The sequence below is a fragment of the Lucilia sericata genome, unplaced genomic scaffold (genome assembly GCF_015586225.1).
Source record: "Lucilia sericata isolate MDLA Ls3-8-SP2 unplaced genomic scaffold, ASM1558622v1 Contig001115F_arrow, whole genome shotgun sequence".
In the NCBI taxonomy this organism is placed as follows: Eukaryota; Metazoa; Arthropoda; class Insecta; order Diptera; family Calliphoridae; genus Lucilia; species Lucilia sericata.
Genome location: NW_023995087.1, coordinates 72,593 through 144,681, shown reverse-complemented (window position 1 = coordinate 144,681; position 72,089 = coordinate 72,593). Strand labels below are relative to the sequence as shown.

The following is a 72,089-nucleotide window of genomic DNA, read 5'->3' as shown; positions in this document are numbered from 1 at the left end:
TTTTCTAAAGAAAATGTTGTCAAAAGTTGACAAAATTTTCTAAAGAAAATGTTGTCAAAATATGACAAAATTTTCTAAAGAAAATGTTGTCAAAATATGACAAAATTTTCTAAAGAAAATGTAGTCAAAATATGACAAAATTTTTTTAAGGAAATTTAGTCAAAATATGACAAAATTTTCTTAAGAAAATGTAGTCAAAATATGACAAAATTTTCTTAAGAAAATGTAGTCAAAATATGACAAAATTTTCTTAAGAAAATGTAGTCAAGATATGACAAAATTTTCTTAAGAAAATGTAGTCAAAATATGACAAAATTTTCTTAAGAAAATGTAGTAAAAATATGACAAAATTTTCTTAAGAAAATGTAGTCAAAATATGACAAAATTTTCTTAAGAAAATGTAGTCAAAATATGACAAAATTTTATAAAGAAAATGTAGTCAAAATATGACAAAATTTTCTTAAGAAAATGTAGTCAAAATATGACAAAATTTTCTTAAGAAAATGTAGTCAAAATATGACAAAATTTTCTTAAGAAAATGTAGTCAAAATATGACAAAATTTTCTTAAGAAAATGTAGTCAAAATATGACAAAATTTTTTAAAGAAAATGTTGTCAAAATATGACAAAATTTTCTAAAGAAAATGTTGTCAAAATATGACAAAATTGTTTAAAGAAAATGTAGTCAAAATTTCACAAAATTTTCTAAAGAAAATGTAGTCAAAATTTTACAAAATATTCTAAAGAAAATGTAGTCAAAATATGACATTATTTTATAAAGAAAATTTCAAAATTTGATAAGTAGTTTCTTTTAGAAAATGTTGTAAAAGTTTGACAAATTTTCTTAAAGAAAATTAATAAATATATTCTGTTGTTGTTCTTCTTCTTCTCCCTTTCCCAATTTGTAATTTTATGTAATGTTCTGCTAATTGATTTGCTTCCCCCAAACCATTTGTTTTTAATTATTTATTTACAAATAATAAATTTTATTTGTAATTTTTGAATTTATATTTTTATTATTTTCTCAGCCGCATAAATATTTATTGCATTTGCTTGCATTTCATTTAATTTCCACTTAATTTGATTTTGTATTCAATTAAAACCTATAAAAAGCATTTCGTAATTTTGGCCGTATTAACGTAAAATATTAAAAGAGATTTTATACAATTCAATAAATACTTTATAAACATTTAATTAAATTGGAAAATTAATGTATAAATAGAACGAGAAAAAAAGTTGTAAACATTAATTAAAATGTTGTGAATTTAAAGGATTATACATACATATAATTGGGGTAATATTGTGAAATTGTAATTTATTTTTGAAAATACAATTATTTGCTTATTAGAGTGTAAATACTAAAAATAGAACTTTCTTTTTTTTTTTTTGAGAAAGTATTAAATATTACACCTGTTCTTTAAAAGTACCTAAATGGCCTTCAAAAAAAAAAAAATTAATAAAAAAACGATCTTTAGCCTCTCTTCTTAATGGAAAATTTAATTGATTTAACCACACCTAATTTATTTATTACATATAATTTTAAGAGTTCTTTTATTAGCTCATTTCCTTTTTGTTACAAACCACATTTTTAAATCAATTAATATGTTATTGATATTTTTTAATGTATTTTTTTTTTCATTTTTAATTTTTACCGCCACATTAACTCAACAATCAGTTTTGTATTTATTTGTAAATACTCGTATTTATTACCCTTAAAAAATTTATGGTTAATTAAATTCATATGGGAATGAAATTCCTACTGTATTTTACTAAATGAATTATTAATTTGGTAATAATAATGGCAAAATACAACAATTAAAAATAGAAAGCAGAAAACCAACACAAAATGTGGAAACATTTTAATGTGCGGTAAAAATAATTTTTGGCAGATGTTTAATAATGCAGGAATAAAACTAAATTATGGAAATTGTTGGCAAAATTTCCTAAAGAAAAGGTAGTCAAAATATGACAAAATTTTCTAAAGAAAATGTAGTCAAAATATGATGTCAAATTATGAAAAATTGGCTTAAGAAAATGTAGTCAAAGTATGACAAAATTTTCTATAGAAAATGTAGTCAAAGTATTACCAAATTTTCTATAGAAAATGTAATCAAAATAATACAAACTAAATGACAAAACTTTCTAAAGAAAATGTAGTCAAAATATCACAAACTTTTCTTAAAAAATTTATTTGTAGTCAAAATATGACAAAATTTTCTTAAGAAAATGTAGTCCAAATGTGACAAAATTTTCCTGAAGAAAATGTTGTCAAAATGTGACAAAGTTTTCTAAAGAAAATGTTGTCAAAATATGACAAAATTTTGTAAGGAAAATGTAGTCAAAATATGGCAAAATTTTCTTAAGAAAATGTAGTCAAAATATGACAAAATTTTCCTAAGAAAATGTAGTCAAAATATGACAAAATTTTCTTAAGAAAATGTAGTCAAAATATGACAAAATTTTCTTAAGAAAATGTAGTCAAAATATGACAAAATTTTCTTAAGAAAATGTAGTCAAAATATGACAAAATTTTCTTAAGAAAATGTAGTCAAAATATGACAAAATTTTCTTAAGAAAATGTAGTCAAAATATGACAAAATTTTCTTAAGAAAATGTAGTCAAAATATGACAAAATTTTCTTAAGGAAATGTAGTCAAAATATGACAAAATTTTCTTAAGAAAATGTAGTCAAAATATGACAAAATTTTCTTAAGAAAATGTAGTCAAAATATGACAAAATTTTCTTAAGAAAATGTAGTCAAAATATGACAAAATTTTCTTAAGAAAATGTAGTCAAAATATGACAAAATTTTCTTAAGAAAATGTAGTCAAAATATGACAAAATTTTCTTAAGAAAATGTAGTCAAAATATGGCAAAATTTTCTTAAGAAAATGTAGTCAAAATATGACAAAATTTTCTTAAGAAAATGTAGTCAAAATATGACAAAATTTTCTTAAGAAAATGTAGTCAAAATATGACAAAATTTTCTTAAGAAAATGTAGTCAAAATATGACAAAATTTTCTTAAGAAAATGTAGTCAAAATATGACAAAATTTTCTAAAGAAAATGCTGTCAAAATATGACAAAATTTTCTAAAGAAAATACTGTCAAAATATGACAAAATTTTCTTAAGAAAATGTAGTCAAAATATGACAAAATTTTCTAAAGAAAATGCTGTCAAAATATGACAAAATTTTCTAAAGAAAATGTAGTCAAAATATGACAAAATTTTCTTAAGAAAATGTAGTCAAAATATGACAAAATTTTCTTAAGAAAATGTAGTCAAAATATGACAAAATTTTCTTAAGAAAATGTAGTCAAAATATGACAAAATTTTCTTAAGAAAATGTAGTCAAAATATAACAAAATTTTCTAAAGAAAATGTAGTCAAAATATAACAAAATTTTCTAAAGAAAATGTAGTCAAAATATGACAAAATTTTCTTAAGAAAATGCTGTCAAAATATGACAAAATTTTCTTAAGAAAATGCTGTCAAAATATGACAAAATTTTCTTAAGAAAATGCTGTCAAAATATGACAAAATTTTCTTAAGAAAATGTAGTCAAAATATGACAAAATTTTCTTAAGAAAATGTAGTCAAAATATGGCAAAATTTTCTTAAGAAAATGTAGTCAAAATATGACAAAATTTTCTTAAGAAAATGTAGTCAAAATATGACAAAATTTTCTTAAGAAAATGTAGTCAAAATATGACAAAATTTTCTTAAGAAAATGTAGTCAAAATATGACAAAATTTTCTTAAGAAAATGTAGTCAAAATATGACAAAATTTTCTAAAGAAAATGCTGTCAAAATATGACAAAATTTTCTAAAGAAAATACTGTCAAAATATGACAAAATTTTCTTAAGAAAATGTAGTCAAAATATGACAAAATTTTCTAAAGAAAATGCTGTCAAAATATGACAAAATTTTCTAAAGAAAATGTAGTCAAAATATGACAAAATTTTCTTAAGAAAATGTAGTCAAAATATGACAAAATTTTCTTAAGAAAATGTAGTCAAAATATGACAAAATTTTCTTAAGAAAATGTAGTCAAAATATGACAAAATTTTCTTAAGAAAATGTAGTCAAAATATAACAAAATTTTCTAAAGAAAATGTAGTCAAAATATAACAAAATTTTCTAAAGAAAATGTAGTCAAAATATGACAAAATTTTCTTAAGAAAATGCTGTCAAAATATGACAAAATTTTCTTAAGAAAATGCTGTCAAAATATGACAAAATTTTCTTAAGAAAATGCTGTCAAAATATGACAAAATTTTCTAAAGAAAATGTAGACAAAATATGACTAAACTTTCTAAAGAAAATGTAGTCAAATATGAAAAATTGTCTAAAGAAAATGTTGTCAAATTATGACAAAATATTCTAAAGAAAATGTAGTTAAAGTATTACAAAATTTTCTAAAGAAAATGTAGTCAATAGATTACAAATTTTCTAAAGAAAACGTAGTCACAGTATGACAAAATTTTCTCATGAAAATGTCAAAATATAACAAATTGTTTTAAAGAAAATGTAGTCAAAATATGACAAAATTTTCAATAGAAAATGTTGTCAAAATATGACAAAATGTTCTAAAGAAAATGTTGTCAAAATATGACAAAATTTTCTTAAAATTTTTTTATAGAATATGTTAAAAATGTTGAAATTGACAAATTTTTTTTTTTTTTTAAATTTTCTAAGTAAAATGTGACAAAGTTTTATAAGAAAATTTTTTGTCTAAATTTGACAATTTTTTTAAACTTTATAATAAATATTCTGTTACGAAAATGCAGTCAATTACTGTTTAAATTTTTGAGCATATTTATACTAAAGTCCCTAACAAGTTAAGTGAGGGTAAACAAAGACTGTTTATGTAAACAAATTGCAGCACAATTTAAAATTTTACAAAACGTCTAAACAAAAAATTTAATATGTGCACGTGTGTCTATATTTTCTGTATTTTATTTCGTTTCTACAAAATATGATTCTAAAAATAACACGGCAAAAACGCAAACAAAAAAATATGTGTAATAAATGTGTGTAAAAAGGAAAACAAAGGAGCGGCGTGCATATTTAAAACGTTTGTAATTGGAAAAAAAATCAACAAACAGCACATTTCTGTGCTATTTTTAATGCAAACATTTCTATTTCCATTTGGCAGAGGTATTTTCTTTTTTTTTATGTGCACCATCCTTTAAAATCAGAAATTGTATGATTGTTTTTGTTGCAACCAGCATTTTTGACATTTTCCATATGAACCATGTTAAAATGTGGAAATTTACACTTACTTTGGTTCCAAAATGCTCACTGGGAAGGGAAGTAAATCAATGAACTTTTTGTTGTGGTTTTCTCAATTAAAGTGCTTTTTTTTGCAATAAAAAAATAATGGCGTAAAAAATTAAATGTACTTTGGATTATTGGGCTGATGACGACTTATTAATCTAGTACTTTCTAAAAATTTACTTTGTAATAATTTCTATATACCTTAAGTATTACTTGGACACAGTTTAGTAATGAGAGTAGATTACAGATTTTGCAACATTCTGAAATATGTGTTATAGATCCAATAAAAACCTTCTGAAAGGTGTACAAACCTATAATGCCGTCTCTTTTGTAAAATACACTAAAAATCCTCAAATATGTAAATGTAAGCGTAACGGTAATGTGGTGTACGGATATGGAATCATTAACAGTAGCAATAACAAACAATAATAACAACCATCATAACCACAACAACAAAAGAGCAGCAAAAATAACAAACAATAACCGCACAGTGGGAGAGTTTGGAATTTAAATTTTTCATTTGTTTCTTTGTTTTTGTGGTGCAAACACAACTGCGTTGCAAATATGTTTTTTTTAAAGGTTAGAAAAAGTTTAAATGTGGTGCAATACTTTGGGATTAGTTGAATTACAAAAACAGCATTTTATTTAAATGTTAAACATGATGCTTTAATGAAAAGTATAAGAGATTAAAAAAATAAAAGTGGATAAATAAAAAGTACTCTAAAGTTATGTAAACACGGTTGTTAGATCTTACAATGTTGGCAGAATAATGTTCAGAAAATATCTAACAACCGTGTCAACTTACAATTTTGTTATACATTTTCTAAACATTTTTCTGCCAACGTTGTAAGATCTGACAACCGTGTATCATAGCTTTAAAATGAAGTGATTTCCTTAAAAAAAATATGTCAAATGTTGACTACATTTTCTTTAGAACATTTTGTCATCTATTGAGTACATTTTCTTTAGAACACTTTGTCATCGATTGACTACATTTTCTTTAGAAAATTTTGTCAACTGTTGACATTTTCTTTAGAAAATTTTGTCAAATTTTGACTACAGTTTCTTTAGAAAATTTTGTCAACTTTTGACTACATTTTCTTTAGAACATTTTGTCAAATTTTGACTACAGTTTCTTTAGAAAATTTTGTCAAATTTTGACTACATTTACTTTAGAAAATTTAGTCATATTTTGAAAAGATTTTCTTAAAAAAAATTTTGTCATATTTTGACTACATTTTCTTACGAAAATTTTGTCATATTTTGACTACATTTTCTTAGGAAAAGTTTGTCATATTTTGACAACATTTTCTTTAGAAAATTTTGTAATATTTTGACTAAATTTTCTTACGAAAAGTTTGTCATATTTTGACTAAATTTTCTTTACAAAATTTTGTCATATTTTGACAACATTTTCTTTAGAAAATTTTGTAAAATTTTTTCAACTATTGACCACATTTTCTTTAGAAAATCTTGTCAACTATTGACTACATTTTCTTTCAAATTTTCAAAACTTGTTAAATTGTCAACTTGTCAAAGTGCAGAAATATTGTGACTTAAATCGTTTAAATTTTTTTTTTTTTTGTAAATCCCATTGTGCAAAATGTTTAATAACTCACATCACTCCATTATCTACATCATCTTTAAGCAAATGATAGCTAATAAATATTTATTATCATTTTATGATTTCTCCCTTCTTTTAAGATTCGAAAATAATTTTTATTACAAATTACAAGAATGCACTGGGAGAAAAGATAGAAATAATATGACTTGAAAATTTTTTTTTTAAAAAAGACTAACTAAACAGCTAAAAGACAGCACTCAATACTTTTCATAAAGAATATAGAATAGTAGCACTTGTAAAAAACGAGGGTCACTTTAAAATGATGGTAATGCTGCATACCTTAAATAAAATAATTACCAATAATCCAAATAAAGATGTTAATAAATTTAGCTTTGAGAAAGTTTTCAATCAAATTTTAAGAAATTATTGGTAAAACCCTCGTTTATAAGAGTTTCTGTAAAACGAAACAAAAACAACATGAAATTAAGTGACATTAAAAATTTAAATCACATCAATGATAATTTTAACACTAACGACAATAATGAATGAAATGAACAAAAACAAGAGAAAACATTATTACGAGTTGTCATTGACTTAAGTGGAATCATTGTCATCAGTGTTAAATAAAATGTTATGTTACAGCGAAAAACACCAAAATTAAATATTAACAATCTAGTGCTTTTAAATTATACAATTCAGCGGTTTTTATTAGCTTAACATTAAATCTCTAACATTACTTTTATTGAAAAGATTTTTCAAGAAAATTATTTACTTGTAAATTTAAACAAAAATCTTAGGAAAAATAATAACAATTTTCCGCCTTATACATTTCAATTTTATTTCTTTTAAATTTTATGCTGTCCTTTCTCAACATTTTTTTTTTTTTTTTTTGTTTTTCGCTTAACGAATTTCCCTTTCATCTTGGCATGTGACTGTTTGTCTGCTGTTGTTTGTTTTTCATTCAAGAGGTTATAAATTTTATTTTTATATAAAAATAAACATTAAAAAATAAGTAACATCCACATAATTTAATTTTGTAGCGCTAAAAATATCGTAGATTTTGACTTGCTGCTGTGTGTTAATGGCAGCGCCAGAGAGCGGCGAATGATGAAGGAGGGATTTTGTTTTAAGTATCTACAAGATACTTAAAAGTAGTCTGACAATTCGCAGCATGTCAACCGAGAAGTAACAGCAGACTACAAGAGTTAGACTATAAAAGGAATTGTACGAATTATGTTGTATTTATAAACTAAATACGAGGGATAAGCTAAAAGTTTGTGGCAAAGTATTGCTCTTTTCCTAAAGAAATAGAACCATAAGTTGAACAAGTTTCCTATAGAAAAACTACTCCGATTCGGACAAGTTTTCCTATAAAAAAAACTACTCCGATTCGGACAAGTTTTCCTATAAAAAAAACTACTCCGATTCGGACAAGTTTTCCTATAGAAAAACTACTCCGATTCGGACAAGTTTTCCTATAGAAAAACTACTCCGATTCGGACAAGTTTTCCTATAGAAAAACTACTCCGATTCGGACAAGTTTTCCTATAGAAAAACTACTCCGATTCGGACAAGTTTTCCTATAGAAAAACTACTCCGATTCTGACAAGTTTTCCTATAGAAAAACTACTCCGATTCTGACAAGTTTTCCTATAGAAAAACTACTCCGATTCGGACAAGTTTTCCTATAGAAAAACTACTCCGATTCGGACAAGATTTCCTATAGAAAAACTACTCCGATTCGGACAAGTTTTCCTATAGAAAAACTACTCCGATTCGGACAAGTTTTCCTATAGAAAAACTACTCCGATTCGGACAAGTTTTCCTATAGAAAAACTACTCCGATTCGGACAAGTTTTCCTATAGAAAAACTACTCCGATTCGGACAAGTTTTCCTATAGAAAAACTACTCCGATTCGGACAAGTTTTCCTATAGAAAAACTACTCCGAGTCGGACAGCTTTTCCTAAACAAAAAGTACTTCGATTAAGACAAGTTTTCTTTAGAAAAAACCCCCTTTCAATAAAATATTTTAATCACTTTCTATTTTTAAATTCGATGATTATTACGAAAAAAAAAAGGAAATACTTTTCTTTTAAAATATCATATTTTCCTTTTAAATAACATTTACATTTGAATTATTTTTCATTAGCACATTCACTCGGCAATTCATTTTCACGTTACTGTCAAATGATTTGTAAAAAATTACTAATTACAACGAACATGTTTAGAAAAAAAAGGGGGGAAAAAAAGAGAAATTTACAAAAAAGAAAACAAATCTATTATTTCATAAAATTTTCGCGCAAATGATCGATAGTCATGAGCATTTAATAAGTCAATTTAGCTTTTTCTAAATCGATTACAGTCTTAAATTTATTCGTAACGATTTAATGTCAAGTGAAATTTGCGAAAAATTAAATAAAATAAAATTCAACTTATTTTCAATACAAATAAATGCAAGATTTTATATTACAATTGTAATTAAATAAAACAAGCGTTTAGGAAAAATAAAAAGAAAATTCTTAAATTTAATAATAAAAGAGAAAACAACAACAATGTCTCAAAATAAAGCAAATGGAATTGTCAAAAATGGTACCGTAAAACTGCTCATGCACATCATGCAATTAAATGGATACAAATTGTAAGTGACACATATACAATTTATACAAATCAAAAAGAAATATTCTAAGAAACAAAAACTACGAAATATTCCCAGAAAATTTGCTAAAAGTAACACATTTTTACGACATTTCATTTATATATATATATTTTTTTTTTTGCTGAAAAGTATAACAAGTTCATGAAAGTTCAAAGGTCAATATTAGTTGTTTTTTATTGAAATAGTAATGAACTTGAAAACAAGCCCCTTTTTTTTGTTATTCACGATCACACTATTTCACACTTCAAAAAACACACAATCTCTCATTCGAATATATTCTATTAATTCAAATAGATTACTTCCACCCTTCCTAATCTGCCTGTCATCCAGCCACCCACTAAATAACAATTTAAGATACACATATAGCATTTGTTTAGTGGAAAGAGAGGAAAGTGTTAAAGAAGAGAACAATGAGAAATATAACAAGATACGAATTCACCTTATTGTCGCCTTAAAACACATAGCACTCGATATCTAAAATGAGTGTGGTGAATATCTTGAAATCACGTCACACGTAGCGAGATCACATTTTTTATTAATTCTCAATTGAAGAGAACAATCTATGGCCCGAGAAAAAATAATATAAAAAGTACTCCGAATCGGACAACTATTCGTATGAAATATTCCCAGTCTAGTCTATAGACTAGATTATAGACTAAACTATAGACCAGTCTAGTTTATAGTCTAGTCTATAATCTAGTCTATAGTCTAGTCTATAGTCTAGTCTATAGTCTAGTCTATAGTCTAGTCTATAGTCTAGTCTATAGTCTAGTCTATAGTCTAGTCTAGTCTATAGTCTAGTCTAGTTTATAGTCTAGTCTATAGTCTAGTCTAGTTTATAGTCTAGTCTATAGTCTAGTCTATAGTCTAGTCTATAGTCTAGTCTATAGTCTAGTCTATAGTCTAGTCTATAGTCTAGTCTATAGTCTAGTCTATAGTCTAGTCTATAGTCTAGTCTATAGTCTAGTCTATAGTCTAGTCTATAGTCTAGTCTATAGTCTAGTCTATAGTCTAGTCTATAGTCTAGTCTATAGTCTAGTCTATAGTCTAGTCTATAGTCTAGTCTATAGTCTAGTCTACAGTCTAGTCTATAGTCTAGTCTATAGTCTAGTCTATAGTCTAGTCTATAGTCTAGTCTAGTCTATAGTCCTAGTCTATAGTCTAAGTCTATATCTAGTCTATAGTCTAGTCTATAGTCTAGTCTATAGTCTTACTCTATAGTCTAGTCTATAGTCTACTCTATAGTCTATCTTAGTCTAGTCTATAGTCTAGCTCTATAGTCTAGCTCTATAGTCTAGTCTATAGTCTAGTCTATAGTCTAGTCTATAGTCTAGTCTATAGTCTAGTCTATAGTCTAGTCTATAGTCTAGTCTATAGTCTAGTCTATAGTCTAGTCTATAGTCTAGTCTATAGTCTAGTCTATAGTCTAGTCTATAGTCCTAGTCTAGTCTAGTCTATAGTCTAGTCTATAGTCTAGTCTATTAGTCTAGTCTATAGTCTGTCTATAGTCTAGTCTATAGTCTAGTCTTAGTCTAGTCTATAGTCTAGTCCTATAGTCTAGTCTATAGTCTAGTCTATAGTCTAGTCTATAGTCTAGTATAGCTATAGTCTAGTCTATAGTCTAGTCTATAGTCTAGTCTATATTCTAGTCTATAGTCTAGTCTATAGTCTAGTCTATATTCTAGTCTATAGTCTAGTCTATAGTCTAGTCTATAGTCTAGTCTATAGTCTAGTCTATAGTCTAGTCTATAGTCTAGTCTATAGTCTAGTCTATAGTCTAGTCTATAGTCTAGTCTATAGTCTAGTCTATAGTCTAGTCTATAGTCTAGTCTATAGTCTAGTCTATAGTCTAGTCTATAGTCTAGTCTATAGTCTAGTCTATAGTCTAGTCTATAGTCTAGTCTATAGTGTAGTCTATAGTCTAGTCTATAGTCTAGCCTAGTCTAGTCTATAGTCCAGTCTATAGTCCAGTCTATAGTCTAGTCTATATTTTAGTCTATAGTCTAGTCTAAAGTCTAGTTTATAGTCTAGTCTATAGTCTAGTCTATAGACTAGTTTATAGTCTGGTCTATAGTCTAGTCTATAGTCTGGTTTGTAATCGAGTCTATAGTTTAGTCAACAACTTTTCCTATATAAATAGCAATCCGATTCGGACAAATTTTTCTATAGAAAAAGAACTGCGATTCGGACAAATTTTCCTATAGATTCGAACAACTTTTCCTATAAAAAAAAGTACTCCGAAAAAGTACTTCGATTGGAACAACTTTTCCTATAGAAAAAGTACTACGATTCGGACAACTTTTCCTATAGTAAAAGATCTTCCAATTCGGATAACTTTTCCTAAAGAAATAGTGATTTGATGCGGACAAATTTTCCTAAAAAAAGTAGTAAAGCAAAAGTCCTAATAATCAGACAACTTTCCCTAAAGAAAATTTCCTCTGATTTGGACAACTTTTTCGAAAGAAAAAGTATTTCGATTAACAGTTGTACTTCTAATGGCCCACAATACATTTTCCTGCTTGCCCACCTCTGACCTGTTTGCGGCGATCACACAAATATATGGTGGTACATTCTGTTCAATTACCAACAACACAACGTGCATAGATAGACAATTCTCTCTCACACTGGGGGCGACAAATACTCAACAAAGCACTAGATTCAAATTAAAGATTTTTCTGCCGTTCCACACAAAAGTATCTTACAATTTGACGCGTGTAAATGTTTTAGTATCATGCCGTGTATATAAACAATAACAACCGTCGTCGTTGATGTCGTGAACTAATTTTCAAAACAAAATATAAAGATAATTTCCTTTCAAACACTTTAAAGATTTATCACATTTTCCTCAACACGAAAATTAAACACACAGATGTGATTATTTAACCTGATTTCGTTTAAGTGAAGTGTTGAAAAATCCAATCAAAAAGATCAAAAAAAAAAATAATGCCGCTAAACAAAAGTATTCGATGTGATCTTTGATTTTAAGAACAAATAAAAGTGTTTCAAATAAATTATTTCAACAAAAAACCATAATAATAAATAAAATCAAGGCAAATTACATTAAAATTATGGCCGAAAAGTGAAACAAATTTAAAACAAGAACAGAAGACAAAAAATTGTCACACTTTACTAAATTAAAAAAATAAATTTTAAAAATTGTGCAACAATTTGAAAAAAAGTAGCAAAATATAAAAAATTATAATATAAAGTATGAAATCATTAGAATTAAAAATAATTTTATAAAATTTTAAAAATAGCTTAATTTTGTGCAAAACACAAAAAGAAGCAGCAACCACATTCATTTAAATTTTTATTAAAAAGACAACTAAAGTAAATTCGTTGTGACAAAAAAAAAACAAATATTTATTACTGCTAAAATAATTGAGTACAATGACAGTGGTGAGTCAAATAATTGACCATACGCGCCCATCATCAAAATTGTCAACAGTGTCGTTGTATTTATCTGAATTAAACAAAACGTAATTAACAGTGTAATAAAATACTACAATAACAATTACTATAACAATAAAACCAACAACAAAAATATATAAAAAAATAACAACAATAGCAATTTTCGTTTATCTCTTGTTTCTTCCTACAAACAATAAAATTTATTTAAATTGTAAAATAAAACGTTAGTACAACAACGTTTGTCATGGTCTAGTTGTTTTCTCAGAATGTGTTCTATTTTATTAAATGTTTATAATGTACTTCCTCAGAAAAATTACACCGAATCGGACAGCTTTTCTTATACAAAAATAGTACTCCGATTCGGACAACTTTTCCTAGATAAAGAGAACTCTGATTCGGACTGCTTTTTCCTATAGAAAAAGTACCCCGATTCGCACAGATTTTCATATAGAAAAAGTACTCCGATTCGGACAACATTTCGTATCGAAATAGTACTCCGATTCGTACAACTTTTTCTATACAAAATGTACTCCCATTAGGACAACTTTTCCTATAGAAAAACTACTCCGATTCGGACAACTTTTCCTATAGACAAAGTACTCCGATTCGGACAACTTTTCCTAAAGAAAAAGTACTCCGATTCGGACAACTTTTCGTATCGAAAAAGTACAACTTTTCCTATAGACAAATTACTCCGATTAGGACAACTTTTCCTATAGTAAAAGTATTCCGATTCGGACAACTTTTCCTATAGAATAAGTACTCCGATTCGGACAAGTTTTCCTATAGAAAAAGTACTCCGATTCGGACAAGTTTTCCTATAGAAAAAGTACTCCGATTCGGACAACTTTTCCTATAGAAAAAGTACTCCGATTCCGACAACTTTTCCTATAGAAAAAGTACGCCGATTCGGACAACTTTTCGTATACAATAAGTAGTCCGATTAGGACAACTTCGGACAAATCGGAATAGAAAAAGTACTCCGATTCGGACAACTTTTTCTATAGGGAAAGTATCCGATTCGGACAACTTTTTCTATAGAGAAAGTATCCGATTCGGACAACTTTTCCTATAGAAAACAAACTCCGATTCGGACAACTTTTCCTATACAAAAAGTACTCCTATTCGGACAACTTTTCCTAAAGAAAAAGTACTCCGATTCGGACAACGTTTCCTATAGAAAAAGTACCCCGATTCGGACAACTTGTCCTATAGAAAAAGTACCCCGATTCGGACAACTTTTCCAAAGAAAAAGTACTCTGATTCGGACAACTTTTCCTATACAATAAGTACTCCGATTCGGACAACTTTTCCTAAAGAAAAACTACTCCGATTCGGACAACTTTTCCTATAGACAAAGTACTCCGATTAGGAAAACTTTTCCTATAGAAAAAATACTCCGATTCGGACAACTTTTCCTATAGAAAAAGTACTCCGATTCCCATAACTTTTCCTATAGAAAATATACTTCGATTCGGACAACTTTTCATTTAGAAAAATTACTCCGATTCGCACAACATTTCCTATAGAAAATGTACACTCAAGTAAAAGTACTCCGGTTCTCACAACATTTCCTAAAGAAAAACTACTCCGTTTCGGACAACTTTTCCTATAGAAAAAGTACTCTGATTCGGACAACTTTTCCTATAGAAAAAGTACTCCAATAGAAAAAGTACCCCGATTCGGACAACGTTTCCTATAGAAAAAGTACTCCGATTCGGACAACTTTTCCTATAAAAAAAGTAGCCCGATTCGGACAACTTTTCCCATGGAAAAAGTACTCTGATTCGGACAACTTTTCCTATACAATAAGTACTCCGATTCGGACAACTTTTCCTAAAGAAAAAGTATTCCGATTCGTACAACTTTTTCTATAGAAAAACTACTCCGATTCGTACAACTTTTCCTATAGAAAAACTACTCCGATTGGGACAAGTTTATCTATAGAAAAAGTACTCCGATTCAAACAACTATTCCTATAGAAAAAGTACCCAAATTCTTAAAATTTTCATAAAAAAGTTCCTATAGATTTGGAAAAAAACATCTGTTTCTTCTTACAGATTTGTGTTTTTTTACCCAAAATTTCCCTAAAATTACTCTGCAGACAAAGCGGCAGACAAAAACAATTAAAATGTTAATTATTCAGTTATGAACAAACATAAAATTGAATTTAAATTGAATTGATATTTTTTTACTGTAGAAAATCTAGGCTAAATCAACAAACCCACCAGCTGTTGAAAAGAAAAACTTTCAAACACAATAAACATTTTCATGACGTTTGCAATAATATTGTCAAAGAACAAAAAAAAAAAACAACAAAGAAGAGAGAATTAAGGGGCCTAATAAAAAATAAAAATCACAATTTAGTAATTTTCCTTCAATTAATTTTAAGTAGAAAAATAAAATAAAGAAACAAAAACTGTCCACACAATTTAATGTCATTTAAAGAAAAAATTAATGAAGAATTTTATAAAAATTTAATATTATTTTTCTTACAACAACTACAACAAACAAACAAACAGTCACTTATAATAATAAACACACTCGTCCATATTATACTTTTGGTTTGATTCCCTCACAGTCTCTTCTAGCCATGACATTTAAAAATATTGAGTAAAAAAATAAAAAATAAAAATATGTTTATTTTTATTTCTTTAAAAAAATATATATTTGCTTGTTGCAACTGCTTGTTGTTGATTTTTTGGTGGTTTCCATTGGCCCCCTTTGCTCCATTCTTTAGTACTTTTGTTGGTTGTCGGTTTGTCTGTCTTTATGTTTATTTATTTTTGTTTTTCTGTTATTTTTTTATCTTATTTATTGTATTTAATGGTTTATGTATTTAAACCAGAAAAATAACAACAATACACACAGATTTTTAATGCCGCGACATCTGTGCCGGCATATAAAAATTATAAATGTGCGAAAATTTTTCAGAAAAACAACAAGAAAAACTCGTTAGTTTTCACGCATTTTTTTTTGTTGAATAATTTGAAAAATTAAATATTAATCTACACGAGAGAAGAGGCTGAAAAAACATGTTTTATTTTAATACTTATATTCATACGCCCAGATTAATTATTTAAAATAATAAATTTAAAAAAAGAGTAAGTTTTATATTTAAATTAAAACATTTTCCAGAGAACAATTGTAATTATATTTAATATAAAACAACTTGCTGATAGTATATTTTTAATTTAATTTCAATTAAGTTAGTAACTGAAATGTCAAATAATTTATTGATATCGAACTCAAGTAGGAAAAAGTAATCAAAATGTGTTACTTTTATTATAAAAAAGTTCTCCGAATTGGGTAAATTTTCTTATAGAAAAAGTACTTTTCGTATAGAAAAAGTATCCGGACAACTTTTCCTATAGAAAAAGTACTCCGATTCGGACAATTTCTTCCTAAAAAAAGTACTACGATTCGGACACTTTTTCCTATATAAAAAGAACTCCGATTCTGACAACTTTTCCAACAGAAAATGTTCCGATTTAGACTTTTCCTATAGAAAAAGTATTCCGATTCGGACTACTTTTCGTAAAGAAAATGTACTCCGATTCGGACAATTTCTTCCAAAAAAACGTACTTCGATTGGAACAAATTTTCCTAAAGAAAAAGTACTCCGAATCGGAAACCTTTTGTTATAGAAAAACTACTCCGATTCGGACAACTTTTTCTATAGAAAAAGTACTCTAATTCGGACAACTTTTCGTATCGAAAAAGTACTGCGATTCTGACAACTTTTCCAATAGCAAAATGTTCCGATTCTGACTTTTCCTATAGAAAAAGTACTCCGATTCTGACAACTTTTCCAATAGAAAAATGTTCCGATTCAGACTTTTCCTATAGAAAAAGTATTCCGATTCGGACAACTTTTCGTAAAGAAAATGTACTCCGATTCGGACTTTCCCTATAGAAAAAGTACTTTGATTCGGAGAACTTTTCCTATAGAAAACGCACTTCGATTCCGACAACACAACTTTTCCTGTAGAAAAAGCACAACATTTCCTATAGAAAAAGTATTCCGATTCGGACAACTTGTCCTATAGAAAAAGTACTCCGATTCGGACAACTTGTCCTATATAAAAAGTACTCCGATTCGGACAACTTGTCCTATAGAAAAAGTACTCCGATTCGGACAACTTTTTCTATAGAAAAAGTACTCCGATTCGGACAACTTGTCCTATAGAAAAAGTACTCCGATTCGGACAACTTTTCCTATAGAAAAAGTACTCCGATTCGGACAACTATTCCTATAGAAAAAGTACTCCGATTCGGACAACTTTTCCTATAGAAAAAGTACTCCTATTCGGACAACTTTTCCTATAGAAAAAGTACTCCGATTCGGACAACTTTTCCTATAGAAAAAGTACTCCGATTCGGACAACTTTTCCTATAGAAAAAGTACTTCGATTCGGACAACTTTTCCTATAGAAAAAGTACTCCGATTCGGACAACTTTTCCTATAGAAAAAGTACTCCGATTCGGACAACTTTTCCTATAGAAAAAGTACTCCGATTCGGACAACTTTTCCTATAGAAAAAGTACTCCGATTCGGACAACTTTTCCTATAGAAAAAGTACTCCGATTCGGACAACTTTTCCTATAGAAAAAGTACTCCGATTCGGACAACATTTACTATAGAAAAAGTACTCTGATTCGGACAACTTTTCCTATAGAAAAAGTAATCCAATTCGGACAACTTTTCCTATAGAAAAAGTACTCCGATTCGGACAACTTTTCCTATAGAGAAAGTACTCCCATTCAGACAACTTTTTATATAGAAAAAGTACTCCGATTCCGACAGCTTTTCCCATAGAAAAAGTACTCCGATTCGCACAACTTTTCCTGTGGAAAAAGTACACTAATTCGCACAACGTTTCCTATAGAAAAAGTATTCCGATTTGGACAACTTGTTCTATATAAAAAAAGAACTCCAATTCGGACAACGTTTCCTATAGAAAAAATATTCCGATTCGGACAACTTTTCCTATAGAAAAAGTTATTTAGTTATTGTACTTTTTATGTAATTTTTTAATTACTATTGAAATCTTTACATTTTAACAATTCCCAAACTAAATACTATTAATTTAGTTCTCCATTGTCTTAACCACATTTAACAAACTAACTGACGTCTTAGCATTAGCAAACTAAAATTTATAAATTAAAACTTAAAACTTTTAAAATTCTTTTAAAATTTCTTGTAATCAATGAAATGTAACAGAAAACTACGTGGTAGCAAAAAAATAACACCTAAAGCTTAACGTAAAGTTAAAATTATTTGAAAATATTCTTAACTGCAATAAAAAACCAAATCATTTAATTAGAAAGTACAATAGAAGCAACAGAAGTACTTTAAATGTTTCAAGTTCATTAGTGGAATTATATTGTGCTGCAAAAGTTTTAAACACAATTGAAGCGTAATTTCAGGGAATTAGAGAAAAAAAGGATTTTAGCAATAAACAATTGTTGTTTAAAACAAATACTAATGAGCTGAAGTTTTGGGAAAAAAAATTTAGCAAATTTTAAAAGTTTTAAGGGTTAATTATTTCAAAATAAAAACAAATAATTTAAAACAAACTTTGTAGATAAAATTGGGCAATAAAATGCTTAAAATTGGGTTAAAAAAATTATGTTAGACAAATTATTTTAATGTGTTTTTTTTAACAATTTTGTTATTTTTATAAAATTTACTTATAAAAATGTTTAATTCTATTTATTTCTCAAATTTTCTTTTTTAAATTGTTGTATTATGATTTATAATATAAATTGTATGACGTAAATTGTTTTAAATTTTATTTTCAAATAGAAATAGAAAAAAGACATGAAATATACAAAAAACCACTACAATTTATTTAAACATATAAATATATTTAAACAAAAAGCCACAAAAAAAGTCTATTTAATAAATGACATTTTAATATTTAAACTGACATTTTACAAGTATTTACTTGTTCTTAAAACCAAACAAATACACAAAAAAAGAATTGTGCTGAGCAAGAAAAAAATATATATAAACACAAAAATTGATTCCAATTCAAAAGAATCACAAATTTTTTCTTTAGAAAAATAATAAAATTGTGTCAACTGACTGTTACCAAAGACAATAAAAAAAAAGATTTCTTTAAAAAAATATATAAAATCTCGACACAATTTTATTTAGTTTATTGGCAATCACAGTATTCCATTTAAATTACTTTTTTTTACAAATTATTATAAATTTTTGTTTTAGTTGCTTTTTGTTTTAAATTTAAAATAGAAGAACAACAGTTGTTTTCATATTGAAAAATTTACTAAAATTTATTTTCAAATGCATCATTGACTTAAACAAAGTGGGTTTTTGTGGCAAAATCAAAAGATATAATAAATTTAAATAAAAATATATATAAATATAAATAAATGTTTTAAATTAACAAGGTTTTTTTTAGCACGAGTAGAAATAATTTGTTTATGACGTTTGAATAATAAATATTGATTTTTGTATTGAGTTTAACAAAAAAACACTTGTGGCGTATAAGTAATGATTTATTATGACATGAATTAAGGGCATACATGACGTATGATTAATAATTTTTAGAAATATTAATTTGGTATAATGGTTTCTTCCAAAACAGCTGTAATTGATGTTTCTGAAAACATTTGTATGACGTAAAATTTCTAAATCAAGTGATAGTGAAAGCACTACGATTCGGACAACTTTTCCTATAGAAAAAGTATTCCAATTCGGACAAGCTTTCCTATAGAAAAAGTATTCCGATTCAGGCAACTTTTCCTATAGAAAGTGTACTCCAATTCGGATAACTTTTCCCACACAAAAAGTACTCCGATTCGGACAACTTTTCCTACAGAAAGAGTACTCCGATTCGGACAACTATTCCTATAGAAAGAGTACTCCGATTCGTACAACTTTTCCTATAGAAAAAGCTCTCCAATTCGGACAACTTTTCCTATAGAAAAAGCATTCCGATTGGGACAACTTTTACTACATAAAAAGTACTCCGATTCCGACAACTTTTTCTATAGAAAAAGTACACTGATTCGGACAACTTTTCCTATAGAAAAAGTACTCCGATTCGGACAACTTTTCCTATAGAAAAAGTACTCCGATTCGGACAACTTTTCCTATAGAAAAAGTACTCCGATTCGGACAACTTTTCCTATAGAAAAAGTACTCCGATTCGGACAACTTTTCCTATAGAAAAAGTACTCCGATTCGCACAACTTTTCCTATAGAAAAAGTACTCCGATTCGGACAACTTTTCCTATAGAAAAAGTACTCCGATTCGGACAACTTTTCCTATAGAAAAAGTACTCCGATTCGGACAACTTTTCCTATAGAAAAAGTACTCCGATTCGGAAAACTTTTCCTATAGAAAAAGTACTCCGATTCGGACAACTTTTCCTATAGAAAGAGCAAATTTTCCTAAAGAAAAAGTACTCCGATTCGAACAACTTTTCCTGTAGAAAAAGTACATCGAACTTTTCCTATAGAAAACGTATTCCAATTCGGACAAGTTTTCCTACAGAAAAAGTATTCCGATTCAGGCAACCTTTCCTGTAGAAAAAGTACTCCGATTCAGGCAACTTTTCCTATAGGAAGAACAAATTTTCCTAAAGAAAAAGTACTCCGATTCGAACAACTTTTCCTATAGAAAAAGTACATCGAACTTTTCCTATAGAAAACGTACTTCGATTCCGACAACTTTTCCTATAGAAAAAGTATTTCCATTCCGACAACTTTTCCTATAAAAAAAGTACTCCGATTCGGACAACTTTTCCTACAGAAAAAGCACTCCAATTCGAACAACTTTTCCTATAGAAAGAGTACTCCGATTCGGACAACTTTTCCTATAGAAAGAGTACTCCGATTCGGACAACTTTTCCTATAGAAAATGTACACCGATTCGGACAACTTGTCCTATAGAAAAAGTACTCTGATTTGGACAAATAATCCTATAGAAAAAGTTCTCTGATACGGACAACTTTTCCAATAGAAAAAGTACTCCGATTCAGACAACTTTTCCTATGGAAAAAGTACTCCGATTCGGACAACTTTTCCTAAGATAAAGTATTCGGATTCGGACAACTTTTCCTAAAGGAAAAGTATTCCGATTCGGACAACTTTTCTTAAAGCAAAAGTACTCCAATTCGTAGAAATTTTCTTTAAACAAAAGTATGTACTTTGATTCTGCCGGCTTTTCCTAACGTAAAAACTATCAAAAAAACTTTCTTGAATTTAAATTATATTTAAAACCAACTTTATTCTCTCTTTCTCCTCTCAAAATCTAAATCTATTTATTTCTCTTTTAATTTTTTTCATTAATTTCAATTAGTTATTGCTGGAAATTTTAATTAATTTAGTAATTTAATTTTTAGCTACTTTGAGCGGCTTATTTCAATTAAATTTTCATAAATTATGAAAATATTTTGTGCCTCCTACTTAACCTAATTTTGTTGCTTTTTTAATAAAATTAAAATTTGCCAAAGAAAACCAACGAGTGAAATGAAAAAAAAAAATATTGTAAGAGTAGGAAAATAAATGCAAAAGGAACAAAAAAATGCCATCCTAACAGTTTGCAGCAATTAACTTTGGTAATTGTGTAAATTGTTACAACAAAAACTGTTCGTTTTGTAAAGAAGTATGAAAACAATAAACAGCAATAGACATTTTAATAAGGAAGTTCACAGTTTTTTAAAAATTCTTATATTTTTTGATTTGTTTTAGCCTATACTATATGTTTACTATATGTTTAAATTATGATTACCCTTAATAAATAATTTGTTGCTTAAAAAATAAGTTCCTTGTAAATTTGTCGCAATATTTTTCAAGAGTTCTTATGTCTGCCAAGTTTGTGTTGCTTATATTTTCCTCTTTTATTTCTAAGAATATTAGGTTTTCTTTTTTCTAAAAGGCTCAATTTTCTTTAGTTGGTGAAAAGGAAATTTATGTTTGCTTTTAAGTTTTTTGTTTGTTTAAAATAAATAAATTAGTTAGTTTATTATTATTTGTGGAATTTAAATAAAAAAGTTTTGTGCAAATTAACAGAAAGTTTAAAATATTAATAGAGACTTTTTAGAAAGACTAAACTTTTTTTCCTACATCGAATCATTTCTACTTTTTCTAATGAAAAAATACTCCGAATCTGACTATTTTATTATAAAGACAAAGTAATCCAAATCCTTCTGGTTTTTCTAAAGAAAAATACTCCTAATCTAAAAATTCTAAAAAAAATCTAAAAATTCTATAGAAAAAAGTGTTCAGTTCTAGTTCAGTTCTAGTTTAGTTCTAGTTCAGTTCTAGTTCTAGTTCAGTTCTAGTTCAGTTCTAGTTCAGTTCTAGTTCAGTTCTAGTTCAGTTCTAGTTCAGTTCTAGTTCAGTTCTAGTTCAGTTCTAGTTCAGTTCTAGTTCAGTTCTAGTTCAGTTCTAGTTTAGTTCTAGTTCAGTTCTAGTTCAGTTCTAGTTCAGTTCTAGTTCAGTTCTAGTTCAGTTCTAGTTCAGTTCTAGTTCAGTTCTAGTTCAGTTCTAGTTCAGTTCTAGTTCAGTTCTAGTTCAGTTCTAGTTCAGTTCTAGTTCAGTTCTAGTTCAGTTCTAGTTCAGTTCTAGTTCAGTTCTAGTTCAGTTCTTGTTCTAGTTCAGTTCTTGTTCTAGTTCAGTTCTTGTTCTAGTTCAGTTCTTGTTCTAGTTCAATTCTAGTTCAGTACTAGTTCAGTTCTAGTTCAATTCTAGTTCAGTTATAGTTCAGTTCTAGTTCAGTTCTAGTTCAGTTCTAGTCCAGTTCTAGTTCAGTTCTAGTTCAGTTCTAGTTCAGTTCTAGTTCAGTTCTAGTTCAGTTCTAGTTCAGTTCTAGTTCAGTTCTGTTCTAGTTCAGTTTTAGTTCAGTTCGAATCTGACTACTTTTCCTAAAGTCAAAGTACTCCGAATCTGTCTACTTTTCTAAAGAAATATTACTCCGAATCTGACTACTTCTACTAAAGAAAATTTACTCCGAATCCGACTATTTTTTTAAGAAAACATACTTCGAATCTGACTACTTTTCCTAGAAAAAGAGCTCTCTGAATCTGACTTATTTTATGTGTACTCTGATTCTGATTATGTGTACTCCGAATCTGATTACTTTTCCTAAAGAAAAATTGCTCAGATTCTGACAACTTTTCCTATAGAAAAAAAGGACTTTCCTAAAGAAAAAGTACTCCGAATCTGACAAACTTTTCCCAATACTTCTCCTACAGAAAAAGTACTCAGATTCTGACTACTTTTCTTATAGAAAAAGTATTCCGATTATTACTAATTTTCTTATGGAAAAAGTACTCAGATTCTGACTGCATTTCCTATAGATTCCGATAATTTTTCCTCTAGAAAAAGATGATTTAAAGAAATTGAATAATGAGTGTTTATTTAACAAAGAAAAAGTACCTTTAAGATTTTTAATTTTTATAAAAAAAAAACAAAGAAAAATATTTGACATAAATAATTAGATTACAGATAAATATTACATTCCAAAACAAATTATAATTAGGAATTTTAGTTTTTTTCTCCAAATTTTGTACTGATTAACCCTCACAATCAGTTGTTTATTTTCTTTTCGCTGAATTCTCTTTGTAACCATTAGTCTCTGGTGGTTTGTTTGTTTTTCTACTTCTCTGGTTTAATTAGGTAATGATACATTAAATGTCAAATCAAGTGTAAGAAACATTTGCCAATGCCAACCAACCACCGAATCATTGACATTCCAACGAAACACCCAAATGGCTGAATTATTAATGGTCATTGAATTAATTAATTTTTTGGGGTTAGTAAAAGGTTTAATAGAAATTGGATACAATTCTAGGCTAAAAATTAGAATACATATTTTTCATACAATTTGCAATGAATTTTTGAAGACTTTTTAGCTCAAAATATGTCTGTATTATAATAAATTAAATTTTGACTAAATATTTATTTAGTTTTGCTAAAATGATACATGCAAAAATCCCTCATAAATTCAAAAGATTTAGTAACAAATATAGATTTAAAGATTAAAGTTCAAATAGAGTTTGCTGCATTTAGATAAGAAAGGTATTTTTATTGCAAAAGATTTTAATTCAACTTTATAATTTGTGACTTATTATGAGAACATAATCGTTTTCTGTCAAGTGTCAAAACAAATTGACGTCAAAGCTATAAGTAGATTTTTTTACCAAATTTATACTATTTTCGAAAATTTCAAACACAAAAAAAAAATGTTATACAGTGTAAATATTCTAAATTTCTTTAAATATATTCTTACAAATTAACCAATACACTGTTTGTCTTTACCTTTTCGTTATCATGTTTAACTTGAAAATGAGCAAAACCAAATCTTAATCAAATATTTGTACAAATTAAGTTTGTGGTTGCATATAATATATTGTTTTAGAAATATGTACTTTATATGGCTGAAAAAGCACTCCAAAAAAAAAGAAAAATTACGACATGCATTTGAAAAAGCAGCAGACAGGGACACAAACACACATGTTGCATTTACACCAGGTGTAATTGTAATTAACCTAATAGCGCATTCGGGTAAAAAAAAATGGTTCTCAGTAAAGTTACACAATTCTGCAGCCCATTAACAAAAGTTATAGTCGAGTCTATATTTCAGTTCTAGTTCAGTTCTAGTTAAGTTCCAGTTCAGTTCTAGTTCAGTTCTAGTTCAGTTCTAGTTCAAGTACAGTTCTAGTTCAGTTCTAGTTCAGTTTTAGTTCAGTTCTAGTTTAGTTCTAGTTTAGTTCTAGTTTAGTTCTAGTTTAGTTCTAGTTCAGTTCTAGTTCAGTTCTAGTTCAGTTCTAGTTTAGTTCTAGTTCAGTTCTAGTTCAGTTCTAGTTCAGTTCTAGTTCAGTTCAGTTCTAGTTCAGTTCTAGTTCAGTTCTGTTCTAGTTCAGTTCTGTTCTAGTTCAGTTCTGTTCTAGTTCAGTTCTGTTCTAGTTCAGTTCTGTTCTAGTTCAGTTCTGTTCTAGTTCAGTTCTGTTCTAGTTCAGTTCTGTTCTAGTTCAGTTCTAGTTCAGTTCTAGTTCAGTTCTAGTTCAGTTCTAGTTCAGTTCTAGTTCAGTTCTAGTTCAGTTCTAGTTCAGTTCTAGTTCAGTTCTAGTTCAGTTCTAGTTCAGTTCTAGTTCAGTTCTAGTTCAGTTCTAGTTCAGTTCTAGTTCAGTTCTAGTTCAGTTCTAGTTCAGTTCTAGTTCAGTTCTAGTTCAGTTCTAGTTCTAGTTCTAGGTATGTTCTAGTTCTGTTCTAGTTCTGTTCTAGTTCTGTTCTAGTTCTGTTCTAGTTCTGTTCTACTTCTGTTCTACTTCTGTTCTAGTTCTGTTCAAGTTCAGTTCTAGTTCAGTTCTAGTTCAGTTCTAGTTCAGTTCTAGTTCAGTTCTAGTTCAGTTCTAGTTCAGTTCTAGTTCAGTTCTAGTTCAGTTCTAGTTCAGTTCTAGTTCAGTTCTAGTTCAGTTCTAGTTCAGTTCTAGTTCAGTTCTAGTTCAGTTCTAGTTCAGTTCTAGTTCAGTTCTAGTTCAGTTCTAGTTCAGTTCTAGTTCAGTTCTAGTTCAGTTCTAGTTCAGTTCTAGTTCAGTTCTAGTTCAGTTCTAGTTCAGTTCTAGTTCAGTTCTAGTTCAGTTCTAGTTCAGTTCTAGTTCAGTTCTAGTTCAGTTCTAGTTCAGTTCTAGTTCAGTTCTAGTTCAGTTCTAGTTCAGTTCTAGTTCAGTTCTAGCTCAGTTCTAGTTCAGTTCTAGTTCAGTTCTGTTCTAGTTCAGTTCTGTTCTAGTTCAGTTCTGTTCTAGTTCAGTTCTGTTCTAGTTCAGTTCTGTTCTAGTTCAGTTCTGTTCTAGTTCAGTTCTGTTCTAGTTCAGTTCTGTTCTAGTTCAGTTCTGTTCTAGTTCAGTTCTGTTCTAGTTCAGTTCTGTTCTAGTTCAGTTCTGTTCTAGTTCAGTTCTAGTTCAGTTCTAGTTCAGTTCTAGTTCAGTTCTAGTTCAGTTCTAGTTCAGTTCTAGTTCAGTTCTAGTTCAGTTCTAGTTCAGTTCTAGTTCAGTTCTAGTTCAGTTCTAGTTCACTTCTAGTTCACTTCTAGTTCACTTCTAGTTCAGTTCTAGTTCAGTTCTAGTTCAGTTCTAGTTCAGTTCTAGTTCAGTTCTAGTTCAGTTCTAGTTCAGTTCTAGTTCTGTTCTAGGTATGTTCTAGTTCTGTTCTAGTTCTGTTCTACTTCTGTTCTACTTCTGTTCTAGTTCTGTTCAAGTTCAGTTCTAGTTCAGTTCTAGTTCAGTTCTAGTTCAGTTCAAGTTCAGTTCTAGTTCAGTTCTAGTTCAGTTCTAGTTCAGTTCTAGTTCAGTTCAAGTTCAGTTCTAGTTCAGTTCTAGTTCAGTTCTAGTTCAGTTCTAGTTCAGTTCTAGTTCAGTTCTAGTTCAGTTCTAGTTCTAGTTCAGTTCTAGTTCAGTTCTAGTTCAGTTCTAGTTCAGTTCTAGTTCAGTTCTAGTTCAGTTCTAGTTCAGTTCTAGTTCAGTTCTAGTTCAGTTCTAGTTCAGTTCTAGTTCAGTTCTAGTTCAGTTCGAGACTATATTCGACGCTATAGTCGAGGCTCTATAATCGAGTATATAGCTAATACTTTAGCGGAGTCTACAGATTTTATTCGATTGTATAGTCAAGCATATACTCAAAAGTATTAGTGACTATATTCAATCTATAGTCCAGACTATAGTACGTGTTTGTAGTTGATTTTGATTCTTTTTAAATAAATATCTCTCTTATGTAACATAATGACGTTATAGGGTTAATAACACATAAACAGTAAGAGTTACACACCCCATAAACAAACAAATAATAATACTATTAAAGTAGTAACTAATCTACAATGCTGCAATTAAAAAACAGACCAGAAAAGACACTAAAAGTACCCCTCTCAGCAACAACAACTACTACCTATTCAACTGATATCACAACAGAGATGAAAACTTAGGATATGGAAATAATATAAAAGCTCTAAAAAGTACATTCATAAATATAAAAGTACCATTCGACTAATCTAAAAATATTAACAATTTTAATGTTGCTATCAATCAAACATTTTAATGTTTAAAGCAACAACCAATATTTTTATTATTAGCTATGCCAAACTAAAAAAAGTACCCAAAATGTGCAAAAGTACCAAATTTTTCCCCTATACCAAAGCACTATATGTACTCTACCAAAAAGAGATACAAAAGGAGAGAATAAAAGACCTTAGAGAGGCATAAGGAAAAAAAATCTTAATTACTTTATGAATACAATTATTTTTTGTTACTGTTGTTGTTGGTATTGTCAGATGAAGTAACAATTACGTTTATGATAAAATATTTTGTCAGCTACAATGAACACACTACTTTAATTTGTTATAAATACGATTTATGTATGACTACTAGCACACAGCCTAGCCAACCAATTCCCTTCCCTTTAGTAATCTATATGTAAATTTTGATTAATAAAAATAGTCGCTTTTTCTTTGAACTTTGGACCTGTGGGTGTGTTTAATATTATTCATAGATTCTCAAGTAAACAATTTATCTGTTGCAGTTTACAAACTGATTAATAATTTACAGATAATTAGAGGAGTGACGCAATTAAATGATGAACCAATTATAAATAATATTGTTTATAATTTGAGGGATCATTCTGATTGTTAAAATCTAATAAGAATGGTACTATGATTTGACTATTCGATGTGGAAAAAATTTTGAACATATTAATTAATAGTCGTGTCAACGGTCAAGTTAATAGTCGAGTTTGGTTCAATTTCATTTCTAGTTCTGTTTTAGTTCTGTTCTAGTTCTGTTCTAGTTCTGTTCTAGTTCTGTTCTAGTTCTGTTCTAGTTCTGTTCTAGTTCTGTTCTAGTTCTGTTCTAGTTCTGTTCTAGTTCTGTTCTAGTTCTGTTCTAGTTCTGTTCTAGTTCTGTTCTAGTTCTAGTTCTGTTCTAGTTCTGTTCTAGTTCTGTTCTAGTTCTGTTCTAGTTCTGTTCTAGTTCTGTTCTAGTTCTGTTCTAGGTCTGTTCTAGATCTGTTCTAGTTCAGTTCTAGTTATGTTCTAGTTCTGTTCTAGTTCTGTTCTAGTTCTGTTCTAGTTCTGTTCTAGTTCTGTTCTAGTTCTGTTCTAGTTCTGTTCTAGTTCTGTTCTAGTTCTGTTCTAGTTCTGTTCTAGTTCTGTTCTAGTTCTGTTCTAGTTCTGTTCTAGTTCTGTTCTAGTTCTGTTCTGTTCTAGTTCTGTTCTAGTTCTGTTCTAGTTCTGTTCTAGTTCTGTTCTAGTTCTGTTCTAGTTCTGTTCTAGTTCTGTTCTAGTTCATGTTTCTAGTTCTGTTCTAGTTCTGTTCTAGTTCAGTTCTAGTTCAGTTCTAGTTCAGTTCTAGTTCAGTTCTAGTTCTGTTCTAGTTCTGTTCTAGTTCTGTTCTAGTTCTGTTCTGTTCTAGTTCTGTTCTAGTTCTGTTCTAGTTCTGTTCTAGTTCTGTTCTAGTTTCTGTTCTGTTCTAGTTCTGTTCTAGTTCTGTTCTTGTTCTGTTCTAGTTCTGTTCTAGTTCTGTTCTAGTTCTGTTCTAGTTCTGTTCTAGTTCTGTTCTAGTTCTGTTCCAGTTCTGTTCCAGTTCTGTTCTAGTTCTGTTCTAGTTCTGTTCTAGTTCTAGTTCTGTTTTAGTTTAGTTCTAGGTTCTAGTTCTAGTTCAGTTCTAGTTCAGTTCTAGTTCAGGTTCTAGTTCAGTTCTAGTTCAGTTCTAGTTCAGTTCTGGTTCAGTTCTAGTTCAGTTCTAGTTCAGTTCTAGTTCAGTTCTAGTTCAGTTCTAGTTCAGTTCTAGTTCAGTTCTAGTTCAGTTCTAGTTCTAGTTCTGTTCTAGTTCAGTTCTAGTTCTGTTCTAGTTCTGTTCTAGTTCAGTTCTAGTTCAGTTCTAGTTCAGTTCTAGTTCAGTTCTAGTTCAGTTCTAGTTCTGTTCTAGTTCTGTTCTAGTTCTGTTCTAGTTCTGTTCTAGTTCTGTTCTAGTTCTGTTCTAGTTCTGTTCTAGTTCTGTTCTAGTTCTGTTCTGTTCTGTTCTGTTCTGTTCTGTTCTGTTCTAGTTCTGTTCTAGTTCTGTTCTAGTTCTGTTCTAGTTCTGTTCTAGTTCTGTTCTAGTTCTGTTCTAGTTCTGTTCTAGTTCTGTTCTAGTTCTGTTCTAGTTCTGTTCTAGTTCTGTTCCAGTTCTGTTCCAGTTCTGTTCTAGTTCTGTTCTAGTTCTGTTCTAGTTCTAGTTCTATTTTAGTTTAGTTCTAGTTCAGTTCTAGTTCAGTTCTAGTTCAGTTCTAGTTCAGTTCTAGTTCAGTTCTAGTTCAGTTCTGGTTCAGTTCTAGTTCAGTTCTAGTTCAGTTCTAGTTCAGTTCTAGTTCTAGTTCAGACTAGTTGTCTTAGTAATCGATACAATGTCCAGGCAGAGTATGCACAAAATTCTTTACTGCCGACATTTGTATTAAAAATAACAACTTTTTATTCATTTTACTTTCGTATCTCGTTATGAATTCACAATTAAATCATTTTATTAACAACCGTAGAAAAAAATAGCTGAGGAAAATAGTATTCGCCGTGATTCAGATACATAAATGAGATAAAAACGAAAACAAATTCACGGTTAGAATTTCAACAACAAAAGGCAGAAAATTATAAAAGACAATCATACAAACAAATTATAATACAGTGATAAAAATCTGAGTAAAAAAAAGAAACAAAATAAAAAATAAATAAAATACTGGAAAAAATTTTAATAGCAAAATGTGAAATAAAGTGGAAATTAATGACAAAAAAGGTCGTTAAATTTAAGTGAAAAGAAGAATGTAGACAGAATTATATGTATATGGAAAATGATCAATTGAAAAAATTGCTAAATTGTTTTAAAAAATTACCATAATTAAGAACAGAAAAATAAATATTGAAAAATTGTGTATGAATAAAAAGTTGAGCACCAATGTTTATTTCATATTTAACTATTGAAGAATTAAGTTGTGTGACAGAAGAGAAAACAAATAATAAATGTCAAACAATGATACCTACAACAACAACAACAAAAGAAACAACAGTAGCTGGGGCAATAACAACAACTGCTGCCCCTGCCATCTGTACGTCAACAGCGTTAACAACATCTGCTCCAAATTTAACCACAAAATCCGCTACAAATTCACCGCGTATTGCCCGCATTACCATTAATAGATCTACACAAACCAATTTTCTATTGACCCACCACCCCAACAGCAACAATGATTTCTTTGAAAGTCACAGCATGACCAGCAATAGCAGCAGCACCAATAGCATTAACAATATTGGAGGAGGAGGAGGTGGAACGGGTTCTGCTAATTGTAATAAAGCTAACAGCAGTTGTAGCGACAGTACTACCAGCAGTGACAGTCATGCGGATATAATGTCCTTAGAACAACTTTTACTTGCCGTACAAGAGGAAACCGATGATGAGGGTGGTTTATCCGATGTCATACCACTGCCTCCTCTAGCTCATCATCATCATTATCATCGTCATGCATGTAAGCACAACAACAACAGTAGCAGTGACTGCGAAGAATGTCAAAATTCTTGTTGTTCCTGCTCTGACAACGACGAAACGACACCTGCCTCCTATATTAACAATAACACCAACAGCAACAATAGCAATTCATCTTCATCGACAAGACGTTTTCGTCGTTCTTTGGTGGGTATGCAAAGGAAAACGGCATTCCGTCAAAGGAAATTAGATTCATTGGGTAACTGGCGTCGTCAGCGGTAAGTTTCCCACAACTAAAATCTGTTAATGATTCCCAGTCTCAAAACGGGATTTATTTTGTTATTGTCGTATGAGAAACAGAGATTTCCTACAAGCAAATTTCCCACAAGTTTGTATTTAGTTTTTAAACCAGGAAACGTTGCTACTTGTTGTTGCAATACATATTTGTGTTTTTTGTTAGCTTTTTGTTTTTCATTGTGAAAGATTTTTTGTTGCTGGTTTTATTGTGGCTACTTAGTGCAATCATGCGGCAAATTTTGTTGCAAATGATTGAACATTAATTTAAATAATAACGCAACAAATACAACAACGAAAATAATATCAGTAAAATACCATAAAAACGTATTCTAAGCATTAAAAATATTTGTAGCACAGTGGTATAAAAGGCAATAAATTGCATGCAGAAACAAAAACTAGTTAAGTACAAATGGACTACAACTGGACTACAACTAGCACTGAATAAGAACTTAAATAGAACTGAACTAGAACTGAACTAGAACTGGACTAGAACTGAACTAGAACTGAACTAGAACTGAACTAGAACTGAACTAGAACTGAACTAGAACTGAACTAGAACTGAACTAGAACTGAACAAGAACTGAACTAGAACTGAACTAGAACTGAACTAGAACTGAACTAGAACTGAACTAGAACTGAACTAGAACTGAACTAGAACTAGAACTGAACTAGAACTGAACTAGAACTGAACTAGAACTGAATTAGAACTGAACTAGAACTGAACTAGAACTGAACTAGAACTGAACTAGAACTGAACTAGAACTGAACTAGAACTGAACTAGAACTAGAACTGAACTAGAACTAGAACTGAACTAGAACTGAACTAGAACTGAACTAGAACTGAACTAGAACTGAACTAGAACTGAACTAGAACTGAACTAGAACTGAACTAGAAATGAACTAGAACTGAACTTGAACTGAACTAGTTCTGAACTAGTTCTGAACTAGAACTGAACTAGAACTGAACTAGAACTGAACTAGAGCTGATCTAGAACTGAACTAGAACTGCTCATTATTTAGGTTTTCAATCTGGCGAGAACAGATAATAGAACTACAGTGAATAAATTCTAGCAATAAAAAACAAAATATAGTCGTCAGAATCTCTTTAAATCGGGTCAGTTGGCCATCTCGTCTTAAATTATACTTGTTTTTCAATTCTAATAGTAGATTACGTGGCGCATTGTCCCCATTTACAATATATTTTAATTGTATTACGGATTGTGAAGAAAGTTTACTTCGAAAAAAAAATTCTAATAAATAAATTAACACGTTATATTTATTTATTTATATTTAATACAAACAAATATTATCTAAAAATATAACATTTCTAAATTTAATCCTAAAAAACTATTTTAAAATAATCACTGACGTAAATTTATTGAAGTGTTTAATACTTATGGCATTTAAATACTTTTATTACACTAAAATATCAAATTTTATTTAGAGTTTATAAAAAGATGCATTTAACAAAAAGGCCTTTCCAAAATTTAACTTAAAAAGTGTTTTAAAGTATTCTGAGATTGAAGATTCAGCATATTAAATAAAATAAATTAATATTACCCCAAATAGGGTGCAAGTAGTAAGTAATCCACTTTAAATCTCATATACTCCCACACTTGCTCTCCGATTATAAAACCCATCATAAGCAGGCAAATTAGTTTTTGGTTAAAAATAAAAATACAAAATAAAAAATGCTTGAACTTTTGCAGAATTTCTAACAAAACTGTGAATTTTGCTTACAAATAAATCTGATGATACAAATATTCACATAAAAATTCACAAATATTTATATACTCATACAATTGATGTCTGTTGATGAGATTTTGTTTTCTTTTTCATATTTTGATTTTGAATTTAAAACTGAAAAATATCATAAATGATGTTTGACTACCATCATCATAAATAACATGGTCGGTCAGTCGGTTGGTCGTCGTCATCTGCATACTTTGTTATTTCTGTTGAATTTTTATTATTATTTAATGAAAACATGTTATATTTGATTTAATTGATTTATGAAAGATTTAAATTTCATGAAAATGCAAGTAAAATAAATGCAAAAAAAAAAGAGAAATCATAGAAAAACAATGAAAATGCAGATAAGAATATAATGATTGAATGTAATGTATACATTTTCAATAATATTTTTGTAACAGTATTAAATGATATTCCCAAATTGCTTTAAAAAAGAGTTATTTGGTAATAACAAAAGTAAGTCTGTAGTAGTTCATAGTCCAATCTACCATCAGCCTAAAATATGGACTATTGTACAGACAAGATGTGGTTAATAGTCCGGAGTATAGTCAGTCTATAGACCAGACAATACAACGTTTGTAGTTCTGACTTCAGTCAGTCCATAGTCCAAATTGTAATCCATCTATAGTCCAACCTATACTTCAGACTATAGTCTGTCTATAGTACAGACTATAGTCAGTCTATAGGCAATATTATAGTCAGTCTATAGTCCAGACTATAGTCAGTCTACAACCCAGACTATAGTCAGTCTATAATCCAGACTATAGTCAGTCTATAGTCCAGACTCTGGTTAGTTTATAGGCGAGACTATAGTCAGTCCAGACGATAGTCAGTCTATTGTCCAGACCATAGTCAGTTAACTGCCCAGCCTATAGTCCAGATTATAGTCAGTCTATTGTCTAGACTAAAGTCAGTCTATAGTCCAGACTATAGTCAATTTATAGTCCAGACTATAGTCAGTCTATAGTCCAGACAATAGACAGTCTATAGTCCAGATTATAGTCAGTCTATAGTCCAGACTATAGTCAGTCTATAGTCCAAACTATCAGTCAGTCTATAGTCTAGACTATAGTCAGTCTATAGTCCAGACTATAGTCAATTGATAGTCCAGACTATAGTCAGTCTATAGTCCAAACTGTAGTCAGTTTATAGTCCAGACTATATTCAGTTTATAGTCGAAACTATAATCAGTCTATGGTCCAGACTCTGGTCAGTCTATAGGCCAGACTATAGTCAGTCTATAGTCCAGATTATAGTCAGTCTATAGTCCAGACTATAGTCACTCTATAGTCCAGACTATAGTCAGTTTATAGTCCAGAGTATAGACAGTCTATAGTCCAGACTATAGTCAGTCTATAGTCCAGACTATAGTCAGTCTATAGTCCAGACTATAGTCAGTCTATAGTCCAGACTATAGTCAGTCTATATTCCAGACTATAGTCAGTCTATAGTCCAGACTATAGTCAGTCTATAGTCCAAACTGTAGTCAGTTTATAGTCCAGACTATATTCAGTTTATAGTCGAAACTATAATCAGTCTATGGTCCAGACTCTGGTCAGTCTATAGGCCAGACTATAGTCAGTCTATAGTCCAGATTATAGTCAGTCTATAGTCCAGACTATAGTCAGTCTATAGTCCAGACTATAGTCAGTTTATAGTCCAGAGTATAGTCAATTTATAGTCGAGACTATAATCAGTCTATGGTCCAGACTATAGTGAGTCTATAGTCCAGACTATAGTGAGTCTATAGTCCAGACTATAGTCAGTCTATAGTCCAGACTATAGTCAGTCTATAGTCCAGACTATAGTCAGTTTATAGTCGAGACTATAATCAGTCTATGGTCCAGACTATAGACAGTCTATAGTCCAGACTATAGTCAGTCTATAGTCCAGACTATAGTCAGTTTATAGTCGAGACTATAATCAGTCTATGGTCCAGACTATAGACAGTCTATAGTCCAGACTATAGTCAGTCTATAGTCCAGACTATAATCAGTCTATGGTCCAGACTATAGACAGTCTATAGTCCAGACTATAGTCAGTCTATAGTCCAGACTATAGTCAGTCTATAGTCCAGACTATAGTCAGTCTATAGTCCAGACTATAGTCAGTCTATAGTCCAGACTGTAGTCAGTCTATAGTCCAGACTATAGTCAGTCTATAGTCCACACTATGGTCAATTTATAGTCCAGACTATAGTCAGTTTACAGTCCAGACTATAGTCAGTCTATAGTCCAGACTATAGTCAGTCTGTAGTCCAGACTACAGTCCAGACTATAGTCAGTCCATAGTCCAGACTATAGTCAGTCCATAGTCCAGACTATAGTCAGTCCATAGTCCAGACTATAGTCAGTCCATTATCCAAACTATACTCAGCCTATAGTCCAGACTATAGTCTATTGTCCAGACTATAGTCAGGCTACTGTCCAGACTGTAGTCAGTCCATAGTAATCAGTATATGTATAAGAACCATATTACTCTACAAATTAAATACTTTTTCAATAAAAATTTTAATTAAGTGCCTGTAAATTAAAATCTCAGTGCTCAAGAGGTATTTTGTACAACATTTACCTTATGATACTTAAATCTCTTAAAACAAATTACATCAATATTTAACATTGTATAAATTTGTCATTGTAAAGGATATTTTACATCCTTCTTGAAAAAAGTCAATATCAATATGTAAATATGTTTAACAGAGAAACATAAAAACATAATTTACATCCTATTTGCATGCACAAGCATGTTGTATTTAAAAATATTATTTTTTTTTACAAAGACATTATGCAAGCCGCTTTAAATATTATGACCCTTCATTATTTTTAAAAATAAATATATACATATACAAATTTGTTATTGATAAATGCATGATAAATAATAAATCATATTTATTGGTCACATAAAAAAGATAAGACCATATAAAAATTGTTCAAAGGATTTTTTTTAATATTGTAAAAAAGTTATGGTTTTTATATATAACTCAACTAAATGAAAAAGAAGCAGTGAGAGCGAGAAGGAAAAAAACATACACAACCGATTATAGCTGAAAGAATATATTATTTAAGTTTTTCCTAGTAAATCGCTATTGTTTATTAACGTAAAACAATTAAATATTTATGTCAGTTATAAATTTTCAAAAAGGTTATGATGATGACATTGATATTTTTCGCTATAAATGAACGAAATTAAATTTTTAAGAATTTTCTTTAGTTATGCCAGTTTATGCAAAAAAAAAAACTAATTTTTTTTTATCTTTTTAATATTTTGCAGTCGAACAACTTCTAGTAGTGGTATAAGAAGACCCATACGCATTGTACCCGATTGGACGGAAAATGCCATACAGGGTGAACATTATTGGAAACCATCATCAGCATCGGGTGATTTATGTTGTCTGAATGAAGAATGTATTGTAAGTAGATTTTATATTCAAAATTATCTATTAAGAATACATAAACATAAGAATATTGCAAGCCAAGTCAGACTCAGAAGAATACATAAACATAGTGAAACTCCTCATCGGATACCCAGTTTATACCCGAAACTATAGTCAGAAAATAGTCTAGAATATAGGTATTGTATAGTCAATCTACAGTTCTACTATAGTCCACTACTATATATAGACTGTGGTCTACTATAGTCCAGACTGTGGTCTGTCTGTAGTCCAGACTAAAGTCAGTAATATACAGGCCTGTCACAGAATTTCATTCCGATCGAAAGTGGAATTATTTCCGTATTTTTGCTTCTTCTAAAAAAGAAAACGAAAAATTCTTTCGGAATGAAACCACTTTCAGTTTTTGAAGTGGAATTGATATTTGTATGTAATTAACGCTTTTCTTAGTTTTAATAATAAGAACCTTTACTAAAAACATGGTTCTTGTTTTGATTAGCTAAACAGGAACAATTTTAAATGAAATCTATATAATTCTATTAATTTTTTGTCAATTTACGAAATAATTCGGAATTTGGAGAAGCTAAAACAAAAATGATCGGAATAATAGTACGGAATTGAAACCATTCCGATCGGAATGTGTGACAGACCTGATAATCCAGACTTTTATCCAAACTATACTCAGTCTATAGTCCAGACTATAGTCATTTTATAGTCCAGAGTGCAGTCAGTCTATAGTGCATACTATTGTCTGTCTATAGTCCAGACTATAGTCTGTCTATAGTACAGACTATAGTCAGTCTACAGTCCAAACTATAGTCTGTCTATAGTCAGTCTATAGTCCAGACTATAGTCAGTCTACATTCCAGACTACACTCAGTCTATAGTCCAGACTATAGTCTGTCTATAGTCCAGACTATAGTCTGTTTATAGTCCAGACTATAGTTTATCTATAGTCCAGACTATAGTCTGTCTATAGTCCAGATTAAAGTCTAGACTATAGATCGTCTATAGTCCAGACAATAGTTAGTCTGTAGGCCAGAATATAATCATTCTATAGCCCAGACTACAGACAGTCTATAGTCCAGAATGTAGTCAGTCTATAGTCCAGACTGTATTCAGTTTATAGTCCAGACTGTAGTCAGTCTACAGTCCAGACTGTAGTCAGTCTATAGTGCGGACTATAGTCTGTCTATAGTCAGTCTATAGTCCAGACTATAGTCTGTCTATAGTCCAGAATATAGTCTTTCTTTAGTCCAGGCCATTGTCAGTCTATAGTCCAGACTATAGTCTGTCTATAATCCAGACTAAACTCAGTCTATAATCCAGACTATACTCAGTCTGTAGTCCAGACTATAGTCAGCCTATGGTCCAGACTATTGTCAGCCTAAAGTCCAGGCTAAAGTCAGTCTAAATTCCAGAATGTAGTTAATCAATTGTTTGATCACTATAGATCAGACTTCGGTCAATCTATAATTCAGACAGATAGTCAGTTTATAGTTCAGACTTTAGCCAGTCCACAGTTCATACCATTAATCTTGAGTTCAGCCTATAATCCAAACAATAGTCAGTATATAATCTAGACCATAATCAGTCAGACAATAATAATAGCCTAACAATATAGTTGAATTTCTCTGAGTCTCTGGGAAATTTTCTTTCACTTCAAATAGAGGAATCGCTTAAAGAAGTCACTCGCTAGACTGAATCCTGATTTAAGAACCTCTGCTTATTTCCTCTTTTCACTATAATAATTGAGGTTTAAGGTGAAAATTTTAAGAAGAAATTCATTTTTATCTCTCAAGCACTTTATGTAATTTCTGAAAAAATAAAAAAAAAATAATTGCAACCACATAGGTAGGGGAAATGTTGCTGCTAACATTTTTGAAAGGTTTTCTTACACTCTACCCCCAGAATAAATATTTTTGCTTCTGGAAAAAATGCGGTTTATAGGTTGTTATTAAAATTTTCACTCGACAAGTTGTAGTATGTCAATATGTATGATTTGTAATCTTCCTAAAGAAGAATTTTTAATTTGTGGTTTTTAATTAATTTTAAAAGTGTTCATTGCCTTTAAAAAAAGGGAAATGTAAAAAAGTTTGATTAAATAATTTATATGAAATGTCACTTCTTGTGTTTTATGTGACATATGAAAATAGAACAATTTCAATAGGAATATGCAAATTGTTTAGTTAGAAATATTTAAAATTGAAATGTAAGAAACTAAACTTTTAACTGAATATTTTCGAAATTTATAGAAATAGATAGACAAGTATTAGGGAACAAAAGCAAAGTAGACAAGGAAAAACGCTATCTGTAATATTGTATTCGAACAATTATTTCTCTTTCAAAATATACGAAAAACTTATGAAAATTATACACAAACAATTTTTGGAAATAATGAAAGCCGGATATAAAGAAAAACTTTTATACGATGAGCAAGTATCTCCTCTCAGATTATGTCTGTTATAATGCCGCTGATTAAACAAACATGGGAAAAAAAGCACTTGAGATCCACAAGTGGTGTTGGTAATGATGATGCTGCTGTTGGCTGCTGATGTTTAAAGCAAAAAATACTGTTTATAATAAAATCATTAACAAAAATAAATACGTAAAATAAGAAGAATTATTTTACACAATTTATAAGAGGAACAAAATTTGTGTAAAATATAAACAAACTATAGGGGGGGGAGAAAGGTAGTAAACAGCAGCAGATGCAATTTTTTTTTGTAAAATTGTTTATAAAATTTGTAAAAAGTTTTATTCGCTATATACTTATCAAAATCGTTGTAAGGTTGTATTTTACTTCCGTTTAACTCGTACAATCTACTTAAGAATTAAATTGTTGAAACGAGTACCTACTTTAAGATTAATTACTGACTTTTCGCAGATTAAATAAAGTTTTTTTTAATGGTATTTTATAAAATTTTACAAAAAGCCATTAATTAAAGACGCATTATAATGAATTATTAATAAGTGGTTAGTGTTTGGTAGGGGTATGTTAAGAAAGTTAAACAAAAACTAATTGAAATGTTTTGTATTTTTGTATTAGGGGAAGGGGTATAACATTGATTAGCAAACAAAGAGTTTCCTATCATTCCAGAATAACATAAAAGGATAATTGTATATGACGTCCCGTTTATATAGGTTCCATTATTTTTTTGGAGTTAGGCGAAATCAAGCTCCATTAGCTCTTTGTGCTATCAGAAACGGTAATAGCATGATCCTAAAAGCAGGACAATTAGCTTAAACGACAAAGCCAATTCCCATTATAATTGGATTTTCGCTTCGGAATGACTCGAATCATACTCGGTCGAATCATAAAGGTTGTCAGCTCAGTGAAAGTTTTTTACAGTCGAACTGTTCCAACAACACAAAAGATAAATAGTCCATGACGCTATTCTGGGCTCCTTATATCAGACCAGACCATCACAGGAACCTGTACCGAACCGATTCGTTTGAAGCTAGGCCGTTAAACCCTCAGAATATGCGTTTAGACATGAAAGCATAATATTCCATCATGAAGTGGATGAGATTATAGGATATCCCACTGGATACTCTGTTATAGAGTCATGGATTAATCTCCATGAAAATTGTTGTCAAACTCAACAAAAAGCTACTCAAAGTAGGATTCATCGAAAAGCAGGGATGCAAGACGATTTTGCCTGCCCTCAATGCTGCTAAATCATTATGATTAACCTTAGTGTAAGAGTTTGTATGAGAAGCCAACCAGCCTAATCGACAGCAAAGTCAATTTCCACAAACATTAGAACTTTGCTTCAGAATGAGCCGATTCATACTTGATCAAATATTGTGAAAACAGCGAAAGTGTTTTCCTCCAAGAAAGAACTATCGGTACAGTCGAACTGTTACAACAACATCAAAGCCAAATATCAATAACGCTAAGAAAATTATATATATAATTACTTGGGACCAGACCATCACTGAGAACCTGTACCGAACCGATTCGTTTGAATCTAGCCTTAACCGATAGGCTACGCCCACTTTATAGTTCAGACCGTAACCCATCCGACTACTATTTGTTTCAATCAATGCAGAGCGATCTCTCTGTGATATGCTTGACTTCATAAATGGGTATCCATTACTCCATGAAGATTGTTCTCAGACTGAACAAGAACATGCAAAATCATTAAAAGCTACTCAAGCAACAATTTTAAAACGTTTGCGAACAAAAGGATTCCAAAAAGCAGGGATGCTCGGACAACCAGCCGAATCGACACCAAAGGCAATTCCCACGATAGTTGAATCTTCGCTGCGGAATGAGCCGAGACATACTCGGTCAGATTGTCAACTCAGTCAAACTGTTACAACAACACAAAAGCCATGACACTGAGGTAATGATCTACATTTAGTGGGACCAAAAGGTTCCTATGTATTATGAGCTGCTGACATCTGTCCATTCGTCACAGGGAACCTGTACCGAATTGATTCGTTTGAAGCTAGTATTGGCCGATGGATGTCTAGAACATGCGTCCAGATATGAAAGCATATTCATTCCATCATAAAGTGGTTGAGAAGTTTTGCAGTACGCTCTTTATAGTCCATACATCAATCTATGCCGTAACCGTAAGAGCCAAAACAATGGTAATGATCTGTATTTAGTGGGACCAAAATATGAACCTATATCTATTACATTAAAATCTGACCAGGCCATCAGAGGGAACTTGTACCGAACTAATTCGTTTGAAATACAATATTTCATTATGATTTTGCGGAGCCCACCTTATAATTCAGAACTTGCCCCATTTGATTACTATTTGCTTCAATCGATGCCGTTACAAGGCTTGAGGACCATCACTTAACGAATATTTGGTCAAGCTGGTCATATCGTCGGAGCACATTTATAAAGTTTCCCTAGATTTTTAGTTACACTTTTCCTGTTAGTTCGTACTCTTCTCCATATCCGGATCAGACATCTGATATCCGGATCAGACATTTGCGAAGCAGTCTCAATAGACACCAACTAATAAATTAATCTTATACTTCCTCTCGTTAATAAGCAACTGATATTTGCGTTATGTAGGTATAGTAAATTTGCAGTCTATATAGCTTCGGAAATTTCCATCTAAAGTCTTAATATAGTGTAGACATAGAAAGTTAGATAAATGGTTCCATTTTCAATAAGGAGGTATAGTTGATAGTAGCAACTTTGATAGTCAGTACCGCGACAAACAATAATAGTAGTAGATCCTCGCTGCATTTCTGATTACCAAAGTCGAGGAAGATAATACGAACTAATTCTCCTTTCATTATTGCTGTCTCAGTCATTATTATGTTGAAGCGTTAATAGTTTAGCATAACTTCCGAGAAATTAAACACGGTATAAGAGGGATAGAAGTTAGAGGGAAATGACCCTAGAAAGGTCAATAATTATTGAATTGATTAATATCAGGGAAATAAAGATATGTCGTGAAGATGGCTTTTGGCATCCAATCGTATTTATGGTTCGGTAATAGGTTGATGATGTTCTCTCAAAAAAAATCTTACTAATATCGGGGTTTAATAAATTTTCAGATATTTTTAGCAGAAGTAAATACCAGTTATTGATAAAATTTTTGGAGAAAGCTTCAATGATTCGATTCATTCACTTAGACCCTTGCGTTCCATGTGTATAAGGAATTGTTTTAAACAACCCAAACCTAAACGAGTTAAGACCACTGATCGTTTATTTCTGCTACTAAACTTTTACGACTGAAATCAAATAAATATTTTGTTATTTATACAACCAAAAATGGCTCATTGCCTGGACTAAACAAAGTCCCAGACTGCTGTCATACATTGATAGATGCCAAATGTTTTGCAAATTTTCACAATATAAATACTTAAATAAAACACTTTTTTTCCAATTACACAAATAACAAGGAATGAGAGAAAAATATTGTATTTTTTTTTTTTTTTTTGTCAACCTTGAAATATTTTCAAACTATTTTTAAAATGAACTATTTTGAATATAAAGAGAGCGAGGGATTTTGAAAAATAATTTAGGAATTTTAATTACCTAATTTAAATTAAAGAAATCATAGCAAAACGTAGCCAAAACACCATACAATACCTCTAAACATACATGCACACATTCTATAAAATCGTACTATATAAATGAAATATGAACGATCAGAAAAACTGCTAAAGTAGAATTATTAAACAACAAAAATAATAATTTTGAAAAGAAAAATATCAACAGTAAACAAAAACAGCAATTTAAAAATACTATACAAATATATACATATTTTGTTGAAATATTTGTTATTAAAATATATATTTTATATTTTCTTTTTTTTTAGAAAAGTGGACAACGCATGAAGTGCTCCGCATGCCAATTAATTGCGCATCAAAATTGCATTCCAATGGTCAATGAAAAGACTCAATTAGCATGTAAGCCAACATATCGAGATGTAGGTATAAGACAATACAGGGAACAAACTGTTACTCATCATCACTGGGTCCATCGTAAAATGGAAAAAGGCAAATGTAAACAATGTGGAAAGGTAAGTGTCGTCTAGTAGTAGTAGTATTTCGAAAAGAAAAACATCCATCAGTCAATGACACTTTATGGTTGTCAGATACAGATAGAAAACAGATTTATTTTTGTTTTTTAAAAAAATAAATACAAAAATGTATTAGTAGTGGTTGTTTTGTTGGTATTTATAGTCTCTTTAAAGAAGAATTATTAATGACTATAAATAATGGTGGAAATTCATAAATATTTAAATACAATTAAAATTAAGTGACAGCTACAAAGATATGATGTTGACAAATGAGTAGAGTAGACAACAATACACACATTTAGGGTGGAGGGGGGAAAAGAGATAAGAAAATGGATCCCTCGATACGCCAGAGGAAACATTTGTTATTTTATATTACAACTAATTCCATAATTAAAATGACATTAATTTTAAATTGAATCTAAATTTATTACAATTGAAATGTTTTCATGATTTCGGACAATTGGAGTTGTTGTTGTACCATTCATCCGAAATAAGCAAAATTTTCCGATTAAGCTCCAGTCCATATGGGATCGAATCTCCGCTATGAACCCCACACCAAGATCGTGTTATTTGATCAAGTAAGACTTTTTCTTGTAGTGTTTTCTTATGGTCCAACTTTACGTAAGTTTTGGACCACCAATATGCTTGGAACACATATTTGTACATGCTACCTTGCTTCAAAAGCTAAAAACAAATCTATTTTTATTTATATTTTCACAAAAGAGTCAACTACACCCGCCGAAAACATCAGTATGTTCCTACCCTGGTTTATTGGTTTATTGAGTACACGGTAAAGAGAAGTATTTTCGGTTCCGCAAAAAACTACACAATTCTAACAGAACATTCTTAATTGATAGTATGTAAGGTTACAGGTGGCTCTATTAACGATTCTGGTATTATAACGTAATAAAATTCGTTGTCCCTTTGAGCTCATCTCGATTGAATGCAGGAACAAGACTTTCTCTTATTGTATCCAAGGTTTCAGTCTATTATGTATACGATTCAAACAATCTAATCGTTCGTTATTATGGCCAGGCAGCCAACACTTCGTACATAACTATCCCACGTCACAAATACTCTTTCACCTCAAGTACTTTCCAGTGTATTCGAATGTCGAGCTTTATTAGGTTAAGTTTTAAGGAAATCTCGCCATTAAGCGCGAACATTCGGAGGATATTTCCATTGTGATACCTTTAAAATGATCTCTTCCTATTTAGAGCAGGTTTTCCTTTGGTATCTGAGAAATTTTTCCGATATTTCTAACAAATTGGATTAAATTCGTTAGTGACACATCCATGCTGTAGTCCACATTATTTAAGACTCTAAAAACTCCTTAGCTCATACGATTTGAAATAAATCCAATCATACAGTCACAGTTTGATGTCGAAGTGCTTTACGTAAGCGCCTGCCGTGTTGGCCTTATTGCACCGTGTTACTTTTTCAACCACAGGGTGAGGTGATTAGACGACTTTTTGCTTCTTACATGGCGCTGGCAATTTTAACATGCCCCGGGGGATCCTCTGCGGGATATCTGTTGTCTCGACAACAGCACCGTATTTATAGACTTTGCAGTGCATCAGTCTTTCAACTGTCATTCTCCTCCCACGAATTTGGGTTTAAACGACAGTCACCACGTGCACCCCGAAGTGACCTCTCCAATAAACGGAACAAAATAAAGTCCAAAACTGGCCGGCGGGCTACCGTTGTACCAGGTTATTTCGTTCTCTCGTTCGACCCCATGTATCAGTCTTTCAACTGTCATTCTCTACCAACGAATTTGATTTAAACGACAGTTACCACGTGCACCCCGAAGAGACCTCTCCAATAAACGGAACAAGACAAAAACTGGCCGGCGGGCTACCGTTGTACCAGGTTATTTCGTTCGTCCCCATGTCAAATCATTCCAAGAAAGGCAGATCTTATTACCCTGATCATTACCAGTCAGGGTAATATGAATATCCATCCAAGGACGATCCGTTTAATGGAAATTCATTGCCAATTTAATTTCCACGAATCAACACCAATTCTCCAAACGTCTACACGCAGATATCAATTATCTGCGGTTATATATTTAAATATCTGATTCCTCATGAGTCTGTATTGATGTCTTAAGTTTCAGCCTGACAAAACCATGTAGGCATTAGGTGTTATTAGATTTGACTTATATTTTTATGAGAGTCTATTGCTTATTGTGTCGAACTTGCGCTGAATGGATGGAAACACCTTTTTTTAAAAAATCTGTTATGACGTCCGAAAGTCTTATAGTGTCTGGGTTTCGACTTTTTTCTAAGTTTGTTGTTATTACAAAAAAAAAATCGACAATTTATTTCAAATGTGATGTATTTCGTACAATAAATTAAATGACATAATATTCTGAGTCCAATAATCCACTGTCAAAACAATCGCACTCCTCCTCGAAATTGTTACAAAATAAATCGTTATTTAAATCACTATAACTAAATTAAACTTTTACGATTCAAAGTATTTATTTTAGATTATTTATTTCCTATTTTTCAATTGTTTCATTCATTATCTTTCAGTTCACTAGTCTTCTATTTGATTATCTCTTTACACTCTTCCCTCCTGACATTGCTTTCACTATTGTTGTTTGGTTTTTTTCACAAATATTTTTATTATTGTTGTTTTATAATAAAAACATCAATATATTTATGTCACAAACCTGTTAAAGATTTAAGACATATTACATCAATTTATTTTTGCCTCCTAATCCACCCTCCCGCATTCACAATCACAAACAAAAAAAAAAAAACAAACAGAGCGTTACACTATATTATTCGCTCATGAACTGTCAATTTCATCAAAACAAATTTTTATCGATTCTCACTCAATTCAAATTGTTGTTTGTCTTCTTGTTGCTTTTTACTTTATGTTATTGTTCTGTTTCTGCTTCCTCTTCTATTTTCTTTTTATGTTTGTTTTTGTACATACAATAATGTTGTTGTTTTTGTGTGTTGTTGTTTATTTATTCTAATTTTAGCAAGTTGTCAGTTTGTTAGTGTGTCTACACTACATAGAAAAAAGAAATTTACTAAAAATATAATAAAAACATTAAGTCTGTCCGAAGAATTATTAGGTGTAGTGTTAAAAGTACTCGTTTATTTTTCACTGTATGTGTTTATTTTTAGCGTCCACTATATTTGTGTAGTGATCTAACGTAGCTGTAGCCAACTGGCCCATTAGCTCAGTTGGTTAGAGCGTCGTGCTAATAACGCGAAGGTCGCGGGTTCGATCCCCTCATGGGCCATAATAAATATTTTTATTTTTTCTTATTTTTTGCAAGAAAATCACAATGTTTTAGACATAAAGAGGTCATTAGACTCAAATTTGATTCCAAATTTAACAAAATTAAAAATAAAATTTAAACAATTTGTTTCTTAGTTTTAAATAGTGAAAGAACATCGCCATTTTTGTATTTATTTAAAGGTAAAGTAATATTTTTCTTGTAATTAAAACTTAATCAAATGCTTTTTATTATTCAAATCCATTAAACTTCATTTTAGTTGCTAATTAAGGAAATAAGGTCATATTAATTTAAGTTTAATTGCTAAATATCCTTTATAATTTATTGCAAAACTCAACAAATACATATTTGTTTTAATTCCCAACTTAATATTAATATTACGAGTTTAAAATGTCAGCAATTATTTAAAATAAACTTATTTAACTCTCTCTTTCTCTCTGGGTAAGGAGTGCGCCATTTTAAAATATAACATTATTAATGCAACTGAAGAAAAATAATTGTTTTTAAAAAGTGTTCTCCTAACGCCAAAGAACGAGTCATGGAACCAATTCTAATTTATAGAAAAATACAGAGAGCCTATTTTATCTGGTACATGGAAAGCTATTGCTCGCAGGCCAGAGTTTCGGAATTTGTCTTACGATGTCTTTCTTGAAGTGGTCCCTTCGGAGGTAAACGTGGTTAAACCCAAATACCCCTCAGAAGAGTTAAGTCGGGGCTAAATGTTGGGAATGAATTGATGTCAAATGAATGAGATACAGGATTAATCAGTGGTATATAGACCTAGCCACATCTATATACTAGTAGGAATATGTCGAATGTTTTCTCTTGAATATAACGGATGAATGAAAAGTGTGTTAGGTTGAAAGGTGATTCCATTCATTGTCAGGGTATCATGGTTCAGGGATTGCTCTTTTCATATCCGACTAGCCACAGTGAGTTCTCTCTGAGTAATAACTTTTCTTTGACTTATTTCATGGATTTGTATTTTACTCTACCAGTTACGTCTCTAGGTGATGTTTGCTGTATTAACAGAAGCCATGGCAGATGTATGGTTGTAAACGGAAGTGATACTCTTGCATTTCGGAAGTTACGCAAAGAGGCAGTGATGATCATGTGCGAATATTACCACCTGTGTGTTCCTACAGAACATAAGGCGATATGATGGGTCCTCCTTAGCTCAACCTGTGGTTGCATAATTTAAATATTTCTTCCATCCTCCCATACCTTTTTAATATAATTATTGAGAATTGTGATCAATAAATTGCGTCTTTATGAAAGTTGTTCGAGACTACTTTACTCAAATCAAGATCCAATTGATATTGTCTATCACTTCGTATATTCTTCCCGAATATATGAAGCTCATTCCTTTCCTGTTTCGACAATTGTCTTTCTCTGCCAAAGTTAATCAACTTAATGACGAGAAACAAAATCATGATCGCCGAACAAATCTAAAGTATATTAACCTAATTCTTTAATAGAGAATATCAAGGAATTTGAGCTAAAATAACTCTTCCTAGTTTCACCGGCTGAATCAGTTAAAAGTATTCTCAATATAAAGCATAAAATTCCCCATCTTTGTCCGAATTTTAGTCATATTTAAGAAGTTATAGTAGCGTAAAAATACTTTTATTTGTAAAATCAGACCGCGAAATTGATGGTCAATCTAAGAATCATGTCAGCTGTGGACGTGTTGTGATCATAACAATGCTGCTAAATACTCTGAGTATACAAGGCTAGTTTCTGTCCTATTTCCATGTTTTACTCGGCTAAACTCAGCGACGAAACTAAACCGAAAGTTTTTTTTCACAGGAAAGAATCGTTGGAATCCCTATCAGTTAACTGGATACTGCTAAAACCGATGTACTTTTGATCTTTTCAAACTTATACTAAGATGTGTATTTCCATTCTGTTGCAAGGACAATTAAATTTTCGCTGCAATCAGAATCTTATTCGTCTAAAATTTCGCAACTCAACAAAACAACTAGAACTTGTTTCTTTAGAAAAAGCAATTCTTGGCATCAGTGAACCTTCAGTTTAACATCCATAATTGGAGTCTCCATTATGACAAATGTAGACGAGTAGCAATTCAATTGATACCTCTAAAACCACTTCATGTTTGTCTTGAACTTATCCGAAGATATTTACTTTCCAGTGCCACGACAATCGAATTTCCAATACAGCATGACTAGGGTTTTCTCAGTCAAAGTTTGTCAACTCAATGATCAGCCAAAAGTGATTTTCCTCCAAAATGAAATCTATTCCGTTGCCTCAACAATTAGATCTTTCTAAACGCTTCGAGTTTTTCTTGGCGAAAAATGTTTCAGCTCAACAATAGTTGTATCCACTGAGTTTTCTTCCGGGAAACAAATTTCTGTAAGAGCAGAACTCTTAAAACTAGAAACTTCATCGTTATGGCACTTCAGTTAGGATGATTCCTTAAGCAATTTCTTAAACCCATACATTCAATTCAAAACATTCGAACATTATCCTTTACAACAACATGTATTTTTAGATTATGAAATTTAGCAAAAAGATTTTATTTGAAATAAATGTTCTACTCTATTTTGTAGTGTCGCACTCCTTAAGTATGCATCAATATTGAAACAAGATTTTAATCAATCTATAAATTAGTTGAAATCCCCAAAAGCATAACAAGAACAGTTTATGTATATCGTACAAGGGATTTAGAAAAACTATGGAAAACACAAGCACAGATAAACAGGCACGTAATACGGTACTCTTATAACTACACTTGAACTACAAACAACACCATATGCTTAACAATACAGTGTTAGATGACTAAAGACTAAGGGGGACTTAGAGCCAATTTCAAGTAGTCGAATGCATTAGTGGGCAACAAATATATAAGAATTAGTTTGTAGACAAATTGAACATTGACATTTAAAATCATCTAAACTCCACAACTACACTCTCCAGACTTCATAAAGTGAGAGAGTGTGGCGATATTGTCATCTGAAATCTGATTCCAATCTGAGAGCTAGACTGCGGGAATTCAAGATAAAGAGAAAAGGATTAGTGTTCCAAAACTAAATATTTCAGGTCTAAGGGAAAATTGATATTATCGTTGGTCGAATAACGTAAAGAATACCATGGTTTTGCTCTTTTCCAAAGAATTTCGAATCAGTCTACTGTTAATGATAGTACATCTGTACATGTGCCAAACAGAAATCAAACATGAGTACTTTAAATGCTCAAGTTGAAGATGATGATTAGAACTCATGTATGTTTTTAACAGGATATACAAAGTAAATTTAAATTAAACACAATCATTCAAATAAAACATACTCCTTGATGTATACAAAAAATATACTATATAGTGCAGGATGATGAAATAGAAACGGAAACGAAAAACTTAAGGCAATTAGTATGTTTATTTATATTGTTGCCTCATGTGCGACAGATGTGTGATAAGGTGGATTATTCCTGCAGATAAACTCTTAGTCTGGTCTTGTCAGTCAGAACTATAATCTGCTCTATAGTTTAATCTGTTGTCATGTCTATGATGTGGTCTCGTCAAGTCTCGACTAAAGTCTGGGCTGTAGTCTGGCCTATAGTTCTAAATTCTCGGTGAAAATATAATGCTTATCCTTCAAATACCTTTACAACAATTAATAAATTCCTAATCTCTTCAACTCTCAAAACTTTTCACATCACCCCCGCATTCATTAATATTCATTATTATTGTAAAGTGAAGAAGCTCTTTGGTAGTTACAACTTGTTTATATAATTGTGGTGGCGATGGTGGTGATTGTAATCATATGTACTGGTATGTATTTGTATCTACATATATGGGAAAATAGGAAAATATTTACACTCGTATGTAACTGTTTAGTCGTGCGTATAAACTATACAAATAAAATAAAATATCGGAATAACACACATGTTAGCACTTCACCGGTTACAAGTAAAGTTTTGCAACATTATGTTGTTTATGTGTGGAGTAAAAAACTATAGGAGAAACAACACTAGAGAACTTTTCGAACGTGATCCAAATAATGATGATGCACTTTTCATTTCTCATACAATCTGAAAACTACATAGATATAGTCTAACGCTTAGTCATAAATTAAAGGGGAATAGGAATACATGTACATGCGTGTGAAATCGATATACAAACAGTGTGGCAAGTAATACGAAATACAATAGTCCGGACTATAGTGCGATCTATATCCTAAACTACAGTTCGAACTATAGCTATAGTATATGGCCTGCAACCTCGTTCATAGACTATAGTCTAGTCTATAGTCTAGTCTATAGTCTAGTCTATAGCCTAGTCTATAGTCTAGTCTATAGCCTAGTCTATAGTCTAGTCTATAGTCTAGTCTATAGTCTAGTCTATAGCCTAGTCTATAGTCTAGTCTATAGTCTAGTCTATAGTCTAGTCTATAGTCTAGTCTATAGCCTAGTCTATAGTCTAGTCTATAGTCTAGTCTATAGTCTAGTCTATAGCCTAGTCTATAGTCTAGTCTATAGTCTAGTCTATAGTCTAGTCTAGTCTATAGTCTAGTCTATAGTCTAGTCTATAATCTAGTCTATAGTCTAGTCTATAGTCTAGTCTAATCTAGTCTATAGTCTAGTCTATGTCTAGTCTATAGTCTAGTCTATAGTCTAGTCTATAGTCTAGTCTATAGTCTAGTCTATAGTCTAGTCTATAGTCTAGTCTATAGTCTAGTCTATAGTCTAGTCTATAGTCTAGTCTATAGTCTAGTCTATAGTCTAGTCTATAGTCTAGTCTATAGTCTAGTCTATAGTCTAGTCTATAGTCTAGTCTATAGTCTAGTCTATAGTCTAGTCTATAGTCTAGTCTATAGTCTAGTCTATAGTCTAGTCTATAGTCTAGTCTATAGTCTAGTATAGTCTAGTCTATAGTCTAGTCTATAGTCTAGTCTATAGTCTAGTCTATAGTCTAGTCTATAGTCTATAGTCTAGTCTATAGTCTAGTCTATAGTCTAGTCTATAGTCTAGTCTATAGTCTAGTCTATAGTCTAGTCTATAGTCTAGTCTATAGTCTAGTCTATAGTCTAGTCTATAGTCTAGTCTAGTCTAGTCTAGTCTATAGTCTAGTCTATAGTCTAGTCTAGTAGTCTATAGTCTAGTCTATAGTCTAGTCTATAGTCTAGTCTATAGTCTAGTCTATAGTCTAGTCTATAGTCTAGTCTATAGTCTATAGTCTAGTCTATAGTCTAGTCTATAGTCTAGTCTATAGTCTAGTCTATAGTCTAGTCTATAGTCTAGTCTATAGTCTAGTCTATAGTCTAGTCTATAGTCTAGTCTATAGTCTAGTCTATAGTCTAGTCTATAGTCTAGTCTATAGTCTAGTCTATAGTCTAGTCTATAGTCTAGTCTATAGTCTAGTCTATAGTCTAGTCTATAGTCTAGTCTATAGTCTAGTCTATAGTCTAGTCTATAGTCTAGTCTATAGTCTAGTCTATAGTCTAGTCTATAGTCTAGTCTATAGTCTAGTCTATAGTCTAGTCTATAGTCTAGTCTATAGTCTAGTCTATAGTCTAGTCTATAGTCTAGTCTATAGTCTAGTCTATAGTCTAGTCTATAGTCTAGTCTATAGTCTAGTCTATAGTCTAGTCTATAGTCTAGTCTAGTCTAGTCTATAGTCTAGTCTATAGTCTAGTCTATAGTCTAGTCTATAGTCTAGTCTATAGTCTAGTCTATAGTCTAGTCTATAGTCTAGTCTATAGTCTAGTCTATAGTCTAGTCTATAGTCTAGTCTAGTCTAGTCTATAGTCTAGTCTATAGTATAGTCTATAATAGTCTAGTCTATAGTCTAGTCTATAGTCTAGTCTATAGCCTAGTCTATAGTCTAGTCTATAGTCTAGTCTGTAGTCTAGTCTATAGTCTAGTCTATAGTCTAGTCTATAGTCTAGTCTATAGTCTAGTCTATAGTCTAGTCTATAGTCTAGTCTATAGTCTAGTCTATAGTTTAGACGATAGTCTGTAGTTTAGTAGTTAATAGTCTAGAATGGTTTATAATCTCAATTGGTCCATAGTCTCCACATCATAGTCTAGTCTATCGTCTCGGCTACAATCTGATCTATTAGCTCAACAAAAGGCTTCTTTTTTGTCTGGTCTGAGACCCCATCTATGGTCAGATCCGTATTGTTTCTTTTATTTTTTTCTACATTGTTACCCTTTATATCCCTTTCAATGATATTAAATATTTTATTACCGAATTTTATTAGTTTGTTATGTTGAGTACTGATAAGATTTCATGGCAAACATATCAACCACATATCAATAACTAGAAAAAAACAATATGTAACTTAAATCCTTGTCTGTTGTAATACATTTGGGACTATAGATTTTAGTAGTTCTTCTCAGTCAAACACTCACTTAAATACAACAGTATTGAAACGAGCTATTCGCTTAATGCACTGGTTTATTTGCTCTACCAACAGTTTTACAAGTTTTTCAACACTTTTTATATTTAGTTTTTCCTTGATTTTAAGTTTTAGTCTATATAAAAATCTTATTACGATTGCCCCATATCTTATTATTTTAGATTCTCCTTTTCTTTTATATAGTATCCGTAAAATCCTTGTGAAGGTTTTACACACAAATTAACGTTGTTTTTTTTCTTAGATGTTGCTTGATGCAAGTGTTATTTGATGTAGTTGAGTTGAATTGCTGTGCTGTGGCAGTGTAGTATTTTGTTGCAACAGCAGTAGATAGTAATAATTTTCTATTGCCACACTTACCATGACAAACAGACAAACTCTTAAGGATATTGTCAGCATATTGTTGCAGAACAGGGAAAGTTACGCAAAAAGCTTTTTAACTTTTAAGTTTAAAGGAAATTTAAAACAACGAGAAAAATTTATATTTGAATAAAGGTTGAACTTTGAAATATTTAAGATTTTTATTAACTCTAGATAAGAGCTAAATAAAAAGTCAAATTTATTTTAAGTTTTACTTTTAAAGCTAAAGTCATAGTAAGTGGCATGATAAAAAAAATAGGGAGTTACAACATGATGTGTTAGCTAAAGTCTTTTCAAGATATCTATTAAATAACCAGAACATTATAGAACTTTTCGTTAAACTTATAAAATTAGTTGTGATATTTAAATATCAATTTTCAATGCAAATATTAACACTATTATTTATAATCAGATTTTCATATTAACAGGAATTAAGCTTGTAAATAACCAGCTAAAATTCCGAAAATAAATTTAAAAATCCTTTAACATTATTAATAATAAACAAACCAAAAAAATTTAAATTAAATTTTCCACCAAAAAACTATGTATATCTATTAAAATCCTCACGTTAAACAATAAAAAACTTTTTATGCGAAAAATTAAATATTAAAAAAAACAATATACAATAAAAATATTGCACGTAGGATTTAAATTTTAAACCCCATTCGGAATCCTGGCATTATTTACGATGTTTCCCCACATAAAAAAAGAAGTAAAAATTGCAGCGTAAATGAAAAATGCAATAATATTTTCAGTTAAAATGAACATTGTCTTAGAATAAAGTGGCACTTGCAAAAAAGTATAATTCCAAACGTTATAACTATTATTGTGTCACGTTTTTGCAACATTGTTTACTGTTGCAATGTTGCTGCAGTTTTATTGCAGTAAAAACTTTTTTTTCTTGTCTCTCTTATATTTTACATTTAATGAGCGTGTTTATTTGTCGAAAATTCTGGTATCTTGGGTTGGCATTTGAATTTATATATTGTAAATGGAATTTTTAAAAACATTTTCTTTTCTCTTATTTGCAGGCTGTGCAAGGAAAGTTATTTGGTTCCAAAGAAATTGTTGCATTGTCATGTGCCTGGTGTCATGAGGTGTATCATAATAAGGAATCGTGCTTTAATCAATCAAAAATTGGTGAAGAATGTAAATTGGGTAAGTTGAAAGGAAAATTGATTAACTATTACAGGGGGAGGAAATGCTCTTTTACAGTTCAGTTCTAAATTTCAAAATATTTATATTATATGAAGAAAAATAACCTCTAAAACAAGACATAGTCCCCTCATAGTCTAGTCATAGTCTAGTCATAGTCTAGTCATAGTCTAGTCATAGTCTAGTCATAGTCTAGTCATAGTCTAGTCATAGTCTAGTCATAGTCTAGTCATAGTCTAGTCATAGTCTAGTCATAGTCTAGTCATAGTCTAGTCATAGTCTAGTCATAGTCTAGTCATAGTCTAGTCATAGTCTAGTCATAGTCTAGTCATAGTCTAGTCATAGTCTAGTCATAGTCTAGTCATAGTCTAGTCATAGTCTAGTCATAGTCTAGTCATAGTCTAGTCATAGTCTAGTCATAGTCTAGTCATAGTCTAGTCATAGTCTAGTCATAGTCTAGTCATAGTCTAGTCATAGTCTAGTCATAGTCTAGTCATAGTCTAGTCATAGTCTAGTCATAGTCTAGTCATAGTCTAGTCATAGTCTAGTCATAGTCTAGTCATAGTCTAGTCATAGTCTAGTCATAGTCTAGTCATAGTCTAGTCATAGTCTAGTCATAGTCTAGTCATAGTCTAGTCATAGTCTAGTCATAGTCTAGTCATAGTCTAGTCATAGTCTAGTCATAGTCTAGTCATAGTCTAGTCATAGTCTAGTCATAGTCTAGTCATAGTCTAGTCATAGTCTAGTCATAGTCTAGTCATAGTCTAGTAGTCTAGTCATAGTCTAGTCATAGTCTAGTCATAGTCTAGTCATAGTCTAGTCATAGTCTAGTCATAGTCTAGTCATAGTCTAGTCATAGTCTAGTCATAGTCTAGTCATAGTCTAGTCATACTCTAGTCATAGTCTAGTCATAGTCTAGTCATAGTCTAGTCATAGTCTAGTCATAGTCTAGTCATAGTCTAGTCATAGTCTAGTCATAGTCTAGTCATAGTCTAGTCATAGTCTAGTCATAGTCTAGTCATAGTCTAGTCATAGTCTAGTCATAGTCTAGTCATAGTCTAGTCATAGTCTAGTCATAGTCTAGTCATACTCTAGTCATACTCTAGTCATACTCTAGTCATACTCTAGTCATACTCTAGTCATAGTCTAGTCATAGTCTAGTCATAGTCTAGTCATAGTCTAGTCATAGTCTAGTCATAGTCTAGTCATACTCTAGTCATACTCTAGTCATACTCTAGTCATACTCTAGTCATACTCTAGTCATACTCTAGTCATAGTCTAGTCATACTCTAGTCATACTCTAGTCATACTCTAGTCATACTCTAGTCATACTCTAGTCATACTCTAGTCATAGTCTAGTCATAGTCTAGTCATAGTCTAGTCATAGTCTAGTCATAGTCTAGTCAAAGTCTAGTCATAGTCTAGTCATAGTCTAGTTATAGTCTAGTCATAGTCTAGTCATAGTCTTGTCATAGTCTAGTCATAGTCTAGTCATAGTCTAGTCAAAGTGTGGTCATTATTAGTGTCACAATGGATTTCAAAGAGTTTATTAAAAAAGTCTTAATTTAGCGAAGTCGGTATTCAAAATACCCCAGAATTTAAAACACGTGCGGGCCGCCGAAGGCCGGCTTTCCCAAACACTTTTTGAAAGGAATCCAATATGCGACATATACCAAATTTAGGAGCAATTCTTCTGTGAACAAGAGTGTCTTAAATTCTAAACAAATTTTCCAAAACATACATTTCTGTTTAAAAAGTGTAACAATGTCATACACATTGTCATAATGTCCATGGACAACATTACACCCCACTTTCATAGTCCAGCCTTAGCCTATTATTATTACTTATATTTATGACTTACCTTTGCCAGGATATTGGATAGAAGTGTCAGCTACCTGAAATTATAATAAAAATAATGTTTATTATAAAATTTTCAGATTTAATTTTAAATTCCAAAAAATATAGCTTAAAACTTATTTTATTCTATTTTAAGAACTTCAATACTAAAAATTACAATAATCAAAACCAAACACAACCCTATTTGTGCTAAAAATAGATTTTTCTTAACAATGTTTGATTATCATCATCATATTCTTGCCAAACGCTAATAAATATGAGTAATAAACTTTACCACCATGTCGTATGAGTGTTAAATAATGCATTATTTAAAATTCATACGCGACGTGGGTTCTATCATGACTTTCTTCAATAATTTAATATTATTCATATGAATGTGTTGACACTTAGATGCAAACATGCTTGAGAAATGCATTCGAGTAGAATCTTCATCACAAGAAGTAAATAATATTGCTTAGATGGAAAACAGAAACCGCATTATACACATATATATTTTTTAAAATTAAGTTTCATAAACTATTCCAAGATAACACACACTACTACTAAAATGACTGTGTTTCTAGATTCACAAGAATTTACTGACTTAACTTTCAACTCCTGCTTAATCCAATTTCTTGTTTGCATAAAGATAAATTTAAAATACTTCCAATGTGATTGAGTTTGATAATGAGAAAGTGCACAAAAAAATATAGAAACCTCAATATTTTTTTTAAAGTTGAATTTTCATTTCATGTTAACATCTATTCATTTTTTTGTTGCACGTACTATATGTTGCAAACAAAAACATATGCTTGTTTGCATATATTTATCTACATAGATGTTGCATTAATAATCTGTGTATAATAAAATCTATAAAAAAACATTTTCCTGAGGTTTTTTTGCAAACATTTGTCTAAAAAATGTATGCAAAATTTATGGATGAACTGTAATACTTGTTTACTTTTTTTTAATATTTAGTAGCTATTGCCACAGTGGTTAACATAGCTTGACTATGCATTGACTATGACTGGACTATGACCAGACTAGACTAGACTATGACCAGACTAGACTATGACTAGACTATGACTAGACTATGACTAGACTATGACTAGACTATGACTAGACTATGACTAGACTATGACTAGACTATGACTAGACTATGACTAGACTATGACTAGACTATGACTAGACTATGACTAGACTATGACTAGACTATGACTAGACTATGACTAGACTATGACTAGACTATGACTAGACTATGACTAGACTATGACTAGACTATGACTAGACTATGACTAGACTATGACTAGACTATGACTAGACTATGACTAGACTATGACTAGACTATGACTAGACTATGACTAGACTATGACTAGACTATGACTAGACTATGACTAGACTATGACTAGACTATGACTAGACTATGACTAGACTATGACTAGACTATGACTAGACTATGACTAGACTATGACTAGACTATGACTAGACTATGACTAGACTATGACTAGACTATGACTAGACTATGACTAGACTATGACTAGACTATGACTAGACTATGACTAGACTATGACTAGACTATGACTAGACTATGACTAGACTATGACTAGACTACTATGACTAGACTACTATGACTAGACTACTATGACTAGACTACTATGACTAGACTACTATGACTAGACTACTATGACTAGACTACTATGACTAGACTACTATGACTAGACTACTATGACTAGACTACTATGACTAGACTACTATGACTAGACTACTATGACTAGACTACTATGACTAGACTACTATGACTAGACTACTATGACTAGACTACTATGACTAGACTACTATGACTAGACTACTATGACTAGACTACTATGACTAGACTACTATGACTAGACTAACTATGACTAGACGACTATGACTAGACTATGACTAGACTATGACTAGACTATGACTAGACTATGACTAGACTATGACTAGACTATGACAAGACTATGACTAGACTATGACTAGACTATGACCAGACTATGACCAGACTATGACCAGACTATGACCAGACTATGACTAGACTATGACCAGACTATGACCAGACTATGACTAGTCTATGAATAGACTAAAATAACAATTTTTTGGTTTATGTTGAAAGAGTGCTAAAAACCACTGTTTCAACTAATTTTAAGTTATTCCAAACCACAAACAATACAGAAAAAAAATATGATATGTTGTAGCACTCACATACATCAACATTGTGCCACAATTTGTCAAACAAAAAGATTGTCAATTAAAAGTTTTCAAATCACAAAAACAAAGTACTTAGAAAACATTTTGATTAACATGTGAGAAAACAGTTTTGTTTTTGTCATTTATGTATATAATTTTACACTTGATCCTGTGGATTATATTTGCAAACAGCATTTTAAAATAATGTTGTAATCACATATGCGTAGGTGTGTACGTGTGATGTGTTGTGTTGTGCGATTGTGACACAAACACAATAATCAATTTGAATATTGTGTAATGGGGGCGTTTGATTTTCAAAGTTACACACTTTAAATGTATGATTTAACACTTAATGCCAGTCAAGCTGTCACTCTTGCTGTTTAAAGAGCTTTATTTATTATGATTGTAAAAACTCTAATTGTTAGACAAATATTTCTATATTTCTATTGTAGGCATATGTATTCATTTATATTTATTTTTAATCTCCAATTGCAGGTAATTATGCACCCATTATTGTGCCCCCTTCATGGATTGTTAAATTGCCCAGTAAAGGTAATTTTAAATCATCCATACGTGTCAATAATAAACAAAATGCTTCGGGTAAAAAAGCCCGAGTGGCTAGTAAAAAGGGCACTAAGAAAGAGGAGCGCAAGGAGCAAAGAGCTTTTATAGTAAAGCCCATACCCTCGCCCGAAGTGATACCGGTCATTGTTTATATTAATCCGAAATCTGGTGGCAATCAAGGTGTTAAGTTGTTGGGAAAGTTTCAACATCTTTTGAATCCTAGACAAGTGTTTGATTTGACACAAGGCGGTCCTAAAATGGGGTAAGTAAGGGGAAATTTTGTGGTGTAAACCGTATAAGAAATTTGTTGATTTCTTTTGCAGTTTGGAACTATTCCGCAAAACACCAAATTTGAGAATATTAGCTTGCGGTGGTGATGGTACCGTAGGCTGGGTTTTATCCGTACTAGATCAATTAAACCCTCCCATAACACCCCCTCCAGCTGTGGGTGTGCTGCCCTTAGGTACCGGCAATGATTTGGCCAGAGCATTGGGTTGGGGTGGTGTAAGTACTCTTAAATTCTGGGAATTTTTCCAAACTAAATTTTATTTTAATATTTTAAATTCCACAGGGTTATACAGATGAGCCCATTGGTAAAATTCTACGTGAAATTGGCATGTCTCAATGTGTTCTTATGGATCGGTTTCGTTTAAAAGTACGACTAAATGAAGATGTACCCGATGACAATGTGGAACGTAGCAAACCTAATGTACCCTTAAATGTGATCAATAATTATTTCTCATTTGGTGTGGATGCCCACATCGCTCTAGAATTTCATGAGGCACGTGAAGCCCATCCAGAACGTTTTAACTCACGTTTGCGTAATAAAATGTATTACGGTCAAATGGGTGGCAAGGATTTGATACTACGACAATATCGCAATCTCTCACAATGGGTTACACTGGAATGTGATGGCACAGATTATACGCAAAAACTAAAAGATGCTGGTTGTCATGCTGTATTATTCTTAAATATTCCCAGGTGGGTGTCTACAGCTGCAATTATTTTCTTTAAAGCAGTTGGCTAGAAATTGGCATATTTTTTTCTTTGTATTTCTTTTTACAGTTACGGTGGTGGCACTCATCCTTGGAATGATTCATTTGGTCAATCGAAACCTAGCATAGAAGATGGTCTCATCGAGGTTGTTGGCCTAACAACCTATCAATTGCCCATGTTGCAAGCTGGTCTCCATGGTACTTGCATTTGCCAGTGTCGTACGGCACGTATAGTCACCACCAAAACGATACCCATGCAAGTGGATGGCGAAGCATGTCGTGTCAAGCCCTGCATCATTGAATTGGATTTATTAAATAAGGCTGTTATGCTTGCCAAACGTAAACAGGGTCGTGGAGATGTTCAGTAAGTATTTAATTACCAGCAGCCGTTACTTTCTACTTTAAGTGGTAGTGGAGGTATGCTGAACACTTCAGGTCATTCACAATAAGGCTTTAAGGTTGAGGAAATGTGTTTCGTTTCTCTGTTTCCTATAAATTCAACTTGAAAATTACAAAAATGCTGCCATTGCTAGCACTTATGCTTGTGAAAAGGTTTATAATTGTAGTCTCCATGGTACGACTCTTGCATTTGAACTAATGAAATAAAAATGTCCTGCGATTGCTTTGGTCATGTGTGTATGACTGTTAGAAGAGGTTTTTCTTTCATCACTTTGAAAAACTTAATTAAAACGCATTCGGACAAACACACACTCAAGTAGTCGGGTTGTCAAGTAAATATTTCATTGTCGGCTAGAAAATTTTCAATTAAAATTTATTTTGACCATTATTGTCACTGTTGGGGCAAGCTTCGGTGAAAAATATAATTGTTAATTTTAGGAAAGCAATAAAATTCTACAAATATTACGTTGGAGTGGTAGATTTTAAAGAAGTTTTCACATAAAGCTAGTTTTCTGTGGCCTCGTTTCTGAAGATTACTTATGAAGATGGTTAGTAGGACTACTAGGGACTGGTTATTTCAATTAAATGTCCTTTTAAAACTGAAATAGTGACACGCAAATAATTACACTGTTAATCTTGAAATCATCATGACTTATCAAATAATAAATCCTTGAAATCTGTAAACGAAAGCCTTGTTTACTTACTGCAAAATGCATTCTCATTTAAAAATTTCATTCCTTCATCATATCCTTATTGTCCATATGTCATAGGTATTTCTTTTACTACCTTTAGACATTTTAATAAAATCAAAAGGAAGTCCAGTAGACTTTTTTTCTTACGCCATTCTTATGCCATGTGTTTCAAAAGAATTTGTGGTATTCATAAACCACACAATCTATATACGATTGGCATGTTATCCTTTATCCTTGTTACATTTCCAATCATCTCAGCATGATGCTCATGGTTCAGACCACAAATTCAATATTTACCGGACATTTTCATGTAGTTTTTTTTTTCTTTATTTGATAAAGTACTTGCTGATTTCTAGAGTAATTTATATGCAACTGACATCTCAACTCATCTCATAAGTGTTCATGCATTTTAATGACATGATGAGTGTGAGGAATAAAACCAGTAGTATGAATGATGTGCTTTGAGCATCTCATAGCGATGATGATGTTGATGATGGTTACTTGTATTCAACACTTTTGAGGTTTTCCATTTATTTGTTTTTCAATATCAACAACATTAAGAAAGTAAAGGTCTCTTTAGACAATAAATGAACTACTTAAGATATTGGTGCTATTTTAGGATGAGATTGTTATGTAAAGATTGGAAAAATAGTAATTTTGATGCGACTTAATGTATTGTATACATATCCGGGTTTCTGCTATGATGCTTTCCTTTCGGGTTTTATATGTTTATAAATAAAGATCTGGAGATATTCTCTATTTTTCAGGATCTCTAATACGTGATGCTTGATCATTAACTTAAAGCCTAGAGATGAGAGAGGATCTTTTCCTCTGATATCTAGACTATGACTAGACTATGACTAGACTGTGACTAGACTATGACTAGACTATGACTAGACTATGACTGGACTATGACTGGACTATGACTAGACTATGACTAGACTATGACTAGACTAGACTATGACTAGACTATGACTAGACTATGACTAGACTGTGACTAGACTATGACTAGACTATAACTAGACTGTGACTAGACTATGACTAGACTATGACTAGACTATGACTAGACTATGACTAGACTATGACTAGACTATGACTAGACTATGACTAGACTATGACTAGACTATGACTAGACTATGACTAGACTATGACTAGACTATGACTAGACTATGACTAGACTATGACTAGACTATGACTAGACTATGACTAGACTATGACTAGACTATGACTAGACTATGACTAGACTATGACTAGACTATGACTAGACTATGACTAGACTATGACTAGACTATGACTAGACTATGACTAGACTATGACTAGACTATGACTAGACTATGACTAGACTATGACTAGACTATGACTAGACTATGACTAGACTATGACTAGACTATGACTAGACTATGACTAGACTATGACTAGACTATGACTAGACTATGACTAGACTATGACTAGACTATGACTAGACTATGACTAGACTATGACTAGACTATGACTAGACTATGACTAGACTATGACTAGACTATGACTAGACTATGACTAGACTAGACTATGACTAGACTATGACTAGGACTATTGACTAGACTATGACTAGACTATGACTATAACCTAGTCCTTACAAGTAACTGCACGCATGTATAAAAATCAGACAAAGCCAGACAGAGTTAATTCTCAATCTTTTCCAATATCTACTATAGTCCAACTATAGCTTTAACTGCTTTCTTTTAGACAACATTGGCCTATTGTATATTATTTTTCCACTCATTCTCTACAATCAGTTTATTGCTAACATAATCTTACACTAATATCTCTCTCAACTTACAGAGTCAATCCTTTGGAAAGATTACAATTGGTCATATTGCGTGTAACAATGGATCAATATGAACGTCATCACTACGACAAGCCAATGCTGCGTAAATTGGCCAATAAATTGGGTATCGTGGAAATCGACTCCCAATGTGATCTCGAACAAGTGCGCAATATGTTAAATGAAAAATTCGAACAATCAATATCGTATCCAAAAGTATCACAAGATTGGTGTTTCATAGATTGTAAGTGGACTCTTTTATATAATTACTTAAGGCATAACTTTTAATAACCTCTTCTCTTTCCCTTAGCTTGTACTGCTGAGCATTTCTTCCGCATCGATCGTGCCCAAGAACATCTACACTATATTTGTGACATAGCCGCCGATGAGTTATTTATATTGGATCATGAAGCGGCTACCATGCCGCAAACACCCGATCAAGATCAGGAACGTTCATTTTCGGCTTACTCACAGCGTCAGGCCCAAGAGCGTCGCAATATGGAACAAGGACGTTCGGGTAGTACTGGTATGACCTTACCTTATGCTTATAAACGAATGTTTTGCCATTATTATTATCGCAAAAAAACAGTACAAATTTAAAGTTTTGTTTACGAAACACAAACTGTTACCGTTTGCTTTTGTTTTACAACAATTTACAACTTTTTTTGAAATGAATGAACAAATTGTAAAGTGTTCTTTCCATACTACACAAACACAATCAACAACACACGATAAGAAACACAACTTTTTTTTAGACTTTATAAGTTAGTTTTGCTCTCTCTCTATCTCTATATCTTTGTATAAATATCCTTTTTACACTTTGAACTTTGAAAGAAAAAGATTTCAGCATACAGCTTAGTCCTTGCTGGCTAAAAACAAACACATACAAAAAACAAAATACACGGCATTATCAACATAGTACAGCAAGGAGTATGTAAGTATTACGACGAATTTGCTGTTGTTCCGAGATATAATGTATTTTACCTAATGTATATTGACAGCAAAGGCTAAACCGTATACCGATATCTTCGTAACAAAAATAAATTGTTTTGAAAATTTACCAATTATTAAAATAAATCATTCAAAATATGAACTCCCCTACACCTTCTCCTCTACCACCTTAACCACTCAATGTTATTCTAGGTAGGTTTAAGCATTTTATTTTATTTTTAAAATAAATCTATTAGGGGGCTTGACGATCTGTTATACAATTTCATAAAGATTTAAATTGGAATATTAGAATATTTAATAAAATTTATTTATAAAGTTTAACATATCGTGAAAAACCCTTTTCTACTTTTTTCATTTCCTTTTCATTTCTTCTTATTTCTAATTTAATTTTCTTGAATTTAATTTATTTGCTTAATTAAAGAGGATATAAAAATTGGAAAACCAATTAAAGTTATTAAATTTAAAAGGTAAAATCATTGATCATAATATTACAAAAGTAGTTTTTGAATTTTCTTTTAACGAAAAACATTTAAATATTAAAATATTGTAAAACATGCAGCCGCCATGATCGTTTATTTAGTTTCAATGAAGAAGTTTTTGGTTATGGAATCAGGTATTTGAATTTTATATTTATATTATTTTTTATATCAAATTTAGTTTTCAACTATTGAGCCCTTAATAAGTCTATTAGTTTTAAGATATTGAATAGGAAAAGTTTTAGTTATGTTCGAAATTTGACACAGTTTTAACTCTATAGCCCTCAGATATGAATGCTTTCATATAAGAAAGCTTAGTCCTCAAGCTAGTAATAGAGCTTTCCATAAAGGAAAGTTTGAAATGTTAGCTAGCAATACAGTTCTTTATAAAGGAGAGCTAGAGCTGCCATCTAGAGATAATACGTTATGTATAGAAAAGCTTAAGCTGATGGATAGCGGTGGAGACGAAGAAACCTCCTCTATAACCCTCATAAAGGAGTGCATATGCTCCCTTTTATATATAAGAAAGAAAGTTTCATATAAGAAAGTTTGAACTGCTAGCTGTCTATACAGTTCTTCATTAAGGAGAACTTGAGCTGCCAGCTAGCGATAAAGATTTCTCTTTAGAAAAGCTGGAGTTGCTGACTTTCGTTAGAGCTTTATGTATAGAAAAACTTGAGCTGCTGGCTAGTGATAGAACTTTATGTATAGAAAAGCTTTAGCTGCTAGATAGCGATAGAGCCTTCTGTTTAGAAAAAGCTTACCTAAAGCTTTCTGTATAAGAAAGATGGCGAGCTAACAATAGAGCTTTCTTAATAAGATACCTTAAGAGCTAGCAATAGAGCTTTCTTAGTAGGAAACCTTGAGTGCTTGCGAGAGAGGTAGAAAGTCCAAATCTTATTAATCTGCAAGCCAGAGATTGAGCTTTCTTATGCGAAAATATGAACTACTAGTAATTAATACCGTTCTTCATATAGGAGAGCATGAACTGCCAGCCAGCTATAAAGCTTTCTCTATAGTAAAGCTGGAGTTGCGTTAGAGCTTTATGTATAGAAAAGCTTTAGCTGCTGGCAAGCGATAGAGCTTTATGTATAGAAAAGCTTTAGCTGCTAGAGTCATCGATAAAGCTTTCTGCTTAGAAAAGCTTAGCTAGAGCTTTCCGTATAAGAATGATTGAGAGCTAGCAATAGAGCTTTCTTAGTAAGATATTTCTATATAGAAAAGCTTGAGAGCTAGTGCTAGAGCTTTCTGTAATAGAAAAAATGAGTTAGTAACAGAGCTTTCTGCATAGAAAAGCTTTGCAGCTAACGATACAGCTTTAGTTATAGAAAAACTTGACAGGTAGCGGTAGAGCTTTCAGTAAAGAAGAACTTGAATGCTTGCGATCAGTTTTCTGCATGGAAAAACTTGAAAGCTAGAGATGAAGATTTATGCGTACAAATGCTGGAGATTTAGCCATAAAGTAGCATAAGAGCAAGTGTCGAAACTCTGAGCTGGGACCTAGCAAGAAAAGCTTTTCATTTAGGAATATTAGAGATCCTAGTTGGTTTTGAAGAAAGGAATGTAAACGGTAAATATATGTTTCTCCTTCTTATAGGATAACTTTTAAAGGTTTTATTTACTTGTTAGTACAATTTAAGTTTAATTTAAAGAAGCTTTAAGCTTTTTAAGTTTAAGTATTACTTAAGTTTAATATTTATTTATAGTTTTTAATTTTAATCTACATTAAATTTATTTCCTTTATTCTTTCTCTTTATTCTACTCTCCCAACTCGCACAAACACACACATACACAAAACAAATATACAAACTATTCAAGTCCTATATTGGAGCAAACTTCCGATGCCGTATTATTAGCTGCACAAAGTGGCGATTTAAATATGGTAGTTTTTATTTCAAATATTCTATTTACTCTATGTTTATTTTATACTTCAATTTAAAAATTTATTTTAATTCTTTTTAACTTTATGTATATCATATCATATAATAATCCTGTCCTGTACTGTACTGTCCTCAATAAAAGCTTAAAAAATACAGTTGTTGTTGTTGCTGTCCTCCTAAGTCAAACTCAAAATATGTCTAAAGTAAATTTTGTCTTACTATGAAATAAAATAATTAAACATTTACTGGTTATTTTGTTTATATATAAATTTTCTGTTGAAAATAAAATAACTGGTAGAGGTTTATTTGTAAATTGTATTATATTGATTTTTTTATTTCTTGTTGAAATTATTATTTTATTTAGAATTCTATTGTTATATAAGTAATAATTGGTTTTCTGGTTTTTCTTTTACAGTTACGTGCACTACATGAACTAGGATACTCATTACAAACAACCAATACAAAAGGACATACTGCTTTACATTTTGCTTGCAAATATAATAATAAGGATATTGTTAAATATATACTATCATGTGCCTCACGTCGTTTAATTAATATGGCCGACAAGGAGAAGTAAGTAAATCTATTTCGAAAAGTAAATCGAAACGAAAACGTTCAAAAGGAAAGCTTGAGCTGGTAACTAGCGAGACAGAGTTATTTTGTGTAGGATAACTTGTGATACACGCTAGCATTAAAGAATTATGTAAAGAACAGCTGCAGCTATTCGTTATCGATAGAACTTTCTGTAGTGGACTACTCGCTAGAGCTTTCTGTGGAGAAAAGCTTTACGCTAGTTATAGAGTTATAGAGGAAAGCTTGAGTTGATAGCTAGCGATAGAACCTTTTTTAAATAAAATCGTAAGCTACTCGCTAGCGTTAGAGCTTTCTGTAGAGTAAAGCTTGAGCAACTCGCTTGAGCTATTCGCTAGCCACACAGCTTTCTGTAGAGTAAAGCTTGAGCTACTACTAGCCATAGAGCTTTCTGTATAGAAAGGCCTAAGCTACTCACTATCGATGGAGCTTTATGTATAGAAAAGCTTCACCTACTCGTTAGTGTTAGAGACTTCTGTAGAGAGAAGCTTAGGCTATTTGTTTACAATAAAGCTTTATGTATAGGAAAGCTTGGCATATTCGCTAATAGATAGATCTTTCTGTAAACGCTACCGATAGAACTTTCTGTACAGGAAATCTTCGACTAGACACTAGAGATGGAGCTTTCTATATTGTTAATTTTCGATAGAGCTTTATGGTTACGGCATATATATTTCTTGTTGAGAGTAAAGCTTCCTATTTTCTACAAATTGATCGATAAAGCTTTTTGTATAGGAAATATTGCTAGCAATTTTTTCACTTTCACATTCTATTTTTACTAAAATTCAATTTTTCACTATAAATTAGAGTTTTCACTAAAAATTTAATTTTTACAAAAAATTTGATTTTTCATTAAATTTTAAATTTATTGCAAAAAATTATTAATCGACTTTTCACTAAAAAGTGAATTTTTTACCAAAAAATATAATTTTCTAAAAAAAATCAAATTTCGAATTTTCACTGAAAATTCACTAAAAATTAGATTTTTCACTGAAAATTCGAGTTTTTACTAAAAAATCCATTTTTCACTAAAAAATCCATTTTTCACTAAAAATTCGAATTTTCACTAAAAATTCGATTTTTACTAAAAATTAGATTTTAACTGAAAATTTGATTTTTCACTGAAAATTAAATTTTTCACTAAAAATTCAATTTTTCGCTAATAAGAAAATTTTTACCAAAAAAATTAGATTTTTCAAAAAAAATTCGAAAATCAGATTTTGCACCAGAAAATCAATTTGTCACTGAAATTTTATTTGATTTTGAAACAATACTATAGACAAGTTTTTAGAAAAGATTTTAACTGGACTTTAGACGAGATTTAGGTAAGACTGTAGACGATTCTTTAGACAGAACTTTATTAAGGGACTTTAGACGATCCTTTAGACAATAAGCGAGACTCATTTCAACAAAAATCTCGATGCCTAACCTCGTTTTAGAATAAAATTAAACGATATTATAGATAGGTCTTTAGGCGATATTAGGACGTGACCTTAAGGTGATATTAAGACGTGACTATAGATGAGATTTATATCAGACTTTAGAAGAGATTCATAGAAGAATTTAAACGAGACATAAGGTTTCTAATTTAGACGAGACTTTAGACAAGATTTAGATTTGACGTAATACTAGATATATATAAGACTTTAGACAAATCATTGAGCAAGACTTTAGATGATATTTCGCTGAGGCGCTAAATGAGATTTATATCAGACTTTAGACGAGATTTATAGAAGAATTTAGACGAGACATTAGGTCTCTATTTTTGACGAGACTTTAGACAAGATTCAGATCAGAATTAATACTAAATTTATGTATGTAAGACTTTAGAAGAATCATTGGCCAAAACTTTGGGCGAAACGTTTTAGAATAAATTAGACAACACTATAGATATAACTTTAGGCTATATTAATACGAGACTAGATGATATTTAGATGACACTCTAGAAAAGACTTTAGATGAGATTTATAAAAGAATTCAGACGAAACATAAAGTCTCTGATGCTGTTCTAATTATATTCAAAATCACTTCTTTAAAACAAAATTTCCGAATAAACTGCCTTTTTGTAAACAAATTATAAAAAATCTATTAAATTTTTTCTATTTTCAGGGGTTCTACAGCATTACATATGGCGGCTGAATTAAATCGACGTGATATTTGTGTAATGCTTGTAGCAGCTGGAGCCAATATAGAGGCTCGTGATATGTGTGGCAATACACCAATGATGGTGGCATTTAATAAAAATGCCAATGAAATTGCCTCATATTTGGAAAGTAAGCAAAACATTAAAAAAACAAAACTACTATAATTATTAAAAAATAAAATATACTCATAGTAATTAAAAACATTAATGTAAACTTAAATGAAAAAAATACAGAGAAAACAATCATTAGTTTAAAAGTAAACTAAAGCTTTTTTGAATTTAAACCTTAAATAGTTTTTGGCTAAAACAAACTCCCACATGTAAAAGCAGTATAGATAAAAATAAAAGTAATTTTAAAAAATTAAATTATTTATAGAAAAAGTATTGTTAAAATAAGTAAAAGAAAAAAACATTTTTTGCTAGAATATTTTCTTTTTGGAATCTTGTATAGAAAAAATAATATTTATAACATAAAACAAATTAATAATAATAATAATTTTCTTAATTTTTTTTCTTATGTTTTTCTTAAAATACAAAACCAAACAAATGCACTAATTACACATTTTATTTTTTAAAAAAATAAAATTATTGAAACTTTATAACACCATGCAACCAACAAAACTTCTCGAACAAAACAACTATATTTATAATATAAAACTAATTTAAAAAAAAAAAATATTTATAACTTAAAACTGTATTTGAATATAAAATTTATAATAAATTTTAATTCATTTTTAAAACATTCCATTAATTTAATTAATAAAATTTTATATATAAATTAAGGTCAAGAAAGATTTTTGCACATGGGTGTGCAAACTAAATAAAATTTATAATTTAACTTAAAGAAACTCTTTTTTTAAAATTTTTATCTTTCAAAAAAAAAATAATTGATCTTTTTTTTAATATATAAAATAAGTGCTCCCAAAACTCATATTTAAGCTTGAATTATAAAATTTAATATTAGAAATAATAAGGTTTAAAAAAAGGTTTAATTAATATATAAAAATTAAGTCTTATATTAATTATTTTCTTTCCCAAAATTACTAAAAAAAAACAAATATTAATTAAAACCACTAAAATACCCTTAAATTATAAACTTAAAAACAACTTTTAAGAAACGATTATTGTGATATAAAATTAAAATTGGAATTCTAAAGGAATGTAAATTATTAAAAAACAAAACTAAAAAAACAATAAAATTTATTTTATTTAAGTGTAAATTAACAACAAAAAAAACTAAATAGAACGCAAACTACTTATAGTAATAATTATTTAAAACAATTAAACATACGGGTAGTATGAATTGATATTAAAATTAATTCAATAAAACTCATGCAAAAAAGTGAAAAAATAATTTATCTAACAAAACAAATTTTATTGTAAATATTTAATTTAATTATGCTAAACAACAACAAAAAAAAGAAAATCAATCAAATATTTATTAATTAACTCAAAAAAAGTCCATTTTATTAACAAATATAATAATTATTTAAAATCAAGATGAAATTACAAAAAATTTTACTTTAAAAAGACAACTTCTAAACAAATTAAATGAAAAAATTAAAAAAAAAAAAAAAAATTATTTCGAAAATATAATTTAAAATTTTACAAATGATAGTAGAACATTTTGAAAAATTTGTCTGCCTTTTGATAAAGAACCAACCAAATCAACCCACTTAAAAAGAGAAATTCATAAATTATATGAATATTCATAGATAAAATGAATTATTTTCATTAATTCGGTTTTAATTCTAAACTTCGGTTGAGTTACATTGAATGAATGTAAAGTTTACTTTGATTTGATGTAATGTCGCTTAGTATTTGAAATATATTAAAGTATAAAGTATTCAATAATTCTTTATATCGATGTAAAGTTTACCTTGATTCGTTGTAATTGTACATTGACTTTATGTAGTTGTACATTCAATCGTTGTACTTATGTTCAGTTACATTGAATCTATGTAAATGTTACTTTGTTTTGATGTAATTCTACATAGATTCAATATATTTCTGCTTTCATTGAAATGTGTTAAAGAATAAATACATAGTACTCTTATTGATCTTATGAATGTCTATCATCAATCGTTATACATTTTGTCTTGAATGAATCTAGTCTTCTTATCGTGAGGCATTTTTTGTAAAGAAATTAAATTTTCTAACCAGTATTCCCGAGGAATGTTATATGTATCTGGAATAACATCGATCGCAAGATATTGGCATCTAATTTCGATGAAAGCATGAAAGCAGTTTTGCGTCTCACTTGCACTGCTGAACGATTAAAACTTGTGAACAAATGAAAGGGAGACTATTTTTCGAAGCTGTTTTAAGTTTAAATATTTTTGAAAAGATTGACCTTTTCACCTTTTGAAGCAGGTTATATAGCTAAGACTTCTATCATTTGTTAAAATTTTAAAGAACCAAAAAATAATTTATTAACACAGTTCTAATGAAAACAACTTGAAATGCTGAAGCATCATTTTATAAATCTAAACTTCTTTTCGAAAGCAACATAAATTTCAGTTCTAGTTCAGTACTAGTTCAGTTCTAGTTTAGTTCTAGTTCAGTTCTAGTTCAGTTCTAGTTCAGTTCTAGTTCAGTTCTAGTTCAGTTCTAGTTCAGTTCTAGTTCAGTTCTAGTTCAGTTCAGTTCTAGTTCAGTTCTAGTTCAGTTCTAGTTCAGTTCTAGTTCAGTTCTAGTTCAGTTCTAGTTCAGTTCTAGTTCAGTTCTAGTTCAGTTCTAGTTCAGTTCTAGTTCAGTTCTAGTTCAGTTCTAGTTCAGTTCTAGTTCAGTTCTAGTTCAGTTCTAGTTCAGTTCTAGTTCAGTTCTAGTTCAGTTCTAGTTCAGTTCTAGTTCAGTTCTAGTTCAGTTCTAGTTCAGTTCTAGTTCAGTTCTAGTTCAGTTCTTGTTCTGGTTCAGTTCTAGTTCTAGTTCAGTCCTAGTTCAGTTCTAGTTCTTGTTCAGTTCTAGTTCAGTTCTAGTTCTTGTTCAGTTCTAGTTCAGTTCTAGTTCAGTTCTAGTTCAGTTCTAGTTCAGTTCTAGTTCAGTTCTAGTTCAGTTCTAGTTCAGTTCTAGTTCAGTTCTAGTTCAGTTCTAGTTCAGTTCTAGTTCAGTTCTAGTTCAGTTCTAGTTCAGTTCTAGTTCAGTTCTAGTTCAGTTCTAGTTCAGTTCTAGTTCAGTTCTAGTTCAGTTCTAGTTCAGTTCTAGTTCAGTTCTAGTTCAGTTCTAGTTCAGTTCTAGTTCAGTTCTAGTTCAGTTCTAGTTCAGTTCTAGTTCAGTTCTAGTTCAGTTCTAGTTCAGTTCTAGTTCAGTTCTAGTTCAGTTCTAGTTCAGTTCTAGTTCAGTTCTAGTTCAGTTCTAGTTCAGTTCTAGTTCAGTTCTAGTTCAGTTCTAGTTCAGTTCTAGTTCAGTTCTAGTTCAGTTCTAGTTCAGTTCTAGTTCAGTTCTAGTTCAGTCCTAGTTCAGTTCTAGTTCAGTTCTAGTTCAGTTCTAGTTCATTTCTAGTTCAGTTCTAGTTCAGTTCTAGTTCAGTTCTAGTTCAGTTCTAGTTCAGTTCAGTTCTAGTTGTAGTTCAGTTCTAGTTCTGTTCTAGTTTTGTTCTAGTTCTGTTCTAGTTCTGTTCTAGTTCTGTTCAAGTTCTGTTCTAGTTCTGCTCTAATTATGTTCTAATTCTGTTCTAGTTCAGTTCTAGTTCAGATCTAATTAAGTTTTAGTTCATTTCTAGCTAAGTTTTAATTTAATTCCTACTAAACTGGAAAAAAATGGTTGCATTTTATTAAAAAAATAGATTTTAGTAGTGGATTTTTTAAAATATAAAAAAAATTTTACAAAATGTATTATTATTTTAGAACTGTGTTAATGATAATTTTATATTTTATGAAAAATTTTAAATTAAAAATTATCTATAAAAATATAATTTGTTTAGAAATATTTTTGGCAGAGTTTTTAATTGATTTTTAAAAACAATTTTGTTAAATACATGTAATTTTCATTACAAGAACCAAAATTTACAAATAAGTTTTATTTATAATAAAAACCAATTTATATGAACATTTAATTTTTAATTTCAAAAATT

General features: G+C 30.5%; 1 protein-coding gene and 1 non-coding gene across 5 annotated transcripts; both read left to right on the top strand.

Annotated features, from left to right (window-relative positions):
- The first annotated feature begins 13,121 nt into the window (after nucleotides 1–13,121).
- On the top strand, nucleotides 13,122–70,169 carry LOC119610087 (eye-specific diacylglycerol kinase-like). 4 transcript variants are annotated; one of them, XM_037965185.1, is made up of 17 exons: nucleotides 13,122–13,138; nucleotides 29,450–30,662; nucleotides 35,704–35,842; nucleotides 42,121–42,324; nucleotides 53,352–53,478; nucleotides 58,018–58,348; nucleotides 58,410–58,590; nucleotides 58,658–59,067; nucleotides 59,152–59,445; nucleotides 61,994–62,220; nucleotides 62,287–62,502; nucleotides 63,349–63,394; nucleotides 63,487–63,540; nucleotides 65,222–65,285; nucleotides 65,699–65,856; nucleotides 67,984–68,147; nucleotides 68,801–70,169. In XM_037965185.1, the coding sequence occupies exons 2-17, from the start codon at nucleotides 29,860–29,862 to the stop codon at nucleotides 68,839–68,841; spliced, it is 3,459 nt and encodes a 1,152-aa protein (XP_037821113.1). In that variant the 5' UTR covers nucleotides 13,122–13,138; nucleotides 29,450–29,859; the 3' UTR covers nucleotides 68,842–70,169. The 4 variants fall into 4 exon arrangements, 2 of the variants coding, with proteins under 2 accessions (XP_037821113.1, XP_037821115.1); XR_005231974.1 differs by lacking the exons at nucleotides 65,699–65,856; nucleotides 67,984–68,147; nucleotides 68,801–70,169 and adding an exon at nucleotides 62,978–63,119 and having other exon boundaries at nucleotides 62,287–62,910; nucleotides 65,222–65,275; XR_005231975.1 differs by lacking the exons at nucleotides 63,349–63,394; nucleotides 63,487–63,540; nucleotides 65,222–65,285; nucleotides 68,801–70,169 and having other exon boundaries at nucleotides 13,123–13,138; nucleotides 67,984–68,144.
- On the top strand, nucleotides 45,516–45,589 carry Trnai-aau. The gene has a single exon. It is a non-coding gene; the product is annotated as a tRNA-Ile (tRNA).
- Nucleotides 70,170–72,089: the final 1,920 nt, after the last annotated feature.

What these genes read in the sequence shown, in the direction of transcription:
- LOC119610087 (XM_037965185.1), top strand. Translation starts at nt 29,860, where the DNA reads ATGTTTATTTCATATTTAACTATTGAAGAATTAAGTTGTGTGACAGAA. An exon ending in AAAGTGGCGATTTAAATATG is followed by an intron (nt 65,286 to 65,698) that starts GTAGTTTTTATT and finishes TTTCTTTTACAG; the next exon opens with TTACGTGCACTACATGAACT. An exon ending in AATTGCCTCATATTTGGAAA is followed by an intron (nt 68,148 to 68,800) that starts GTAAGCAAAACA and finishes ATATAAATTAAG; the next exon opens with GTCAAGAAAGATTTTTGCAC.